The following is a 66,003-nucleotide window of genomic DNA, read 5'->3' as shown; positions in this document are numbered from 1 at the left end:
GAAACTTTTTCAAAATTGATTTCGCAGTCATCAAAGATCAGCACCCACACTCCCACATAATAGTAAACATCGGATCTTCATATCAAGTAACGTGCATGACAATTCATTATTCCTCTATCATTTCTTTCGATGTTCTAAAATTTTATCAAGTTTCGATATAACATAATTCTGAGTTTCTGTGTCAGTATTAACTTGTTTGATTACAAAGATCATGATCTACAACTAGAAATCCATAGTATTTATCTAACAATTGGTAAGCACATGATATATTTTAACTGACGTCGTAACCTAATATCACTTTCATTTCGTAATTATTTTCTAATATTTAATTACATTTTTCATAATAAACAGACTTCAGTAACTCTCTTCTGAAAGAAAGGTACTGACTATCTAGTTTAACCTACCGGTGTCAACATTTAATTAGTTTACATATGTAGGTTTGACCAATTATTAATGAATCAAAGCATTTAAAAAATAAAAGATTTTGTCATGTAATGGAGTTTCTCATGGTGCTCTATTATGGAAATAAACCTTATTTACGAGAAAAAAAAGGAACAACTCACACTCCTTTATAATTGTCATTTTTGTTTATTTGTTTGCTTAAAATAAATAAGACATCAAAAATTATCTGTATACATATATGATAAAAGTAAAAATAAGGCCATATGTTTAGTAAATTATATTTTGTAGAATAAGCTTTACCTATTTCTACGTTTATAATTCTCATCATACATAGAAAATAACAAATAAAGTGCACAATGAATAGATCTCGACTATGTAGCTGGTTGTCAGATTTGTCCATAAATATATAGATGTTTAATAAAAGAGATAAAAAGTGAACAAACAAAAACCTATAAAAATTCAAATTGAACATCCCATTTTGATTAGTTAGCTATTTATTTTATCTAAACAAAGTAATTCGGTAAATATTTAATACTGAATTAATATAAAGTAGTAGGTAGAATTATTCCCTACTTTTATTTTTCAATTAGATACAGACAAAGAGAACAAAAACAAAGATTTGAAGATAATGATAATGAATTAATTATTTTTTCATTAAATTCTAATCAACTGATCACAATCTAAAATAAAAATTATACGTAGAACCTAACATATTTCATCAAGTGAAATTGATTAGAATTATGGTGAAACAAAAATCCAAATGAAAACAACAAGAATAAAACACTGATGAATATCAATACCGTATCCAAAAAAATAAAAATAAAAAGATTTCAGAACATCGAAAATGATAACAAAATATTGTAGAAATAAACACTAATTGATTATTGTTATAACTTGTGGCCTGTTTGCCCCGTTAATGTATAACGTAACGATACCGCCAGTCAGAGAACAGTGAATTATCGACCGGACCAATGACGCGTAAAACCCGTACGAGAAGTCTAGAGTCCTGATCGGTCCTGCTTACTGCTTAGTCCAGCCTGTTAAGTTCAGAACACCAATCTCATCCTCTGCGATATGAATCATTTATTTCAAACATACTAGGTTTATATACCAACCAGACAGACCACATCGTAACATAAAATATGAATCAACATTTGTACACGAATTAGCCAAAAGTGACTGTGAATGTGGGAGGTAGTAATTGATACACTGGGCAGAACTCAAGAATGGTAAATCGTATAATAACAATTCATAGGTTAAAATAAAGATTATGAAAAGCGGAACACGAATATGAATAGTTGAGTCATTTAACGATTATACGATAAAAATATACGTATAGTATTTGTCCATAAATGGATCCCAAAAGTTACCATTCATTATTCTCTTTACGATATAACAATTGTGTAATGAAATGAAGGAAAACAGACTAATTGTAATTACGAGTAACATGAATTAAGGTAATTCAGTTATAAATAAAATTATGAATTAGAAATGATACAAATGAAATAAAGGGAACGGTTGAAAATGGTGTAATAAAATAAAGTTCATGTAACAATGGTAATGAAGACTTCACTACTCTTTCTTCTTGAACACAAATCCGGTTTTTTTTTAGAAAACTGGTGTTTATTATTCATTAATAAATTTAAATAATTTCTAGATCTTGACCTGATACCTTGTATCAAAAAGATGTTTGCATTTAGTTATACTTAAAGTCTTTATTCCATTTGATTGAAAACATCTTAGAATGTGTTCATGAATTTGGGACCTAGGGTCTAACAACTTTGGCACGTAAATTTCTGCATGCATCTAGCAGTATTGCAAAACTGATATACATCTTTAACTGCACTAATAGCATGTAGACTTGTACAATATCATCAGTTTAGCTGTAGGATACGTTCTAATCAATGTAGTAATTGTTCTGTCGGTTGCGCCTCCAACATCGTTGAATAGAAATATATATATTTTACTCTTATTGTAGTTGCCCTATGATTTTTGGCTTTTTCTTATATGTATATTTCTGAACATCCATTGTTTCTTAAACCTTTTTCATTAGTTTTTTTGTAAATAAAATACTATATTTGTAATATCCCAATCCGTAGAAAAATCAGATTTTCTGACATTTCGTGACTCAGTGGAAGCCATTTCTTCAGAGAATAAATGACCAAATAAAACAATGCAGGGATATTCTTTCGTTGTTCTGATTTACTTATTTAGTCTCTGAAGAAGTGGCTTCCACTGAGTCACGAAATGTTAGAAAATCTGATTTTTCTACGGATTGGGATATTACAAATATACTATTTATTTATAACAAGCTACGCAATGCTCAATTTATTCGAAATTATCAAGTCAAACCTTGATAATGATACCTATTAGTTTTTCTAGTTTATCAGCAACATGAATCCTTTCTGTTGTCTAAATGTTTTTGACCAGTGACTTTTATAACAAATCGGACGAAGACCACAAATTCAGATAGACTCGATTTCACTTACTTTTTTGATAAGGCTGAACGTTGAATAGTCCCATCCTTCGTCCTTTGTATCGGAATATTAAGGAAGCAAAATTTATCATTCTTTTGATATTTTATAGTAAACTGGATATTCGTTTGCTCCTTGTTATAAAGCCATAGTAGGCAAGTCACCTGTTGTTGCTTATTACATGCGATAAACATTTCGTTAATCTAACCAGAATAATCCCCCATCTCATTGGTCACAATTTTAAACTTTGTCTTTTTCGGACTAAATATATAAATAGCCTATGGGATGAAAGCCCAATAGACTTCCCTAAGGCACACTATCAGTTTGACAGTACATGATGCCATCAAACTGAAAATGAATATCTATCATCCATATAAATAGCATTCGTTGAAGTCAAATGATGGTAGAGTTAAGAAGTCTCAATTCTGTCAAAACAACTTCACATTTTCTTGAATCGGTACTTTGGTAAACAATGATGTTACTTCAAAAAACCGCCAACTTACCAGAAGTATATGTATAACTCAGTTTGTTAGCAAAATGTAATGAATATTTTAATGTATAAGTAGCCAATCGCTGACGAACAGGATCTAACATCTCTGTCAGAAAGCATACAACTTTGTCGTGAGGTGAAATAATCATTGACGAAATAGGTCAAACTGGTACAACATGTTTATATATCTTCGGCATACCATAAATATCAGGCGAATGAGACCCTCGAGGCTTTGTAAAATTCTAGGTAGAGTTAACAATCACTCTTTCTTTTAGAAATTTACTGAATATTCTCATTTTTCCTCTTTTCATTCAGTTAGTTAGATCTTTGTTATATATCAACCTTTGATCTTAATTAGTCGTTTAGAATTGATTTCAGTCTAATAACTTAATCAGTTGTGTTCGTTAGCAGAACATAAGAACCTATATCTGGTTGTTCTATTATTATTACTTGGGGTTCCTTGATGATGGACTATGCTGTTTGGACTGAGCCTTCAATCTATAGTATTATGGATAAGACTCACAAATAACTTGACAAAATATTGTTACTGTTACATTTTATTGAGTGTGAATTCAACTGTTTACTTGCTACTGTGTATTGGAACAAAGATTGATATTGTTCGACGCAAGGGAGAGAAATAAGACTGCAGATGAAGAGTTTATTATGTACCAAATACAAACCCACAACAGTTTAAAACAGCATTAAAAGTCAAATCTTTGAAATACTTAAGAAACCATCTTTTACATCCAATAATACAAATCAATATGCGACAACGCCTAATTATAGCATCCGCACATCTTTTTTATTAGTGAAACGACCTCATTTTAAATCTCTCGATATGAATTACTCTACCAGTAAAATTTCGAGACTACAGAATAGTTAGCTTCAATTTGTCCGTAAAAAAGATTTACTGTCATCCTTTGTTCGCTGTATTGATGCTTACTTCTAAGAAAATCCCTTAGATGTTTTTATACCTTTAAGTATATCTAATTCTACCAGTGAAGTTATCGAGACATTAAATACTTAATAGTTATCACTATTGATTAAACTTCCATACCTGGAAATATTTTACATGCATACCATCCCCAGTAAACTTAACTGGTTTAAGCAATATCTAACTCGAACAGTAGATCATGAAACAACCTGGTACAGGCATCTCAATAGACTTTTCATACTAAATATTGCTGTTCTTCTGTGCTCTCTGTTTCGATTTTATTTTCTATAGTTCTGGATAGTTATAATCACTTTGTTATGATACTGGAAATGAAATTGAATACACTGTCTGTACCATCGACAGCAATTGATGGTTTCCGACTGATCCCTTACATTGCTATAACCCACATGAAAAATGTACTATCTATGTAATTTTAGGAATGTGATACCTTTTAGTGAGGTCAATTAGATCGGACGATGTTATCGACGGGCTCATCACTTTAGTGGCCCTTTATCTGACTCCAATTGGATCGCATGGATGTTATCGAAATACATATGTGCTGCGTTAGGTTCGTCTCCGGCGAGCTCCACACTTCGTTGGCCTGGGACCTGACTCCAAGTAGATCGTATGGATGATTGTTATTGAATGACTGCTGTCGAAATATACATCCTAACTATTGTCGTACATTATTATCGACTTAATCCGCGTTAGTGAATGTAACGGAATTAAATAAGCTGAATACGACGATGGATTTTGAATATGTGTTTCATGCACTCAGTGATTTGAGCAAGCAATGAAAGAGACGAAACAAAAAGAAAAGAGTGAAGTGAAATAACGTGCTGTGGAGATGGCACGTGAACCAACCCCACTTAATCAAGCGTTCATCAATATTCAAAGTCACTCAAAAGCAAGCCACAGACATGTGTTGAGTAGGAAAGATGTACACACACATACGCTCATACAACGACAGTCAAAGTTGATAAGCGAATAATTAACAAGGTCAAAACATAACTCACGAAGAATGGATAAATTGGCCAGTCCAGAAGCTAGAATAAGTTATATGGGCTTAACATAATAACCGACACTACAATCTCAAATGGTCTAATATTATATATAGGTTTTTTATGTTTACTACATTAATCAGTCAATAATTTAATGCATATAGACAAGTTACAGTATCACCAGATTGAATCCTGTAACTACAAATATAAATAAATTACGGAGTTACATCATATATCACAGTAACTTGTAAAAATATTCGTACACTAAATGGCTGAATATGAGCCCATAGCTCGAAAAAGGATCTCGTTCATTTCAGAATACTGAACGGATATTTCGGGATTAATGATGAGTTAACTAGAATTTAGGATTTTTTGTTTAGTCAGAAAATCATTTCATTTGGCTCAATAAAACTGACGTTTTATACAGTAAATTTAACATATCTCCTAGCACCACAGACATAACGGTTGACTAAAGATCGACTTTAAAATAAGTAGAGTTTGATCAGTTTACAGAGCAGTTAATATATTTCGGTTGTATCTTGCATAACTTTGGCGATGGCCGACATAAATTATAGTGTTTTAGAAAAGAAAACCGTGTTACAGAACAACATTCCCCAACAGTCACAAAATCTTATGCTAGTTTTTTTCTTATTTCATTTTATTAAAATAAAATAAAGAGTATTCAAAGAACAGAAACGTGAAAACATGAGTTATTTTCTGATCACTTGTTTATTCACTTTCATAACCTTTTTAACTATTTTCATCTACAGTGTTTACATTCTCTACATTAATCATACATTCTGAATTATTAATTCTAATAACTTCTTTGTGTATTTCGTGAACGTTGTTATGTTTGACTTGGAACTTGTTTATGTTTGTAGATAAATCTTATTAAAACGGATGCTTTTCTTTTCATAAACTTACACAAAGACAATTATTGGTGTTATTATTTCCATAGTAGGCTACTCAAACCTCTATTTTGCTCCATTGTTTTGATGTACAATGGATATTTTTAAAAAATGATTAAAATTTGATATATATATATATAACTCAGTATCCTTTCTAAATGGTAAATTATCATTACCATTGACTTTGATATGTTATATCAGTTTTCTGCTCAGTAAAACAAAACAATATACTTTTATTTACATATTTTAGATATAAGTTTATGGTCATAAAAACTATTTGTCCGTTTTCCGCTACTCATTTTCAAATGGAAAGATAAATGTTTCATGTTCGTTTAAATATATACATAGAACAATAAATGAATTGATTTATTTCAGTCTACAATTTAAACTATACCCGTATCGTACTCTATTTCATTATTTCCTTCCAGAATACAGTTATTTTTTGTTCTAAGATATTCCTTAATCTAACCTATATGTTGCATTGGTCTCTAATAGGTCTTTGTGTTAAAGCTCATTGAAAATCTTTGGAAAATGACTGGTAAATGTGATAGTTAATCATTATTTCCGACAGATTACAAAACATTTTTAGTACGTCATTTCTATATTCTTTTTTCCAACTGAACCAAAATAAAAAATCTCATTATTTTGGAATACTTTATAAGAATTATTACCATGTTTAGAACGAGAGGTGTTGAATTAGTTAGGCTATGAGTGTACGAAAGACGTTGAAAATAAAATTTCGTTTGGATAGACCTTGGCGTTTTAAATTTAATAGCTTTTATGTTTTTGTTGGAATTCATTTTCGAGCTAAACTTCAAACAGGATTTGAGTTATGAAACATTAATATATCTCCTAATGAGGAGCTCAAATAAATAGCCACTTTCTAAATTATCTATAAAACAAAGTTCTGAGAGCATTGGTATTTATAATTTATAATTTAAGGTTAAATTTCTTAGAACTTGATTTTACTCATTTATTTATAATACAGCTACCGCGAAATGAACCGACCAGTCATTCTTGGATTGGTCACAGGTTGAAATTTATATAATGAGATGTGGTTACTAGAATAAATACCATGTAAAACACTAACTTTACAAGATAATAGAAAACATTTAATGGTTTTATGATAAAATAGGAATTGTGTGTTTAAGAAAATTTAAAAACGATCACAATTAAATTCAGTAGTATCCAACCAAAAATCGGACGTTATGTCTTCATGAAGTCATGGCCTTATATATATTAATAAAAACTCGTACCACTTTGATAAAACGGAAAATGTAGTCAAATATTAGCTCAGGCATCTACTTGTCAATTATTTAGTCAGCCACATTGATTGTTCAATATATTCAGAATCAACATTTCAGTTGTTCCTCACTTGACGTTAACGACCATTAAAAAACAATCTGTATTCAAATAATAATTTCTTGCTTGTGTTTTGATTTGGAACTATTTCGTTCTCATGAAATAAAGTAACTAGGATTCCAAGATATATTGGTCCACTGTTAATATGGCTTTAAACTTACGTACATGTGTCCATAACAGAGATTGCATCACACTACTATAAAGAAAATTAATTATGGACAGTTTCATTCAGGATTCGTGTAACCGATATAGCTGCTCAATTGATTTATTTTCATACATTACTCTGAATTTGTTAGGTTAGATTTTTAAATTTTTAATTATCTATTAAACAGTCATAATTTTGTTTCAAGTAAATAATTAGAGACGTCAACTACACATTTGATAAGTTATATTGAGTAGCATACTCAAAGAAAAAGAAAGTAAACATTTATAAGCAAAGATGGATAGTGGCTAGCATTGGAATCCAGGACGCGCGTTTCGTTCTATTTGGGACTCGTCAGCTGGATGTGCCTGCACCCCACTGCACAAGCAGGTGGCTATCAGGACTCAATAACTGAGTGGATAGTGCGATGGCATTTGAAGTGAACGATATTGGGTTTGAGTTCAGGAGTGAACATCAACTCTGAGATGCAGGTACATTCAGATGACGAGTCCCAAGTAGGATGAAATACGCGTCCTGGATTCCACTGCTGGCCATTATCCATCTTTGCTTAGAATGCTTATGAATTAAGGCAATACCGAGGCAGTCAGCACAGTATGCACATATGCCAACAGGAGACTGATCAATTGCATTCCTAAATAACAATGGGAGGATACAAGTGAACAATACCAAGTGAATTAAATTAAATGTTTATTCTCATATGTTACAAAAAATATATAAAATCCGTTCTGTGCATATTAATTCATATAAAATAATTGAAGTCCGTCAAGTTGTATCAGTTTTTTTAATTATGAAAAGAAATAAATTGTGAGTTATGATCTACTTTAAAAGGACATAAAAAATACAAAGGTTGTAATATTTTCCTCCATTACCTCCTCAAATATTAAAAGCTAAAAATAGTTAGAACAAGAGAATATCACATTTAAATTTAAAATTCAATCATATCTTGTTGTAGAAGACCTGTTTTCTCTGACGAAAGTAAGTTTGATTGAGGTCCGCATTTACGATTCAAAAGATACTGACGTGAATGCTTTTCAAGCGTGTCTGACCATTTATCGTAAATTTCTGAGTTTATGTCTATAAGTTACAGAAAGAAACAGAGACAATACAAACTTTTCTAAAACGGTTAAATAATTCAGTTTCACATTTATAAGGAACGTTCAACTTAACGTTAATATATGTGACAAAAAAGTTGGTATTAATAAACTGTAAAACTTCAAGGACAAAGATGATTGATATTAAATTCCATAAATAAATAAGCTCATATCAAATACTAGCTCAATTCAGTGGGATTAAAAGTAAAAGAATTTGACAAAATAAAATTGAAGACTGAAAATGAAAACAATATTCACAAAAAGAAATTTAAGCCGGCAATTTTCAGATTGATTTTATTTCAAATACTGTGGTTCAATGTTAATTTGCCAAACACTGATGCTTTGTATTCTTTGCGCACTTAAATGTCAAACTTAGCGAATCATCTCCACATAGAGAGGTAAATCTCTCAACCCTCCCAACTTCAACTGATTTAAGTGGAACGTACTTTGTTTACCAACATTTTAATATGGTACACTCACGCTGAACATAATGTCCTTGAAAATATTATTGTTTATTGTTGGATCTTTTTACTTTGTCTCAAACGAAGCTTATAGGCAGTTTGATAATGAATATAGTTTGAAAAATGCCGTAAGGTTTTCTTATTAAATCATAAGTTGACTCGTACATCAAAATCATAGTACATTTATGAAAGGCTAATTAATAACAGAGTTTTCTTTCATTCACACATGATACAAATAAACATAAGTTGATGGACAAGGTAAAAATTTGGAAGTTATCGGAAACTCATTTACTCAGAGTGGTTGTTTAGTATGGAGTAAAAGTATAAATGAATTCTTTCAATGTACTTATTGCTTATTCAGCTAATTAATCTTGAATGCAGACAGCAATAGATTAACTCACACGAGTATGACTACTGAATAGTTTTAAGTAGTCACACTTGTTTACATACATTTATAAATGCATATTGCTATAAAATAAACTATGATTATTACTTACTGAGGTTTGAACCTCAGAATTCACTGAGTTATATTTAGTGACGTAACTGTCCAGTCTTTGATATTGTGAGCATACTTGATTTTTAATCAACCATTCAGCTTTTCAAGTGAACTGTTTATCTCATTTACGGCTCTGTATCTGCTCATTATAAAAAAATACTCTTATTATTTGATAGATTATTACTCTAGGTTATTTTTTCATGAAAAAAGTGATCTTTATAAAGTTTCCGTCCTACCCTGCCGAATCGACATGAATTGACATTTCGTTTACTAACTCCTTAAATCCTGTGTTGAAGTTAGACATTAACACCGTTGGATGCCGGCTCAGTGGTCTAATGGTTAAGTGCTCGCGCGCGAAGCCAGTAGGTCCTGGGTTCGAGCCCCGGGTGGTGCGGGGTCGTGGATGCGCACTGCTGAGGAGTCCCATACTAGGACGAAACGGCCGTCCAGTGCTTCCAGGTTCTCAATGGTGGTCTAGCTTCAACTGACTCAAGAGTTCAATCTGTGAAAATTTCTAAACAACTAAAGTCATCAAAAAGCATTCGCATTGTCGTCTTTCAATTAACATTATAATTTAAAGGATATATCACTACCGCCTTTATAAAATTCATTTGAAATCAAGAATATTACAATAGTAAATTTCAAATTCTTAAAACTGAACTACAATGTAAGATAATTTATCATACCAAGACATCTCTATTTTCTATATCTTCACTTGTAGCAAATCTGTTGAACGTGAATTTGTGAATTACAGTTAAACTATTTGGGATGTAATATTTATAATTTATCATGTGTGTATACGATTGTACATCTTGAAAATTATTCCTTCGCTGAGTAAGTTGTTTTATGACTTAATCGGTACATTTAAGTTAATAATAGTAATATTATGTTTGTTATATCCCTATAAGCAGAAAATTGAATTTATGACGTTTCTGAACTGAATATGAATCGCTTCTTTAACAGATAATTAAATAATCAGATTAAATCAACGCTTATTGAAATGGGATAAATCAAAATATTTAGTACAGTCAAAAGAGATATGATCATAGCAATATTAAATCATTCAAGCAAAAGGTGAGATGGAATGTGTGCGTATTTTAATGGCACTAAATGTTTTGATCCGTTACCCTGTACAGTTTAGCATAGTGTTACTTTAATCTGATGATTTGTTTAATAGTTGAATTCATGAGTTGGTGCAAGCTAGACTACCATTGAAAACCTGAAAGCACTGAACGGCCGTTTCCTCCTAATATGGGACTCCTCTAAAATCCTTCATCCTAATTTATTTATTCCCTAACGAAGCGACCTACACCAAGTGGCAAAACGTCAATAATTTGGTTTTAGATTCACTAAGATATTACAAATGTATTATTACTGCATCACTTTTATTCTTATCCAAGGATTTCAGTATATGAGGATTGAATTCGATTTAAGATTGAAAATTTTAGAATGATTCTAGGCTGAACAATTGGTGAATGAAAAATAAATGAGTGCGACTGTGACACAAGCCTATACAGACCTATTTCTTCCAAAATATACGATACATAAATTGTGACTGTTCAACAGGTCTCATTGAAGATGTATTCATTTCCTCATACTGCCTAGTTGAGGAGTTAATGACTTTGGGGGTTAATGATGTTGTCTTGAATTAGGTTTCGTAAGCGTTCTTCCAAAATACTCCCGCTTCAGCAACGATAGTATCCTAAGGTGAGTCTAACGCATATCTCAAAACGTATCAGTCATCGAAGATCTATTCAACCAACAATAGACTCTCAGTTTACAACTAAAACTGTACATCCAACTTCATTGTTGCTCACTCTGACTAAATCAGAAGAAACATGAGTTGAGGATAACTGTGACCAAATAATTTCAACCTACACATGTGTTCTATTAGGGAAACGTTACACAAACAATTATTCACTCAAAAATCTCTAGATTCTCAACTCACCTGAATCGAATGCTTCCAGTGACTGTTCTACAGTTTTCAGAGTCTGGGGTTTACTACCCAGTACAAATCAGGACTTGTGACTGAATGACGAGGAAAGGGTAAACGTACTAAGTCTCGAGTTTTTTATTTCTAAATTGTTTATGAAGTATGAATAGCAGGGAATTCCATGCGATCAAGTTAAGGAAATTCGTTAACCATATTTGTCTCCCCTTGTCTTAGCATCAAGTCATTTTCTCGCGAAATATTTTGTGATTTTTTTTAAGTCTTATATTTACTAAAATGATCTATTAAATAAGCAATTTTTCGTCCCAAGATACATTTTTTCACGACTGGATAAATGTTCACACAAATAACTTCCCTAATGCCTATGTGCTACAAGAGATATTAACTTTCTAAATTGAAGCTTTTTCCACAATTGACTATTATTATAATTGTACATTTAATTTATGTCAGTCGATATAAAGAATTTAAATTGGGTTTCTTCATAAAAGTGATTTTTATTGATTCCATTTGTTATATCATCACTTCATCAATAAGTTTCATAACGAATGGCCTTTTCTTCTGGTACAAAACGTTTTGGATAGTCTTAAAAATCTGCAAACGGCCAAAAACATCAATAAAAATAACGATGCTTTGTGAGTATCCATATTAAAAACTTGAAATAGTTCAGTTTTCCTCTTTATATACCCATAGTTATATTCATTGTAAAAGCTGTGTTAGTCTTCCTGTTATTTAAACTATATAAGTAGTTGTTTTAATTCGTATGCCTTGGCATACGATAAATAAATTTATTGACCTATGAAGGAACAGAATTAATTTAAGTGCTAAATTCATATATAACTAAGTATTCTCTAATTTACATTTCCTACTATAATCTTAGTGTTGACATTTTCCTGTATGCCGTGGATGAATAGCGTTGATGTAATTTATCGTTTTAGCCTTACTTCAGTTCAACTATTGTTCCTATTAGATTTTCTCAATGTAAAAATATTTAGTTGGTGCATCAAGAACAGAAACACTAAATTAATATGTGATGATATTTACTAATAAGTCAAAATGTAAAATGTTGAATATTTAACTTAGTAAAACGTTGTCCTTTATGAGACAATCCAATTTAATGCCTTTTAAATTATTATTAAGAGTTATTTATCAATAACATTATTTGACGGAAGTCGAGATTTTAACGCGCGTATTCTATTTATTTCTTAATAAAAGTTCCTACCACTCCTATGTGTTGAGAGATATCTAGTATATTAGTTCGAGTCTAAAAATAGTTGTAGAGGTTTGAAATTACGCATAAAATAGATTTTGTAGTACGTTGAATAGATTTTATAGTATTTCAGAAAATATCTATTGTTATTTGGTTCATCTTTAGTAGTGTTGAAACTTTGTGCTACTTCATGCCAAAACACTAATTTCAAATTCATTACTCATATTATTGAATTATAGAATCAGCTTACAATATTTTACAACGGAAATGTCCTGTTGAGTCAAACAAATAGAAAATAAAGACAAATGTCAACCGATGATGCTTATTGATACATAAGTAGCTGAATAACGTATGACAGTGAAAAATTAATGACTTCTAAAGTGTCTGAAAATTTAGTGAAACAATGGAAGACCTATTGTGTTCTGCATATTCCTAAAGATTATTCAATTAACTTCAGTCTACGATACTGAGCTTATTAATTACTACGTTTCGATATTAAACTGAATGTGCGTTTTGCTTGTGTATAATGTAAAGATTTTAGTTCCTTTTATAAATTTTGATAGAACAATGAGATGGTAATTATTTGCAAAATGTAATGTGTTTGCCCCGTACATTTCGAACGATTTAATCACATATAAACTTATCAAAGCATGTTATATGGAAATTATTAAAGGTCAATTAAATGAAAGTTCAAGCAAACAAACCGATTTTATGTTGAATTATCGTTTCAAATTCATTAAATACTCTAATCTGTAGCTAGCAGTGGAATCCAGGACACGCGTTTCGTCCTATTTGGTACTCGTCACCTGGATGTACCTGCATCTTAGGGTTGATGTTCACTCTGACTCTCCAACACAATACTGTTCGCTTCAAACGCCATCGGGTTATCCACTTAGTTACTGCTAGCCACTATCCATCTTTGCTCATAATGCTTGTGAATTAAGGCAACACCGAGGCAATACGCACAGCATGCACGTATGCCAATAAGAGACTGATCAATTGCAGTCCTAAACACCAATGGGAAGATTCAAGTAAACAATACCTAGTAAGTTTTTACTTTAGTCTGTAGTTTACTTATATTCATGATAGTCGTTAATTTTTAACCTAAGTTTAGTGAAATAACATATTCTCGCCAATAAACGTGTTAGGCTGCAGTACATAATGAACCTGCGGCTCACTTTGTTATATACGAATTCTCATATACAAAAACGCATAAACAAACACAACTATGTGTTAAATCAATATCCGTTTACTTATCATTAAATAGTCAGTCTTTAGGCTATGCCAACTGAACATATCTATTCATTCATTCAATCTGGTTATTGAAAAAAGAAATCATAGGTGAAAATGCTAAAATGTTCCGTAAGTAAAGTTTGGAAAGTAAGATTTCGTTAAAGGTCAGTTGATATCATATGAATGAAAACACTAGTTTGCATATCCATTTTAAATCTAGTTCATATGTATATTCATATGCTAATTAGAAAAATAGTGACAGTTTGTATTTTTTCAGATACATTTACATATAAACATGTCCTAGTTGTGAACTGAATATCTCACAAAAGTATAATATTGGAAAGAACCTATGATAGCTGAAAAATTTAAGTTACATCAATAGGAAAAGGAAATGTCATAAAACGTAAACCACTGAATATCAGCACCGAAAAGTCGGATAAGATTGTGTGCATACTCAATGGGAAGAAATATATTTTAGAGTCTTATTAGGCATGATTAACATTCACTTAGCCCATGATCCTTAAACAATCAGTGTGTAAGGGAATCTTGTAGGTAAGTAGTATTCCGTAGTATTGGAAAGACAAGATTCCACCGGTAAATAAATATTTATAAATCTATCTAAATCCATTTTTGCAGACTGTAGTGGAATGATGAAACAGAACGAAATAAAAGCACCAAATATTTAAGCATGAATTAAAGTATTAAGATTCATTTGAGAATTTTTTTAATAATGAACCACGTAAGTTCTACTACTCGTAATCGTTAGTAAGTTGTCAACAATTCAAGATAAAGCGAATTAAATACAAAAAATTACCTAATTTTATGTGGTTGAAATAGTTTATTCTTATGACAGTGAAAACTGATCTTTAACGCTAACTACATATTTCAGTCGGCGGAGATGATAAGGATATAGTACCTTTTTATATATCGTTTCATAGCTCAGATACTTGCTGATCAAATAAGAAAGTACAGTTCTTTTCGACAACAAGGTGTATAAATAGAATATATTCAAAAACAGTAAAATACTATAAACTTTTTATACCACATAGTTTCATCTCCAAACTATGATTTGTACACATTCATCATGACATTCCACTAAGTAAGTTTACCACTTATACAAAAACCTTGACATATCTATGATTTGAAATGTTTAGCTGTATTATATCTGAAAGGCTTATGATGGTAGAGATGGTAGGTTCAAATTTTCTAATTTGGGTTCTCAATGGATCAGTTAAGAATATTTAACTGAGCTGTTTTCAATGCATTTAACTCTTAAATATTTTTGTAATTTTGCATAATTAACGTTTTGATGTTATAGACATTAACATTAGAGTTCAAGATAAGATCAGATTATCGGATTACTGTGTGAGCGTTGGTTCATTGAAAAGGTTAGGCTGTGTTTTATGGTCGTGATTTTTTTAAGAGATTGAACAAAACAACAACAACACTAGCAAAGGCCCTTGAGATTTCATACAATAATGAGTCAAATGTTTGGATATCTCTGGTTTAAAGGGATCGCAATAGGAAGAGTGTATTAACTATTTGTATTATTGTATATAATGTAGTTTTGACAGTTACTTTCATCAGGTATAACACTAAACAACTTTATATATTTATCTTGCCGATTATATTAGTTTGATTACTGTTGTATTTAAGATGTACGCTACAGCTTCACTTAGTCTACTCGATAATGCAATCTACACGAGAAATTAGAATGGTAATTTCTTTAAAAAATCATATCGAACTGTGCATATAGATGTTTATTACATAAGATAATGTTCTAGATTTTAAAATGCTTAGTTACAAAATATCAGCCTATGCTCCATTGGGAGTAACAGGAGTAAGTAAGTAAGTTATAAAATGTTACAACATAATCATATATCCTTTTTTTGGACTATCTGAGTTACAGAAATTAGTTCTATTACTTGATATTAGAAATAGTGTTTTATTTACCGACATAAATTAAACAAAATCTACGTTTAAATTTAAAAGTAGTCATAATATTATACATTAACGATGATTTTAAATAACTCGACTTGTTAAATATCAAGGGTATTTGTGTGATTATTGCAATTTAGTATATTTTCGTTATCGATGTAAGCATTCAAGAGGTACTTAGTAACAGACATTCCTGACGTGTAGTGAAAATAAGTGAATACAGGCATTTTAGCAAATGCTTGAAACATTTTTATGCTCTAAAGCCTTCATAAATATTCACTTATTTTTAGACATATTTGATTACTTTTCTTCAGTTATTCACGCAAGTAAGTTAGAGATTTCACTATGATTTCCCTTCACATACATATTTACGCTTTATGTACAGTAATTTGAATAAAGATTTTATTCTCTGGTACTCGAATCAGTTTCGTCAGTGAACAACTATTTTCAGTATAAATACATTTTTGTATGATATTGAATTCATAAGCAAGTTACACTTTCCATGAGAATATTTTGACAATACAAACATAATTTTACAATATTTTCAAAGGTTATGTAGTTGTCGTTCACCAAATGTCTACAAGATGTCTACGTAAATATTTCACATTCTATCAATGTGAACAATTCATCGTAGGGGTTGAATCAACTTATAGTGACCTACTTTTGTAGGTCATTGTTATTTCTGTTAGTTAACAGTTTTACACATACGGGTGTTTATTATCTCTTAACGGTCAAAGGTCAAACCTGGCATAGATAAGTTAAAAGCGTTTTACTATCACACATAAGGGCATGTTGTATGAAATTAGGATTGAAGAACAAAAGTCTATTCTGAGAATCACTGTGTTGTACTAGAGATTATATAAAACCAAATCATATTTGTTGGTTAAGAATACTTTAGTTTTACACTGTTTGGTTGTTAAGACATTTACAAGCACTGAGTCATACTTTGATTTGCAACCAGCTTTCACTATTTAGCAAATCATGTAAGATGTACCCCAAAGAACCTTTAGATAAAGGTAGATCGAATGTAAAGCAAGTCCAGATAATAATTTTCATAATAAAATGATGATGATTGATGTACCACTAGGAATCAAAGACCAGTAAAAAAGCTGTCATGTCCCACAATCGATCCGCATGTAAGGTGTAATTCATCGAACATATGAGTAGTTAACTCATTATGAAATAGTTGACTGACAGTTGATTCATAGATAAGTAACCTGAACTATAAACCCTCATCGTAAGTAGTGGAGTCAAAGATATAAGAAACAGGGGTCGGTATCCGATGGTCGATTGTCATTCTGTAATGATGACTGACTAAATTTGGCAAATGTTGATCATTCAACCTAAACATCTCGAGTAAAATCTGAAGCCTATTCGTTCAATCGTTAAGTCTGGAAATGTTTAAAAGGTACAATATATCCAATTTCAAGTCCAACGATACAAAGTGGCAAAGACTGCTATCCACAAATGATATCATTAGGAACGTAATCACAAAGTACATTATTCATTATCAATAGTGAGATGAAACAAGCTCTTTAAAAATTGTATGGAGATAGTATAGTACAGGAACGAGCTTAAGATAACCATTACGAATTTTCAGGCTATCTAAAAGTAAGCTTCGTAAGTGAACAGTTTATACAAAAGAAAACTGTAATACTACTATGTGTAAACAGATTTTACGCATTTAATAAATCTATTAAGGTCTTCAACAGGATAATGTGGGTGGGGGGTAAAATGAAGAAAAACTGACGTAAAACCTCTTCCTTATGGAAATAGATTATTCATCTCCTCTAAGCCTTATAAGGATATAAATAGATTTTTCAGAGTCCTCATATTGTTCCTGATTAGGGTTATGTTTTTTTTATGGCGATTAAAGACCTTGAGTCAAGGTTTTCTTCACAATCTGATATCATATATAATACAAAAAAACTTTATCCAAATATATGAATGAATTTCATGCAAAAGCGCTACATTCGTTCTCTGATCAATTTGTCCATTAAATATAATGATACCAGGTTGGCGATTGTTTAATGATCAACAGTTTAGGGTTAGAAATTTTGAATACGGTTGATTTTCCTATTATATATAATCTGCAGAGACACTTGATATGTTCAGCACAATATTTTTGATTCTATGGTGGGAAAAATTAATTTTTCGCAATAATTTTGGACATTTTGAGCAGTATTCCTACCGTCCGTGATACGTGATAATTGAATTGTGTGCAAAAGCTTATAAGGCACATTATCGATTCTGATTGGCTCGTCCTTATCATATACTTTTATCGACTGCACTAGTCAATTTTTAACGAAACACTTTTTGACAACTTTACATTTCTTTCCACACTTTGAATGACAATTAGTCTATTTACTATGAACTTAGCCTGAACGAATTTGTGCCAGTCACATGAAGTCAGTAAGAAAGAAAGAGTAATGATTAAATGGCGTTTGATTATAGTTATTTTTATTAGTTCATTGTTCCATAAAACCGCTCAAATTATCGGATCATATTTCACGGCAAATAAATTTTTAGGGCAATTCCTACATTATTTTAGTAACAAGTATACTGGTAATCAGCTAAACCTTTAGCGCATCTTATCTACCTTCATGAAAATGTAGGCACTAATAAATCAAACCTGTCGGTACCTAAAGTCTTAAGATAAATTAATTTAGAAAGTAACAGTTTTATTATTTTTCTTGTAGGTAACAGAGTAATTCTCGTTAGCAGAAAGAAATATTTCAGGTCACGGAAATATGGTTGTGTCATATGATTAGAAAAGCTGGTAAGTGATTTTTAAAGTACTTTAAATCAATTCAAAATTTCTACACGTAAGGGTACTTTTTTAGTTCAGAAATATGTTGCAATTCTAAAGATGATTTTAAACATTAAAAACATTACTAGTTACAAAAATCCGATCACTTTAACTCCGATCTTCTACTTCACCTGCAATCTGCAGAAGAAATGTATGTTAGGATCTTATTTTTTAACATTCTAATAAAGGTGTTTTTTAAGAAATAAGTAAACTAATCAAGGTAATATAAAAAACAATAACAGTACATTTTGTATCCATATTATACTGATCGATATCCTCTGCACTTCCTTTATAATTTGCTCATTAAGTGATTATTTTCTACCAGCACGCTCCGATTTGTATCGTAACGTGATTGTATTGGTAAATCTTCAAACATTGGACAATGATTTCATTTTATTTTGAGACTACTCATCAGTGTTTTTCCAAGACTTTGTTATACTGAACCCATCACTTTAAGATTTCGCATTAAGAGCCATATCAGTCAAGTGGCTTAGGAACTAGTAATATTATGTTGCCAGAGTTTTGAAGTAATATAGTTTATCGTTTCATGAATCTAATTACAATACGACTGAATCCAGGTAATGATCAGTTGGTCGTTGTAATATGCATATATACCTACTGACCAATGAAAGCTAATAAACATAAAGCCTGCAAATAGTAAATTTCCACTAAGTTTTAACAATCTGGCTAATTCTCAAGATAAATAAAATAGACCACACTCAGTAGTCAATAGTGAAATCCCTATCCAAAATATTTTCATACATATTTATTAGTACTTGATAACAAAACATTTTCTTACTGTTTGCTGAGAACGTTTGTGAGCAGTGAGGAGTTTTCGTTAAATTTTTTGTTAAGGCTTGACATTTGTTATTGCTTAGATCCATGTTATCAGTGTTAGTATCAGTAAGCGAGATTTTTGATACAAGGGGTTGTTTTACTAATTGACTGATAGGTAGTTGTTTTTTGGGTTGATTATTATGACTGTTGTCACTGAAAACTTTGGAGTTATTCTTCGATGATGACGGTGGTGTACACTCAAAAGAATCATAGACCAAATAGTACGTTTTACTTGGTTTGCTAGTAGCGCCAACTGTTTTCCATGAAATAGTCTGCTTCTTCAGTGAATTATTACCCTGATTATCATTACATATATCATTGAATTTTCTGTTGACTAATTCTGCTTCACAGATTTCACCATTTTTGAGAAATAGTTCTTGAGATTCCTCTTCAACAGATTTATTATATTCAGATGTGGATGTTGAGGATACAAATGTAGAAACCTTTGACTCAGCTAATCCCATGAAATATCCATAAAAATAGTTTACTTAAAATGATGATATATTGACTGGATATATATATATATATATATATATATATATATATATCAGTGTGTGCACTCACTTTTTCATCCGAACTACTATGTTGTTACCAATTAGGTGTGCATGTCCATAAGTCTAATCACATGGATATGTGCACTATTTGTGCTAATTACCAAGGTTTAGTTATCAACTATGCACGTATTTACTCACATGTAGACACAAGTGGATAAGCTACCATACAATAATAAGAAAAAAAAATGTGCGATTTTCAATGTTTTTAACAACAATGATGACAAAAATGATCAGATAAATAATCACAATTTTTAAACGAAACGTTGCTATATAGACAGTATATAATGAGATGAAAAGTGTTTTAAAATCATAAACAATTACATAGAGTAAGTCTGATTACATAATAATCCCTCAATTAAAATTTTGAATCGATTCCTAAAAACGTAGGTTACTGAATGTAAACGGACGTCAGTAGAAAATATATTTATAAGATCAGTTCATTGTTTAGAGACCGAGATTTTACTGTGAGAAAGAAGCAAATTTTTCTGGATTTTAAATACATGGTTTTCAAGTGAGCCAAAGTTAAACAGTGAGAGTCTTTCTTTATCTGGGTTTTTATTTAAAACTTACAATGGAATTATTTAAATTCGCAGACGGCTGTGGTAAATTCCGCTGCAAAAATAATATTTACTCATTCTTTTCCTCATTCAGCTGTTTATAAGGCACCGAAAAAATATTGGATATGAGCCGTAAATCTAGTTATAATGATTAGTAGACTGAAGATCAGTTTGAGGCTGAAGTTTATCGATTTTAACATTTCTCGTTTTGTTTCTTATGTTAGAGGTAGACAATAGAAGAAAAATTGAACTATTCAAAAATATGTGGGACGTCCAGACTATTGACTGAGATTGATAAATTTATCACACAAGTTATTCGGAAACTATGCAATTAAAAATTATTTGACGCGAAAAAGCCTGGATTCAGCGATTAATAACCTAGATAGAATCATACAATATGAATGATAGATTATTCCTAACCTTGTTCATTGTGAAACAATTGCTAAATTTTACCGCTTATCAGCACACAACTAGGTATGTTAACAGCTGTTTTCAAAATAGCATTAAATTAAAAGACTAATCGACAATCTATCCTTTGATTGAACGCCAAACACGAGGATGATTGGTGCAAGAAATTAAATTTACCAGGTAACAATTAGGGAAAATTTTATCAAATGATGGTGTATCAGACATTAAGTTCTGAAAACTTGACATTAAGATTCGTTTGTTTAAAAACTTGAAATGTTAACATAATCTAAATTCATCTATACTTGACTGATCCCAAGGAAAATATAAAGTGAAAATTCCCATATTGACATTTGGTAAATAAAGGTACGAATTGAGCGAAGAAATTTCTTTTCGATAAGTTTTTCATCATGGCTCTACGCTAATATATATATATATATGGATTGTCGATTAGTCTTTTAATTTAATGCTATTTTGAAAACAGCTGTTAACATACCTAGTTGTGTGCTGATAAGCGGTAAAATTTAGCAATTGTTTTTGATGGAGTTTTGTTCTCTGAGCTGGATGGTTTGGTCGTGGAGCTTTCATCGTTCTTCTGAACGACATCATCAGCACAAACTTCAGATAGAAGTCTATCTGAAGTTTGTGCTGATGATGTCGTTCAGAAGAACGATGAAAGCTCCACGACCAAACCATCCAGCTCAGAGAACAAAACTCCATCAAAATCATCCACCTGAGCTACTAATCTTCTCCACCATCTTAGCAATTGTTTCACAATGAATATATATATATATATATATATATATATATATTAGTGTAGAGCCATGATGAAAAACTAATAGGAAAGAAATATCTTCGCTCAATTCGTCCCTTCTTTGTTTACAAAATATGAAGTGATAAGAGTAATATTCACAATCAAACTTATTCTACCTTCACCGTTAAAATACCAGCCTCATTCAGGATCGAAACTAAAGCACTCCGTTACAGTGACTTGACTATTTCAAAATCGAGTGCTTAAATTTTTCAATGTCAGTAAGTTTTCTGATTGTTAGTCAATGAAAAACATTTCTTTTGAGTTAAATCGAACACTAAAAACATTTGGATTCATTTTGAATTTAGGGTTTTATTTTTTAGGGTAGTTTTTGGAGTCGCTTATTTATATGAAGAATGTTGTTTTCAGTTTTACAATACATACATTACTTATTAAATCATGTGCTCTTTAGACTATCGACAAAGCTTTGTAAGTCATGTCTATCCACTTTCTTGAAAAAACCCGAGTAGAACTAGAGCTTATGTTGAATTCGTTATATTCACGTGATCGCGATTTACGTTTCACCAATAGAACGATCGATAACTTACTGCATAAATTATTTGAATAGATGTGAGACGAAATAAAACAGATTACATAACTGATACCTTTTGATTTGACGTTTTTAACTCAGTTATCTTAGGTATGTGATCGAAGATACCTTCAATACTTGGGTAACCACCTAATAATTATCTTCCACGTTACATCCAACAACAAATTGCATAAAAACGATGCAGTAATTTGCTAGAATTATAGTGAAGTAAAAATATTTATCTACATCATCACATTTCAGTAAAACTTCTAAAAATAAACACACTACTGTTATGGATACATATAGTATGATGGATTTCAGACTATCTAGAAGAGAAATACAAATCTCAGCGATCGCAAAACTTGGGATAGTATTTTAGTGAGTAAAATTTTAAGATTTGGAAAATTTACCTTTAAAACATAGTAATCACAAATACTGTTCAGAGATAGTAAGATAATCGCTAAACATCAGCGAATAAATTTCTCCAGCCTAATAATCCAATAATAATCGGTTGGAAGTTTAATGCATATCATTTAACGATTTAAGAGAAAGTCAGGATATTTTGCTGTTTGGAAAAAAAAGACAGGCTTAACGAAAAAGTAAGTCGTAGGTTACAGACGAACAAAGGAGTAATGTTGTGTTTATCACTGACATACAGTTTATTCATATAGTTATTCTGTATACGTGATTGTTAGTTTTTCAAAAAATGTGATTAAAATGCTAGATATGAATCAGTGTTCATTCCAAGATCTGGACAAAATCTTACCATAATGAATGCCAAAATATTTTGGATGATCTTTATATAGACTTTTAACAATATCAAGGGCTTTTCGTATGATTTTATTTACTAAAACGAGGAATAGTCATTTGGTTGAACAATGTAAAGGATGTTAACAAATAACAAATAAAATCTGTTAAAAACTGAATTTAGAACAACAAATGAAACTTTGAAAATTATTGTTTTTATACTTTTCATTATGATCTTAACTACATCTTTCAAAAGATGAATTAATTCGAATGGATGTTTTTATAGGAACAAAAAAGACTTACTGAATATGTGGAATTTCATCTCATGTACAAGATTACTTTGATTTTTTCACCCTAGCGTACTCAATGAAAATACGGCACAAAATAACATGAATATTAATCAACCAAATGACAAACTTTTCAATTTATAAATGGTAACCAACTTTATTTAACTGGTAAAGAGTGTCTATAATTAAGCAATCTATATTTCCTGTATGAAGTATTCATTTCTTCAAATAACTCGAACAATTTTTAGATTTACTCATAAATAAATAAAAGTTTATATTTATGAGTTATTGTCCCATAATACCTTCTTGGTATTATTATTTTCTATGTTGTTTATCAAAAAAGTGTTTATTAAAACAATAACAATCTGAAAATTTGAGTGGTGAATTAATTCAAGTGTCATGTGAAAATCATTTCAACCAAACAAGACGGAATATGAATGCTTCAATGTTAGTGTTTAAACGGTTGACCTATTTAGATTCTTGCTTACGTTCTATGATTGAAAATATTTTTCACTTTATCGATCAAAATATTGCACCGGCAATTAAGGGCAGACATCAAAAGAATGGATAGGACTGGGGAAAAACTGGAAAGAAGAGCCAAGGAAGGAGTTGGTTGAAAAATCCTGGTCGGCGGCCTATACTACCCCACGAGTGGAAATATTCACAAATAAGTATTGGTTAACCAAAAAATAATTACATACATATATGTATACATATAATGATCTAGGTACCTAAACGGTGTTCGGAATAAAGACCTCAAAGTCCCGAAATCCAGGATATACATGGAGCAGTCCACTGGCTTTATGGTGAGGTATTCAAACACACAGTTCATCATGCACTTACGAAAACCATATTTTTCCTCAAATGAGTATATTTATACGTAGAAACGATTATAAACGATGAATAACTCTTGAACGTTAGAAATGTTTTTCATCACGAGCAGATACCAGCTGAAAAATCACTGAAAATCAATAAGCTCTGAGCAGCTATTTTTCTTTAAACTAAGTTTATTTAGTATTGTGCACTGACAATCTTATTAATAATGAACCCAGTATATTTTGCATTACCGCTAGTAGAATATATTTAGTTCAATAAATCATCCAGTGTTACCGGCAAATTACTGTTTAACATCTCACTCCACTTGGTTACAAAGAAAGTGGAGGTTTTCCGAAATTCCTATTCATCCGTTACTACATTTCTTCAGTTCACTCAACTCTTTTTGTCACTAGACAAATGGTGATATAAAAATTTATACAATATAAATAATAGATGAAATTGAAGATTAACTAGTAACTTTTGTTTATATTGTGTGCACTGACACAGAAAGATGTATGAAAATACTTTTATGAGAAACGTTTAATAAACACGTTTATTTTTTATAACAAATTAATCTTAATCGTGTGTTAGCTTTTTTGTTTTATCGATACCGCTGTAACGGCAATAAACCTGACATTTATTTATCAGGCATTATCTTATATAAATTTTACCCTCACTATGGAAACTTTGATCAAGGAGAAAAGTTCTGGCAATAAATTATTATAGTTCAATGTGAATATACATTAAATAAAGCGACTGATTATAACATAACACTTCAAGGATAGCCCCATGAACAATTAAAAGAGAGAGAAGCATTTTAAGGAAGATGTATTGGTAATGACCTTACAAGAATTGACTTACAATCAAGTCAATTCAATTATATATCGATTTTTCAATGATTATCAATTCTAACAACGAGGAGATTAAACAATCGTCACTTGAACACAAAAGCATAGTAGATCAAATAATGGTTAGAATGTAGATACACTGAAGATGCAAATGAAAACATGCTGAAAGTCAATAAAAATAGTTTACCTCAAAACATGAATATGAATATTAAAATTGATTTTTAAAAAATTTTAAGTTTCAGAATGGCCCAAAATTTTAAATATTGTTACCCAACAGCCTACACCTAACCGATGTTGATATTTTCAATTGAAATTAGATCAGTCTTGGTTGGCATATGGATTGCCTTGATGTAACCATTATAACGACATAAGTTGATGCACAGTAGATGAAATGTGGTTAGCATTGAAATCCAGGAAGCACATTTAATTCTATTTGGGACTCGTCATCTGGATGTATATGCATTCCAGAGTTTATGTTCACTGTGGGACTGGAACCCAGTAGCGCCTACTTCAAACTCCACTGAGCTGTTGAGTCCAGATAACCACTCACTTGAATTACATCTCATACCCAACGAACAAATGAAAAATTGCAATTAGAAGAATCAATTTTATTGTTTTTCTCTGGAGGTTTTAGGAGGACTCAGTGCTCAACATTTTTGAAGGTTATTTATTTCACTTTGACGAGATTGTAAATACATTTTTACCGGACATAATTTACAACACCAAATAACCTAGTAAAACTTTAGCAAACAATCGAGATAACTGTATTTAATATGGTTTGTTAATCCCCTGTACGAAGTATACATTGCCCAAACACTTGTACCGCTACAAGAAAGGTTTCGTGATATGACCCCTGGTGGGTCCACAGATCCTTGTCGATATAGAGTCTCAATATATAACAAAGCATCTTTGAGGCCTTGCCTTGTTGTCGGTAAGTTTTTAGCTAATTACGTTCAGTGACAGCTGCTCACTTGGAATAAATTTTGTTTGATAGGATGATTAGTCAATGATTATATTACATACTTGAATAAAAATGGCCTCGGTACTTCTCTGTAATTAGGACTTCAAACAATCAGTATGCCCTTTGTTTCAATATATATTAATTGTTCGCCCGAGAGATAGGAGGTTCTGAGTTCGATTCCCGCTCTCAGAGTTGTTGAGGTGTACTTCTGAGGAGTCCCACAAAGGAAGAAACGGCCGTAAGTGCTTCCAGTTTTTCAGTGGTTGTCTATATTTGATCAACTTTTTTTCCGACTTAAGTTACTTGTCAGTAACCATATACATATATGTTTATATATATTCTCATCTCTTCAGCCAACATCTTTATTGATTATAGTTTAATTTGTACTGCAATAATAATTCAATAAACAAATGTAATTCAAGATTACAGAAAATATGCGTGAAACCAAATGAACAAAAACCACTGTGTGATTTTGTCTTGCATGATTTGTAAATTGCATGTATCCACTGAAATTGAAAATGAAGTATAAGAATAAACAAATATGTAACTATTCCTGAAAATGCATACACAAGTGAAAAAAGAATTCGGTATTCAGTGTAATGATAAAACATCTTGGTAAAAACATGTGGTCGAGAGTTGGAAAAGCTTATGAGTCAGAAAATATGTTTTTTAGTAGTTGAGATCATGAGTCAATTGAATCTAGACCACCATGGAAAACCTGGAAGCACTGGGCAACCTTTTCGTCCTATTGCCCCCAAATGCCCTGGTATGGCCGAGAGTGAGGAGAGTCCGCTCTCCCTCTCGAAATACTCTCACACGGCCACGTGTATACAGCCTCTGCCAGGGAAGTCCTACTCACTGCCTTCTCGTGGCGGGGGTGTCGTTTACGAAATTGAGAGGATGAAAAGCGAATATCCGGCGCTTTAACCGGACCCAAAACCAATGGTGCACATGGGCTCCAGGATCCTTAAGGAACAAATGGCGTACGAACCAATCGTTGGTCACCGGCTACCATGGGATTGCATCTCCTTACGATGCTCCACTGCCTTGTGGGTTAGACCTTTAGGTCAAAGGCTCGGGGAGTGGCTCCCTAAGATAACCACCTGCTTCGGTCTGGGCACCCGGGCAGTATCACAGCCCACACGCAAATGATGAACTCTCTATATCTATGGAAACTACTTTTCTCGCTTCGAATAACAATCAAACGATTCAAATTATTATTATTATTATTTACCACATTATTCACCCTCTTTTATACTTATACAGCGGCTCGTCTTTGGTGGAAATTCGACTGTATCTAAACATTCTCGAGTCACTGTCCGGTTGAAAATTGTATGTTACCACTGAATATGAGTACTGAAGCAGCTTCTCTAAAACCACGTGCACCATTCAAACTGGCTGCCTTCAACGTTCGCACACTTATGCAGGTCGGACAACAGATAGGGCTGGCTATGTCTTTGGAAAGTTTTAATATCGATGTCTGCTGTCTGTCCGAGACCCGTATTCAAGACTCTGGTGAAGTACTACAAATTCGCTCTTCATCTGTCGCTTTTGTTTTACGTGCGCTTACCCGGGGACCCTGTGGCATCTTCGTCTGGTCTTGCTGGCATTGGTGTCGCACTAAGCGCCAGAGCTGAGGCAGCAATAATCAACTGAATCCCCATTAACAGTCGGTTATGTGCTGTTAGATTAGAGAGTTCCATCAAAGTGAGAAGAAATCGGCCTGAAAAACGATGTCTTTTCGTCATCTTCGCCTATGTTCCGACAGATTGCAACCCGGATGCAATCAAGGATGAATTCTACCACCAATTATCTGTTCTGCTCCAGAAAGTGCGTTCGACAGATAATGTAGTACTAGCCGGGGACTCGAATGCTCAGGTCGGGCGTCTAGGCACAGAAGAGAGTCGTTTAGGTGGCCGATGGGGACTCGTTGGTCGCAGGTCAGATAACGGGGACCGTCCAATGCAATTATGCACATACCACAACCTGTTTCTGGCTAGCACTAACTTTCGGCACAGTCATCGCCGATGTGCCACTTGGCGTTCTCCCTCTGCATCTCAAGTCTGGACTCAGATTGATCACATCGGGATCAGCTACCGCTGGCATGTTTGTGTACAAGACTGCCGCTCCTTTTGGAGTACCTATCTGGACTTCGACCATGCTTTGGTCTGCGCCAATCTTACCTTACTTTCCAGTGGACAACGAAGTGACCGCCACCAACGGATTGATGTTAGCAAGCTGGCTGCAACTTCTGTTGCTAGTAAGTATCGAACCGAGCTAGCTTCTATGCTAGCTACCATTCCACCGAAAAGTATAGATGAGCATTGGTTGCAATTGCATGACGCCATGAAAATGGTGGGTACAGTCAGTTGTGGGTTCGCGAAACGTCCCGCTTTTAAGCACTGGGTTTCTTCTAGTTCCTTACAACTCATTGAAGCCCGTCGGTCCACTCCGGGTGACCGTGAGTTTGACCACAAACGAAGGATGTTACGTAAGGAAATTGGGCAAAGCTTGCGTAAGGACCGAGAAGCCTGGCGGTCGGAGCGTGCCAATGAGTTGGAAGCAGCAGCTGCATCTGGTAATTACCGGAAGCTCTTCCAACTCATCCGAGCCACTGGCAGCAAGAAGTCTGGTGTGAGTGAAACAATCTGCGAGGATGATGGGATGCCAATCACTAACATCCATCGACGTCTTGGACGATGGGCAGAATTCTTCGAACAGCAGTTCAAATGGCCTGCTGCTCCGACAACATCGGTCAGACTGTCCTGCCCTCCATGGCCGGTGACGACTGATCCACCAAACGAGGAGGAAGTCCGCAAGGAACTCCAACTCTTGAAGCGTTACAAATCGCCTGGCCCAGATGACTTACCTCCGGCTCTTTTTAAAGATGGTGGTGACTTTTTGACTAAAAAATTGACGACGTTGTTTACAAAGGTTTGGGAACTAGAGAGTGTACCAACGTCATGGAATGAGTCGATAGTTGTCCCTATCTTTAAAAAGGGTTCACGTCGTTCCTGTAACAACTATCGGGGGATAAGTCTACTTCCGATTGCGTCCAAGCTATTGGCTTCTGTCATTCTTCGTAGGTTGTTCAAAACCCGGGTTTCGTTCTGGTAGAGGATGTATTGATCATATCTTCACCCTTCGTCAAATGTTAGAACACCACCATACTTATCAAATGCCAACAATCGTAATGTTTCTGGACATCAGGGTTGCCTTTGATTCGTTGGATAGGACTGTTCTCTAGGATTGTCTGTTGAAGAAGGGTGTGCCTGAGAAGTTTATTAACATCCTAAAAGCCGACTCTGGAACTGGTTGGAAAAAGCGGAGAGGCGGTCAGTGCATGACATGGTGACGTGGCATGAAAGAAAGCTGCAAATGGCTGGTTTCTGTTGGTCCTTCACGACTCCCTGGCTGGGGTCTGGGAGATGGTGCTACACTGTGGCTAGAGACGTTATCAGATATGGCTCAGAATAGAAGCCAATGGCGATCCTGCTGTAACCTTCTTTTACTTTCTTCATAAAAAGTGGTTCTGTCTCCCTTAACTGAAAGATTTCTTCTGATTGTACGTTTCCGTTCCCTCATTGTTACTATTATTATTACTACACTACCTTGCACCAACCTCTTCTTCATTGTTCTCTTTTTTGTTACGCTCCTTACCTTTTTTTCTTTCTCTTCGAATTCTCATTGTTTTGTTTGGCGCATATATATTGGCGCTCTCTTGTACCAATATTTATGTGTTCAAATAAATCAATAAATAAATAATTCGTCCTATTGTGGGATTCCGCAGCAGTGTGCATCCACGACTCCGCCTCGCGATATTCGAACCCAAGACCTATCGGTCTCACGCGCGAACGCTTAACCTCTAGACCACTGATAATGAACAAATTCGGATCTCGGTGATGATTGGTGTTCCAATTCGTCTTTCGAGTAATATGTTACTATCTATTCTCTTTCATGTTTGTCTGGTTTATTGTAAATTTGTCTTTGGATAGTGTAATGAAAAGAAGAAGACTATCAGAACTTCTTATAACACTATCCAAATTTATCACGGGGACCTATTGCTTCGAACAAATTTTTCTCATGATATTTCCTAGAATCATACTTTTTACTTATTTTATTTATTCAACATATGATTAATTGTTTCTTGTGTTATTCAGGAAAAAATATTACCATTCAGTAAGTAATCAACCTTAGTTTATTTTTGATGAATAAAACTGCGTACCGTTTGCATCTAAATTATTAGTGTTCTGTAGTACATAAACTTTCCATTAAACCCTAGTCATTACATATGAAATATTAGCTTGTTTGAATTCCTTTATTCCATTTTGATCTCATACTAAACTGTTCCCAGAAAGAAAAATTTGGCAGGTTATGAAATACTATATTCAATTGTAATTTTTCCACTGCTAAGTCCATGATAGAATTTATACATAATAATTTAGCCAGCTAGAACAACGAGTGAATTATGTCTGGGTAATAAATGTAAACCTCTTTCATGGTTTTGGAATAAATGAACTTTTTTAGAGTAATCAACAAACAGTTTATTCGTTCGCAACTGGTAAGCGAAAAAAAATTAGTATAAGAATATGGAGGCTAAGCTAATATAGGGAAAATTACATCACGGAACTGGTTGGTTGTTATATGCTTATGAGGTAATTAGCAGTTTATGTGCAATTTATGAGGATGTAGTCTATTTATTTTAAAGCTTAAATTAGAATTGAATTTGTTCTTTAAGAAAACAATATAATTTGCCTACAGAATACATTATATAACTTAGCGTTTGCATAAAATTACAAACTCTACTAGTTTCACTATATGATTCGATTTCAAAATGTGTTAAGCAGATTGGTTTTTTTATTCACCGTAACATGGATTTACGGTGAAAGTGATGAATCGTTTCTCCGTTTCCATCTTAAAATAAGAGTCTCATACATTTATATAAGTTCAATAAATAATCGCGGCACATCGAAGTTCAAATAATTCCAAATAATAACAATTAATGAATGTTCCATATTGTGACAGAGAACTCAAAAGCGTTTACTATAATTATTTAGTCATTATTCAAAATTACCGCATTTGATTCTTTTTGATTTGCAATGAAAATTATTGTAAAATTATCATTATCTAATTTACATATAGACTGAAAGCTGTCAATGAATATCAAATGGATATTCAATATATACATTCTTATCTTATTTTTTTTTATAAACTGTTTATGGCTTTGGTTTGATTTTGAAGTAATTTTAATTAGCTTATTACTGTAACCGAATATCGTTATTAATGAGTTTGTGGGTATCAATGCCAAGGTCGGACTTGATGGTTTCAAATAAATTGAGCATTTGGTAGAAATTCGGAGTATGGCAACAACAACAAAAAACACAACAAATTTATTGTAAAATATCGTTAGTTTAAATTGCCAGGTCTTAATAATCAAAAGATACATTTTTACTTTGTCAGTGAGGTGATCAAAATCAAATACGAGTGATGTTAATCTCAATCATGCAAGAATGTCCCATTCTAAAATAATAAAATACTAAGATACGACTTAAAGTTATATTAAATAGTTATAAATAAACGTTTCATGTTGATTGTAACTTGTAATTAGATGTACTCGGTTAACAATTTAATTTAACCCCATCATACTTGAAACAAATTTCAAGTATCTTTTAATAAGCGAATGTTAAATTATCTTGAATGATTTCTAAATCAATTAGATACAATCTTCAAACATTGGAAATAAACTAGCATGTGTTAATACAACTCAGTATGACCAATAAGGAACATTTTCAAATGCGTTGGTTTTCAGAGTATATGTGTTAATTATTTACTATTTTTGATTGATTCTGATTATACAAGGATGAAATAAAAATTAAAGTTTATACTCAAATAAAATATATCTAACTCTACCCTTCATTACTCAGTGAAAATTTGGCATCCTGCATAAACATCTGGGCTACCTAATCCTGCCATCTAGATATTTCAATAAGTTATCTGATTTTGCATGTTTTAATACATCATTATGGCTATTAATCGCATAATCTATTCAGGTGCGTTTCTGATAAGTATATAACCATTCGTTGTACAAGTTACAAAAGGCCAATCAGTGATATCGCGGTTGCTGGCAATATGCAACGAAAAGAATGTACATTATTTAGATGTCGATTTATTGGACTGCTAACTTCTCATTAGTGACCACTCAATGTTTATTGTCAGGATTGGCCAAGAAGTAAGAAACGGAGGCTTGTTAAATTACTTTGTGCTGAACATTCCATATTTTATCAAAAATATAATGTTGAATAAAGCTAATAACAATAACTATAATAATTGCGTATAAGAAGTGCTCATATCTTTGTTTGAATAAACATGAGAGTACTTAATTAATTAACAACTTTTTACGTAGTTTTATCCAAAAGACTGGATGGAACTAGGCATTCAAACATTACTCCCCATTACTTACTTACTTACGCCTGTTACTCCTCGTGAAGGAGCATAGGCCGCTCACCAGCATTCTCCAACCAACCCTGTCCTGGGCATTCCCTTCCAGCTCCTTCCAGTTGTTATTCATCCTTTTCATGTCTGCTTCTGTGTTCTTAGGTCTTCCTCTTTTCCGCTTCCCTTCAGGATTCCAAGTTAGGGCTTGTCTCGTGGTGCAGTTTAGAAATCTTCACAATTAATTTTTAAATCAGGCACAATATTACATATACCCATGGAAAAAATTACAAAAGTTTACCGAGGAATCTTAAAGGTTAGAAATAGATCCCCACAATATTTTGATTTAGAGTTATTAGTCTAACAGGTAAAATATGAGAGAATACGTTATTTACTTGTCAACTGATATAATAGTGTAACAGTCACGCAGAACATATAGGTAGGCATTTACCGGAAGTCTGTTATAATCTATATACATATACGTAAGTGTAAGTTGAAAATCATTGTTCATTTTTCTTTAGGAATTGATGCTTGATGACGAACCTGTACCATTACGTAAACTCTTACTGATAAAGTCTTCAAATATTGTCAGGAACAAATGGAGAGAGGTAAAAAGTTTTCTTGAGGTGTGTACCGATTTTTTAAAACGAATCATTTTCATAATGTACAAATGAATAACATTCCCAGTTATAAAGAAGAATGGAATGTTTGTATTTACATATTGTTATGGTATTCCAAATTATACACCTTATTTTGACTGATAAACCATCATATGCTTCTTTAGATTAGTTCACACTAGATAAATGGAATCTTGTGTTTATAAAGGTGAAGAATGAAACAATGGAGATAATAATACAGAAAAATTTCTATTCAGTATAACTTTTGAAACGATAATAATGAATTTTTCATGATAATATGTTTTTTATTTTGCACCAATTGTAGTCTAATAACAAAAAGTAGTTGAATTTAACATCTCTTTGTACAGCGAAGAAACATGAAGAAGTAAATTATTCAGGGTGGATTGTGAATAGCAGTTCGTTCTGATAAAAGCAATGAGAGTATAAAAGTGGGATTGACTAGGATTTCTAAAATCAATATAAGGAATTAACGAGTACCTGTGCACATAAAACCATTGCATGTAAAAACGGTACTTCTATATACAATACTGATGACTGTGTACCTTGAGCATTAAAGACAGGCTTAATACCTTACATTGGTGTGCTTCAAATGCAATAACCGATAATTATCTGAAATGAAGACTTAGTTCACAATGAACATTAAAATGTGTCTCGCTCAATATATTGTAATGTTAGCTTCAATAAAATAATCTCACCTTTCTATGGTAGATTGCTTAAAAAGTAATCACGCAACGAATTATAGATTATCATTAAAAATAAAACTTCACACTACTGCTAATTTACAATCTGTGTGATTTAATTACCTGGAATCAGTAATCAAACCTTATTAAAACCGGACTTCAGTTTATTTTTATTTAATATTTTCGGATGTGATAATTCATTAATTCATAGCATTTTATAATAATAAAGAATTTTTATCTTTTTATGCTGATTTAGAATTTATCAGTATAAGGTTGTGGAGGTTATTAAGTTTTTTCGATTGAGATCATGAATCGATTGATTTTAGGACACTGTAGGAAACCAGGAAGTACTGGACGGCCATTTCGTCCTATTGTGGGATTCTTCAGCGATGCGCATCCACGATCCCGCCTAAGAGATTCCAACCCAGGGCCGTTGGTCTCGCGCGTGAACGCTTAACCTCTAGACCATTGAGCCGGCATCCAACTGTGTTAATTTCAAACGTCAACCAATCCACGAAGTCGCGCGAAAATCTTCCATTGTACTGAGGTAGATACCTGTCTTTACCCGATGTGGATTAGTTCCACTTGTTGAGGCTAGACATTAGCACCGTTGGATGCCGGCTCAGTAGTCTAAAGGTTGGGAGTTCGCGCGCGAGACCGAAGGCCTTGGGTTTATATCCCACGAGCAGGATTGTGGATGGTCACTGCTGAAAAGTCCCACAATAGGACAAAACGGCCGTCCAGTGCTTCCAGGTTTCCTATAGTGGTCTAGCTTCAATTGACTCGGGAACCCAACTATGACATTACTAAAATCTTTACAAAGCCCTCTTCTGATATATTTTTGTTATAATATTACAACTTACTTATAAGGAGCTACTATGAGCTTGAAGTTTCAAAATACAGTGGCTGAATAACTCTGTATCTTTTCGTCCGTAATTTCTTATTATTCCAATTCTCTACAAAGTTTTTATGCATTTGTCAAACTATACTTAGTGTCATACCTTTCAGTTTTTTACATCGACTCTTTGAATAGCTATTGGATCATGTCATTAAAATTGCATTTTCGGCCAATAGTAGTAACTGTTATTGTTGTGTAATTGGAAACTAGCAATGTTTTGGAAAACAGATACATGGGAGTAAAATATTAGCGTTAATGAGCTCATATCAAATCGTCAAAACATTAAGATTTCAAACAGATTTCCTAGTTGATCATTATAAACAAGAATGAACTTTAGTTTTTACTAGACATTAACAAACTCTCATTTGTTCTACTGTCGTATCATTCTAATTCATTTATTGTCTTTTTCAGGTATTATTTATGTAGTCTAACTTCGATAAATATTTAACGAGAATAGCAAATTTATTAGAAATCAAGTAACAAGCATCGTATGACGTATGATGAAACTTTTCCATGATGACGTACTGAAATTTGCTCAACAATTACCGACACAAGCTAGTACACTACAGCACTCATTGTGTTTGCTTGTTCATTAATTTGTCAAATTAACATAAGATTAATTCAAGGGATATTAAGATAGTAATTTGCTGGTAATATTCTCTCCACTGATGCAATACTATTGCTAAAATAAAATAATTAAAACAAAAATGTAGCCTAGTTACTGAAACTACGTCAATCATATGTCAAATACGACACTCAAACTACAGTCTACGTACTATGAGTATAATACTCAACAACTCATTTGTTTGAGAGCTGCAATAATTTGTTCTATAAGACCAAGAAAAGTTTTTGAATATTCTGTCAAATATCCCATTTTTGAAAAGAGCAAGAACAAACATGCTAGAATGTTTGTTCTTGCTCTTTTCAAAATGATAAAGGGAACTATATGTATGAAATCCCATTTTTTAGTGGAATTTGTGTAGTTTTCAAACCCTCCAACAGCTTATACTTGGTCATAAAGAAGTTTAAGTAGTGTAGCCAAAATCCTAATGTCGTTGTCCAGCAAAGATGAATACATATATATCACCTTTACAGCATTCCCAAACAATTATCACCTTTGATCATTGCAAATTGCTGCATTCAGCCATTAGATAAATGTACGTACCTCGGGTAATTCAAGACAGAAATCTTAGAGAGAGATATCTAACACATATTGTTCTTTTTCTTTTGATTCGAAGAATCTACTTTATTGTTTATGTTTTATCGTTCCTGATTCCACTGTTTTTCTCGTAGACTGCATTCGCTAAACGTATTTTTGTACTAGTCTTCTCATGATTTTCAATCTTTCACTATTTGCAAATGATGGCAAGTAGAAAAAGCAATGAGACTGAAAGCGTATCATCTAAACTTATCAAAAGTTACAATTTGAAAATAAAAAGTATATATTTAACCGATACAGCAAGTAGGAACTATAAACAATAGATTTTAGAATAGATAATCAGGAGAATGAAAACAAACTTCAGCCTGAAGTTTAATCAGTTATATATTTTTGCTCTCATAAAAAACTGTCATTTATTATATCATATTATAAGCACACCTATCAAATTATAGATAAATGATAATCAGCACAAGAAATGAAAAGGTACTCTCGAAATAACGACTAATTTATAAATTTTAGTAACACAATGTCTAATCATAAACTATCAAATATTAGGCCATAGCGTTTTCTTCCTGTTGATTGTTTCATATCAACAAACAACATGATTTACGTACAGGATATAGTCAACATGTATGACGAAGATAGATGAAATGGAATAATAAAAGATCCTAGTAACTGTTATCATTCTATCAAGTTTACTCTAGAGTCAGAGGGAAACTCAAGATTTTCTCTTCTACATGTTTTGTTGAGCGAAAAACGACGACTGATATGTCAAAAGCCAACTGACTTAGAAAAGGGTTTTAGTTATCAGAAAAAGAAACTTGAGTTATTACCTTTTCTCAAGAGTCAGACAAATAAGCACTGAGAACGCAATCAGCGAACAAAATAATGGATTCCAGGAACTATTTGACGAAGACAGCCACCTTTACAGGATCATCGAGTGAAACATACAAGGCTAAAGGCAAATTGTAAGATCTCTAACAGTATCAATGATTTTGTTTGCGAATGTTTTATCTTAAAGAAACCCTTTTATTCTGTTGAGCCTAGGATCTTCCTCCTTAGTGGTAGTCTAACTAGTGAATATGTCACGAATAAACTGCTACTTGAAGCCATCTATCAATCCACTTGAAGTTATGAAGCGAGGAACTAAACAAACAATACCCTTTCTGAGCACATCTACCTACATGGTTAACAAAAAAAGAACAGAGATAAACCAACAGATGAAGCTTTGGACAGTTCATCAATTCTGATTACCTGCGAAGTTAAACTAAACTGCAGAATAGAACTATTTATCTGAAGTTTTTGTAAAGCTAATGCTTCAATAATAGTCAGACTTATGCAGAAACTGTGTCCAGTCGCTCATTTAACAATACGGCTAGTGTAATAAGGGTTACGGGAGGAAACTAATTATAGTTATGCAGTAAAATTAACCAGTTGACGTTTAAAAGTGGGCTATTAAGTGTTGACGCAATGGTCCAAAGATTAGATTGTTCCTGAACTACCCAAATTTTGTAGATTTGGTCCTTTAATGGGTTGTGGGTATACACTTTTGAGGAGTTAGTAACTACAATAAAATGTCCCTACAGTATTCCGTAGTCTTCAGCTGTTGGTTTACTGCAGTCAATTCATTTTTTGAATAGTCCTAATAATTTATTTTTGTATTGACGTTAAGGACTGTAATTGATTAATCTCTTACTGGCATATGTGCATCCTGTGCGGATCGCTTCAGTATAGCCTGAAGTCATGAGCATTATAAACAGAAATGGATGGTTGTTAGCATTGGCTACCCAGTAGGTAAGTGGATAACGCGATGACGTTTGAAGTAACTGCTATTTGGTTCGAGTTGCGGAGTGAACATCAACTACTCGGGATTTAGGTATATCCAGCTAACGAGGCCCATACAGAACGAAAAGCACGTCCTGGATCCCGCTATACATCTCTGCTTACAGTCCTAACAATTGTCTGAATAAAAACCGAAATGTGATGAATAATTTAAAGTAGGCAGTCAGTTGAAAATCGTTACATTTAGCCATAATGTCGTCCATATATTTGATTCCTATTATGAAGTTTTCTAATTCCATTAAATGTAGACCATAAATTTCGACAATAAATGTTGTATCATACCGATTATTAACTAATTCATAACCATGTTGAATGCGAATCATAATAAATCAGGAATGAACGGTAGGGTAGATTTTCATCTGTCATTACAATAAATGACGAGATTGAAATGACCCAAACATCTAGTTGGGTTTATTGTGTCATGTTGATACTAATTTTGTGTATATTCACAGCTATTTTTATTGCGTATTGTTTGATTTTTTTGAATCCCTTATATTAAAAATTATTTTAAATTAAAACATGTTGTAGCGTACATTTCGATGAATTCAAATTAGGATATTATTCAAAACACCAAATGAAAGCTTTCTAAGTTGAACAGGAAATTCACAAATATAATTATTTTATTTTTCTAACAAGTACCTAGAAAAATATAATACTAGTCTAATGGGAAGTTGGATTCCAATAATCTAATACATCACTTTGTATTTTGTTTGCTTGTCAGTAATTGTATATTCCCAGGATAGTCTTATTGATTATCGAAATTTTCCATAACAAAACAACAACTTCCTACGCTGCATGCTTATGTATTATAGACAAATAACTAACGACTACTTTTCACATTTATCATACAGTTTTATAAAAATATGTGATAAAAAGTATCATGGAATGCGATTTTTACTATTTATTCAAATGTGCCTTTTTATAAAATAATAAAGTAGCTGAAGTTGATATTTATCACCAAAAAAAGAGAAAACTATTCCAGCTTTTAAGAAAAAAATTGACATTTTCAGCTGTTTAGAACGATAATAATTTACATTAAGAAACCAGCTAGTTGTGGTAGGATAGACTTAAAACTAGATTGAAATGAATACAAAGATATCAACAAAATTTTTCTAAATCAGTATCATGATCACACAGGTTGTAGGTAAGAAATATGGAATGCTGTTAGTTCTTTGTGGATTTAGGATGTTCTGCTGATTGTAAATCAAGCTTACATCATATACATTAAACTAATTCACTCTGCTATCTAAGGATAACATTGAGGAATAGTACAAAAATCAGTTCTGTTTACTTTTTATCTCAGAAATGCTCGATTTGAAATAGTTGAATGCGGAGTAGTGTTAATCTCTATATCAATGTATTCAATTAATCATCACAAATTGTCTTAAATGATGTTCAATTCAAAAACAGTCAATTTCAGCATATCTGACAAACTGTATTCAAGATGAAGTAGTAGTAGTAGCAGTATTGATGTCATTAGAATAGTTCGTAAATTCTGTACTCCAACCGTGAATAGAAACAGCTGCATAAAATAATTCAGTGTATATAAAGCAATCGACTTAATATTGAAATTGTCCACATCACATGATGCATACAATAAACAAACAATACATTGTGGTAGGATGAAGCGACCTGTATCAGCATGCCGTATAAGTTAAAAAGAATGTATTCGTAAAATCTCAGCGAATGAATTTGAAGTGAATCCAACGTTTCGCCTGGCAAGTTTATATATAGATCATGTGATGCATGTATATTCAGAATAAACTTATTCACGAAGTACTAAACCTAGTCAGCTGCTACATTCTTATTTAAAATTTTTGAACATTTTATATCTGTGAGTTAATTGATGAATATCATTGAATTAAGGGAAACGAGTTGCTTGAGACTACCTCTTAATCCTCCTAAACTAACTCAGTCACTCAGTTGATAATAACAGTGCAAAGAGTTATGAAGAATTCTTAGATGGATCAAAATAACAGTGGACAGACGTGCTTTACTGGGAACTGAATAAACTTTTACTTTTGTGGAATGCTGTCCGCTGTTGACAAAAACCTCATTTCGTTTTTGATTTATTTCATCATAAAATAGTTAGCGGTATGTTTATTTGCTTATCACATTCCTGCTATAAAAATAACATCATTCTTGTAATCAGAAGTTAAACTTATTGTTTTATTTAATTATCTTGCTTCATATTAAATACTGTTTGAACCTGCTTAAGTTGTAAATAGCATTATTAAATAAACAATTGAAAAAGGTAGAGATTATTATTAACGTTATTATTGTTAGAGTAAAAAAACACAACTTAGTTTCCTTAAAACTGTGAGAAAAACATTTTCCATTAATGTTTACATGAGCCACCAGATGTTAACATTACTGTGTCGTTATTACAAAATATGGTTAGTCAACAAAGCAAGCTGAAAAGTAACTGTTACTTAGATATCATGCACATTGTAAATTTCAAGTAAGTATTATTTTCAGAATCGTTAGTAAAAATTTTGGAAATACTCGAACCTGTGGCCGATTGTTTTATGGTCAGTCTGGAAAATACAGCACTTCGACCAATAATTGAGAGATTTCATTTATATAAGAGATATATGGATGATACACTACTTGTGAAGATATGGATTCCAGTGAAATTTTGCATTGATTCAACAAGTGTCATCACTCAATTTAAACCACATTGGAAGCAAAGGAGAACAAGGAATCTCATTTTCTCGATGTCCGGTTGAAAATAAGGTCAGATGGTTCCTTGCAGAGATTTATGTATAAGAAACTGACGTGGAATGTTTAGTATACGAATTTCTATACCTGAATCCCATTGAGTAGAGAGAGAGACAATTCACTCTTTATCCTCATGGACTAGGCGAATATGTTCTAATGACACGCTGGATGAAGAACTACTTAAACTTCGACAGATACTCATCAGAAATAATTACCTAACTAGACTCGTTTTCAGGAACTTAAGAGCAAGGCAGAATCCTTAAAATGCAACAACGATCCAAATGAAAACTGTTTTTATGAATATCGGACTTAAAAGAGATACGGCTGCTGAAATCCCGAACAAACGAATTTCAGAATCTCTAAATGAAACCATCTACTCAGCTCAGCTTCGCACTGTCTTCTCAAGCCGGCCTACCATTCATGGATATGTTATTGATAAACTTTCGCTTTGGACCACATCGATGTGCATTTTTAAATTTACTTGCTTCTGTGGGGAATATTACATTGGCCACACAAAGCTATCACTTTCCAAACTCATCTCAGAACATTACCCGGCGTGGCTTTTAAAGGGCGAATGCAAAAGTTACCAATTCATTACAGGAGCATCTAATCAACTCCGGACGCGTCGTTCCAGAGTCTTCGTTCAAAATAATCTAGACAATCAAAGGAACTGGATCGAAGGGAGGTCGAATAAAAAACCTATGCATTTCTGAGGCGTTGGCGATCCACCAATTCAAACCCTAACTAAGAGTGTGAAAATGATACGTCAAACCTCTCATTCTTCCTTGGCCCAAATTCCCTTATGTAGTGTTTCGGTTTTTTTTTAATTAGTGTTTTGTAATTTTAAACCGTAATCAGTTACTATTATCCTTTAGCAATTTCCCATGATTATCATCCAGCTATTATTATGACCTTTACGTTTTTCATTTTTCTTCATATCTGTCAAGTGGACAATTATCTTTGATAATTCTAACCCGTAAATTATTTTCATCCTTCTATTCTTTTCTAACCTCCTGATCACTACGCAACCTCGTTTGATAATTAGAGTCTCGAATCACTTTATGATGCAATCTTTTCTATCATTTTATGGATATATATTTACCATACAAATATCAAAACGAATGTTGAAAAGAGATTTTTTCGTTGAATTCTCTTTATTTCTATTTAAAAGAATTATATTTAATGAAATAAATGATGTCGTTTATACTTATAAACAATCTGTTTCATCAGACTCCGAAAATTCTGATAATTCGTGCAAATAGTTGTAGGAAAAATGGTAAGAACATAAGGGAAAAAAAATTCAGTATTTATCTTTTGGTGTGAATAGTCGATAACATGAGTTGACTGAAGTGCAAATAATGATCAAGGAAAAATAAATAAAAAAACCGTTTAAGTGATAGACAAAGAGATGGAGGAAAAAAGATCAACCTGATCTTATTCGTATGATATAGTCCCATTTTCAAACATACTACCGATTTATATTTGTGGAAATATAAATGTCATGAATAATATTCACCACAAGCCATACTATCGACATCATTCACACTCAGACTAACTTGTTTATATCTAATCAAATTGTCGCTAGGATTAATGATTCCTATTTCTTTGTTTATAAAGTTCCTTTCCTTCTCACTTGTCAATTTATTACAACAACTGTTATAATTACTGTGATAATCACGCTCAATAGCATTTTCTGATTTTATTGAACCTAATGAATAACGATCTCTAATAACATTGAAACTTCTTTTATTGTATAACGCTTTCTGACTTATATTTGACTTTTTCAGAAAATTCGTATCTCCCAACTGGCAACCTTCATTATGAGCTTCTTGTCGTTTTAAAACTTTTTCACGTCTCATTTGATCATGATAAAATGCAGCGAAATTATTAACAATAATTGGGATTGGTAGACCGACAACAAGCACACCGCATATACAGCATACTGAACCGATGACTTTGCCTAATACTGTTTTTGGTGTGATATCACCATAACCAACTGTTGTCATAGTGATGATAGCCCACCAAAATGTAGCCGGTATGCTTTGAAATTCATTCTTATTATCGTCTTTTTCAGCGAAATAAGCTAAGCTTGAAAATAATAGAACAACAAGTACAACAAATAGCATTAATAAACCTAATTCCTTATAAGATTGCTTTAATGTATAACCAAGTGCTTGTAGACCTTGTGAATGACGTGCTAATTTAAAAACACGTAATATACGCAGAATACGAAACATTTGTACAATTTTACGCATAGATACAAGTGAATCTAATGGGGAATGAAGCCATACTTCAAAAATCACAGAAAAATAATAAGGTAGTATAGCAATAACATCGATAAGATTCATTGGACTTTTAATAAATGTACATTTATTTGGCGCAACTGATAAGCGTAATGCATATTCAACTGTAAACCATATTGTACAAATTGATTCTAACGTTTCTAAATGTTCGTTTACATAATCTGCATTACTTGTGGTATGATTATCATGATTAATTCCAGACGAATTTCCACGTAGTTCAGGTATTGTACTTAAATTCAATCCAATTATTGATAATATGATGAAAGCTATTGAAATTACAGCAAATATCTGTGTAAAAAAAGACAAAGATAAAAATATAACTTATCAAATGATATCAGCAAATAACATCAGTCTACAAAGCTAATAATAAACTATTTGCCTCGATCATAATATTCAGTTTCGGATTAATATAAAACGTTCGATAGCCTTGTGTATTGTATATGATATTAAATGAATGAACCGAATGGTTAAGAAACTCTACTTAAGTGCCTTGCTTTTGACACTTACTGGTGAAGATTAACTGTAAGCTGGAAGGAAATTATATGTCTTATGTAAATATTAACACCCATCATTTGGTGCTTGAGTTCAGCCCGTTACTAGTGTCGTTTTTACGGCAGTACCATCGTTAGTATCTAACCTTTATTACAGCATTTATAGCAACGGAATAGCATAACAGTACTTACTACTTTTGGTAATCAATACGTTTGTGATTTCAAACAAGTTTTGAAAAATTTATTTTCTGCACTCTATATTTACTTTTGGGCTTAAGTGACAACTTAAACAGTTAGAAATTGTCCTGACGATCTAATTCATATAACTGTATTATGTACTCTTGAAATAAAAACTGTGATATTTGTGCAATGTGTAATCGTTATTACCTACTAGTAACCAATATTTATGTAGGAAGAACCTATAGACGATCCGTATATGTTTATAAACCACGTAAATCTTCCAAAATGTCTAGTAATATCCCTGTCATTTTTGCTGATAATTCCACATTGCAGGTCAAGAAAACGATGAAAAAAAGGATAGAATTTAAAGTTTTACGAGCTACATATACATAAATACTTCAAATTAAAAAAAACGGGCAAATACAATATCGTTATAGAAAACACTACTGAATAATTTTACACTTAAAAAGAGAAATAAAGTATATCCCACTAATGACTCATTATGTTTATGGTGAAGCTGACACTTATATTATGACAATAATTTTGTAGTGATATACAAAAGAAGATAGACAATGTACGCTTTTTAGTGACTTTCGAAAGTTTTAATAAATCGATAATATTTAATTCATCTCTTTGTCCAATCTACCTTGCCTATATGGTCATTTGGTTGTTGTTAAAGGTCGTTAATAACAGGCAATAATTTTCGGTGAAATTTAACAGAATAAGTCTAAAATAATAATAAAAAATTGCTAGAAAAAGTCATATTTCCATGGTGGGCTAGCTTCAATTGACTCATGAATTCAACTATTAAATTATTTCAATGGTTAAGATCCTGAGTCAGTTGAAGCTAGACCACCATGGAAAACCTGGAAGCACTAGATGGCGGTTTCGTCCTATATATATATAAATTTTAATTAAGGGTGAATTTCATGAGCGAATAATGGGGATATGTACGATTGTGGTGAATTTCGTTATATTTAGACGACACCAACTGATATTCACAATGAAACTAGAAAATTATGTATTAGGATAGTACAATATAGTTGGTTTTCTTCATAAATTAAAAAATAGGCTAGTACAGAAGTGTAAACAGAAAAAAACCTACAATTTCTTAAAATGGATAAAATCTAGTAATCGGAGTAAAAGCAGATTTAACACCGATTGACACTAGCTGAAGACTCAATGAAATCCGTATGGTATTGAATAGCTATTTATCCTAGATCACATAGTAAGTATATTCAGACAACGCAAGGTGCGACTGACTAGTGGGAAAGATAGGTATGACCTTATGGATGACATAATGGACTAATTTAGTACTGTAAATGACTACTCAATCTGTTTTTGTGTTAAATATTTTGTTATTGATTTCTGGTTCTAAATAAAACTATTGGACAAGTGCAGCAACAGTCCTCGTGATTCAATGCGCACTCAGACCACAATAAAATTAAAAGCTATCTTTACCTGGAATCCCATAGGTGGGGCAAACTAATCATGTTCAGTACCCTCCATCCCTACACAAACTCTATGAAACTAAGTTGTAATATCGAAGACTTCCAGACATCAATAAATTCGTATTACAACGTGGTGGTTGTTTATTGCTAGCAAGGAAAGAGCTGACAATATTGTCCGGAACACCAACAAAAGCTTTGTAGTTAAACTACTCAACATAAAAATTAATACCACAACTGAAAAAAAACAATATAAATGAATAATTATATGTAACATAGTAACATGTCCAAAACAGATTGTGAATAAAATGGAAGAAAATATACTTTCTCAACTGAAATTCCTTTGAAATAATAATCAGTCAGCCAAGTTAATTTTTCTTAATTCCATATCAATATTATTTTAATAATATAAAGAGGGAAAATATATTTATAAAATTTCGTTTTACATTATTCTACGGATTGTTGTTAATCTTTGATCTTAGATAAACAATACCAAAACAACAGTATTTTCATAAGGCTTAGATTTAAAAGTCGGTTTCTTGAAATAATATTAAAATGTATATGAAAGCGTTACAAGAAAGGTGTTTTAGGTTGTCATAGTATCGAGCTGTATAATTGTCAAATATTTATGGTAGAAAAGAGGTAGAAAGTGTATAGCAATACAAAAATTCGTTTTGTCATATAAATGGTTATTATTTATTTAATAAATAGGCCGAGGTTAGGATTACAGCTGACTCAGTCAACAATTAGACTGTTGAAAATTTGCCAACATACTAGAACTCTTTTAAAGTGATAATAATAAACGTTTTGAAATGAAGTGAATTCATTTTATTTCGTGTGCTCCAAGTCAACTACATATTCACCGATCTGTACAACTGAATGAAACGTTTCATTTAGAGCTGCCATGGTGGTCGATTCAATGCTTCTCTTCATTTTCTTTATTTTCCTAGTTTTATTTGGTTGATTTTATCTTTGTTTAGTCTTAACCGTTGCATTGTTTATCTTAGTCCAGTTTTCACTTCATTTCCAACCCATAGTTACTATGAAGAGTCTTATTATTTTGACATTATCCAGTAAAATATTTGACACCTTATCCATTTAAGCATTTGACTAATCCTGTCTTCTCAAGTCCTCGTCAATTATTATTATTATTATTATTATTATTATTACTAATATTATTATCACCATTATTATAATTACCGTACTTCATTTATTTTTGGTTAATGCTATCACTGTCATCGTTTTGCCTACTCCAGTCATAAGTTGTACATGGTTCTTATATCCGAAGAAGTCATCGTCTCATTCTTTTTTGTAGAATTATTCCTTTTCACTAGTGAATTAAATGAATTTTTAAATATTACGCATGAAATTGAGATTGTAAAACATTTCATTTATTGGTACAAATGATGATTTAGAAAACACAAAATAAAATGAATTCATTTAATTTTACAATATATTGTTGTGTTCGCTTTACAAAAGTTTATCAAGAGAACCTATTGAATGAACCTAGAATTTATGATAAGCCTCATGTTGTTCAATTTCTCTATGGAGTGGTAGAATAAATTGTAGCAATGATTATGCTGTATGAAATATGGAAATGAAGCATATCGCATATCAAAATATTTATAGTAATTTGAACTTATGAATAAAGACCACATAAACATCATTTTTTTTTTTAGAAAGAAACAGTCACTACTAACCGCTTCATTATCCTTGATATGAATGACATGAGTAATAAATGCACTCCAAAAACAGATAACCCGTGATCTCTAATTTTAATATGAATTCCCTGATTCTTTTTGCTTAACTTGTAGTTAAACATCTTAAATGGTATTACAATATGGATATATATTGTATGATTTCTACCTCAGTTACTAAAACGAAATCATTTTATACCGTAAAACACGAAACAGATAAAAATAAAGGATACGGTGATATTCTTTGCAGACTTCCTCATAGAGTAACTACTTTAAAATGCTAACTTAGTTTGTGAGTTTCGTCAGTTAGGCGTAACCACTTCATGTAAACGTGTATTTCAGTAACCGATGCCAATGTTCACTCATAAACATACTACGACCGTCTTGTCCAGAGTATCAAGTTCACGAGACAAATTCATTTATTATAGACCACAGTTTGGGATGAAACATGTATCTATTCTCCCGTGGTTTTTAGTGGTTCCCTAATTAAAGTCGAGACTGTCTTCAAGGTGATTTATGGGCAAGAATTCAGCAAAATTGCTGGCGTACTGTTAACAAACACATACACAGAGCATAAACAGAGTTAAAATAAACAAAGTAGTTAATCATGAAAGTAAACAAAAAATTACTTTTTATACATCTATCGAAACGCTACTGAATAATAAGAAAACACGCATACACACACTGGCCTCATCATCTGAACTCCATTTTCAATATTATAAAAATGATGTGTCTTGCAAAAGCACTTTGCATCAGAGTTTTTGTGCAATTCTCATAGTTTTCTATCTTATCGTTTTTCATTTTTTGGCGAAACAATTGCTAGAAATAAAAGAAAACAATTCCAGTAGTCCAAAGTTTACATCATAACGAGGTGGAATTATCCGAGAAAAACCTAGTACGTACGCGTGTGAGAACTGTTAATAAGCTTCACTAACAAGAAGAAACAAATAATAAGCAGTTCCCGGTTTTCAATCATTCTCGGCCAAACATCAGTTCGTTAAAGAAACTATGTTAAAATTATAAAAAATACCAAAAATTTGTCAAATGGTATATTGGTAGTACTGTTTTTGTTAAGAAAAGCTTATAACTAAGAACATGATTGATGAATTTCAATGTGTACATAAAGTTAAAGTATATACATTTTAAAAAAATCAAATTATATTAATTTGTTTTCCATTTAGTGGATATTACTCAACATTGAACTGCATATAAATCCTAAATATGACGAAATATGAGTCCTTGATCCATAACTAACAATACTGAAAAGATTTATTAAAGTAACTTGGCGAATAATACGCTTTCGATAATGATATTAGAAGACGAAGATTATCACATAGTTCCGATAATCTTCGTCTTCTAATATCATTATCGAAATTTATCAAAGGGACTAATTGTTTTGAATAATACGCTGTCAAAATACCGTAAAATGGAAAAATTAATTTATCGTAATTTCAACTCCTAAATATAGTTAGTACTTCTATACTGAAATGGCTTAAAGCTTAGCCAGAAATGATATTTACAACAAACTTATTTTATTCCCATTATATCCTTTGATACCCATATTAACCGGTGTTCTTCTACAAGAAAAACAAAACTTTATAGTTTTTAAGCTGTACGTTATCCAGATAAATATTAAAACAGCTGTTACATTACTTGTAAAATACATTTTCCCACCGAGCCATGAGATAATTCAAGGGGTGAGTTTAAAAAAGAAACGTAAAAATGCGAACCATTCAATCCCACCTTAATAGTCTAAAAGTATATTACCTCGTCTCGAAATCTAAAATTTCTGTGGCTTTGTCCTAATTGTTATCTCAAGTGAACATCGCCAAGAAGTTCTATTTAAAAACATAACAGCTATCCGATACTTCCTAGTTTCCGATAACCATCCACAGGATACCAGTCCGTAATATAGAATGTTTCCTAAATTAGTCTCTTACTGTTACTTTTATTCAAACTTTAAATAAAACTACCCATTTATTCATTCATTTCCTTAGAATATTTAAGTTTAAACCATATTTTTTTAAATGTTAAACGTTATTATGCTTTTTCTCGAGAAAAAGTTAACTTATTAATAAACTAATTACAAAATTAAGTGATCGAATTAACTAGGAATATCTGAGGGATAAATGAAATTGTGAAAAATTACTGACAGATGGAACAAAACTCAATCAATTAACTTGATTTGTTTTAAACGGATTAATTTTGTCTTTAATCATATATCAATTTCAGTTTAAAAGTTAAAGCGTCTTCAGTGCAGATTTAACTTTACTAGTCAAGTTTATAACATGTCTAACATGATAAAGAGCTTGCTAGTAGCACACATATAATGCATATCTAAAGCTTTTAACAGTTAAGTCATGAATTACACTGTATGGCAGTCAACATCATTTTACCTATAGACAAACGCATATTTCTACTTTTGGTAAAAGTGAAGCTCCCTTACCCACTTGAACCTGCGTCACTTAGTTCCATAACTAGAGAAGGTATCATCAATCATCAGTTCCATTTCTATATCAAACCATAACTTTGTAACTGAAGTTACCAAATTCTACAGTAGACGTTCCATGGTGGTTATCAAGCGAAGTGACCAGATATGCAAAAGCTACGGATTTCCTCGACCACACTGACACATTCTGCTCACTATGACAGATAAACGTATATGAGGTCTGGTACTGACCGTGTAAGGTCTATAATCAACAAAAATATATGCTGAGGTAGGATGCACGAATAAAGTCCATGAAACCTAAGTTTTGCATTTCTAGTCATATTATTTAATAACCACCATGGAGCATTAATAATTCCAACGACGACTAAACCAGTAATTACCACTGGGACAAGTTAACTGAATATTCCCACGTCTGTGGTAAAGTTTACACAGTCTTGTAGCAATAAGACGCAATCCATTAATTCATTTTCCAGCGAATTAGATCATACACCCAGTCAAACAAATTATCTAACAATAACACAGTTCAACGATGACACTAGTTGACCATGAGTTTATTTACAGCGTGAAGTTATTTTTGAAGTAAATGGAAACTATAAGCCGTCTAAATTTAAGATAATTCTATCCTCATTTGTGACCAACTTCGAAAATGTAGATCAGTGGCTGTGTTCTAGTAATACTTAAACATTCAGATTTAATCATGTATGTTTTAGTGGATGTCGTTTGTCGAAGAGCCCAAAATGTGGATAAATTACTAATCAGGAGCTTCATTGATTCATTCCTGAATTGTTGTAAGCAGCTGATGAGAACCTAACGAAATAAAACGAATTCATATTATTCTGCACCAATCTTTGTCCTTGCTCTATTCAAGATAATAAAGGGAACTATGTGTATGAAACTTCTGATTTTAGTCTGAAAGTATCTAAAATCATAAAACCTTACACTAGCAATCTTCATGAGTAAAACCAATCTATCAGTGAGAAAAATGCTTTGCAAACCACTTAATAGTGAAGTATAGAATGTAAGGATTTTTAACTTAAATTTAAAGTCAAAAAATAAAATACCCACTTGCTAGTTGACAAATATATATTTAACCAATTCTGAATAGAGCAGACTAAAATCAATAAAAATGTAGATAGTGTGGGTCGAGGACTACAGTCATAACAATTAAACTATAATAAGGTATAACCTCTCAGGTCAACCGTTTATTCTGTAATAAAATGCACGCCATAAGTTATTTATACTTTCACTAATGTGAAGTTACTGATGACAATACAGAAAAGTTCTTTCATTTATATTTTTTGTTTTCTCTTCAACAGAAATGCATCCAGTTGAATGGTATCTCACTGTATAATATGTATAGACATATATATTAATGTATATACGTATTTTTACAGGATGATAATAATACTGATAATAAACTTCTGTTATACATGGTGACAGTGAGGTTAAATAAACAAAGGTATTAGAAAAAAATTTTTTTTATAAAACAAGGAAAGTAAATAATCGTTTGATAGTAAATGGCTTAAGTATTCATCGGGTAAAGATGGCTCAGCATGATAAAATAAAATGTTGAAACAGAGATGAAATGTAATCGGAAAGATCGTGGAAATAAAAACAAACCGGTTGGGGGTAGAAGATTTGAAGGGAAGATGGAAGGTGAAGCAGGTGGCTGTAAGGGAACAAGAGTATGAAGAAGGAGAAAAATTCTAATACATTAAGACCATGGTAGAAGAAGAGGTTGTACCAGTCTCTTTTGTACACATAATTCTGGTTTTTCAAAATGTATGGCTATTGCCTCGGCAATGCAAAGAAGATGCAGTCTAATTGTCTTAGGAAGGCTTCTACTTACCTTGTAGATGACTTTGAACGCAGAGTCTGTCTTGATTGAGTGACCTGTGTCTACAAGGTGTTCGATTATAGAACTTCTTATTAAGCTGTTGCCTCCTCTTTTTAGCCACGCCGGTCAATGTTCTTGAATTCTTTTGGATAAAGTACGCATCGAACGACCTATATACCCAGCTCCACAAGAGCAGGTAAATTGGTAAATGCACATTGAGTTGGCCAGATGCTATAATTTATCTTTCAGATTATTGGTGAACAGCCACCTGCTTCACCTTCCATCTTCCCTTCAAATCTTCTACCCCCAACCGGTTTGTTTTTATTTCCACGATCTTTCCGATTACATTTCATCTCTGTTTCAACATTTTATTTTATCATGCTGAGCCATCTTTACCCGATGAATACTTAAGCCATTTACTATCAAACGATTATTTACTTTCCTTGTTTTATAAAAAAAATTTTTTTCTAATACCTTTGTTTATTTAACCTCACTGTCACCATGTATAACAGAAGTTTATTATCAGTAATATATATTAATGCTTGACTTATCAGGCGAACCTTCACTTAAAACATGATAGCAAGTAAATGTCATAATATGAATGGGGTTTAGTATAAATATATTCATACCATATATAAACACGCTCATACACAGTATACATATATCTGCTTACGTAATGTATTACGTCCTGTGTAATAAATTACACTATTTATTACACTTACTGGACTGAGTTTTATCAATATCATCCTCATCATTGACAACAGCAACAATAATCAAATTACAAACGTATCATCTGCGATACAAAGAAAATTAAATATTTAAAACTAAATTATAATCAATGATTTATTGAACATTATAAATTTTCGGGTGTAGACAAACAAATTTATTCACTTTTCGTTCAAAAACAATCGACCAGAGATAATACACGCTTGTGAAAGAAAACAGAAAGATTATGAGGTGCTTCATGTTTTTCAATTATCAAAATGATGTCAGTTTTTGAAAATAAAACCGTCTTTGAAGTTGTACAAAGTTTTACAAACGACGTTTCTATGTGGTAACAAAGCACTCACTGGTGACAAGCTTTGAAATACGCTTATAGATGTTTCATTGAAAAGCTATCATTGATTTAACCGATATAATGATGATCAAATGAAAATAGAGGTGTGTCAAAAATTATCTGGACTTAAAAGTATTGATAATGATCAGATGCATAATTCTCTTTCTAATAAATGGATTATTTTCATCTACTGAAAGCCTCCACAAACCATAGAGCGGTAAATAAGTTTGATTCTCACAAGACAGAATTTCTCCAAATCTTATATTTGTTTAACTTAATCGACCGTATTCTACATCTACAAAGCGCCAACCACTCAATAAATGTAAGTGACTTGTGCGGAACACTATTCACTTTCGACAGACATGAAATGACAGTTCAGAGTTAGTTTTACGTTTGATAACGTTCTCATCTTTAAATGCCGTTAATTAGTAGGAATGAACCATGAAAACACTAATCAAAAGAATACATTCGAGTTAACGTTAATGTTGTTCAGTGCATATTGTATAGATTAGACTAGACTAAACTAATTTTAATGTTTTGATTGCTGAGACTGTTCGACTTTGTGGTTAACTTTTGAAATTAATTTGTTAATATCTCAGATTCTCTATCAAACAGGTGATGTTGAATTGTAAAATGTCAACTGAAAAATAACAAGAATTCCAAATTGCCAACTGTTCGATTGATAATACTCAATTTTAGCAATCATATTCTTTCAATTTATTTGATGTATATAACTGATTTGATTAATGGGGTCCTCAAAGTATATACTTTATCATTCTTTTCATTCTTATCCGCATCCAGTATAAACGGTGTACGAAAAGCCCATAACTTAGTATAGAACTGTGTTCACTTTTATATTTTCTGCTTAATGAAATGTTTGCCAACAACCAAAACAGAAAGGATATTTTCTAAAATTCCCAAACTACCTTCTACAGATTTTTTTCAAAACACATTAGTTCTCTTAATCAAGTAAAATGTATAAACTCAGATGAATAACTACTTCAAAATAATTTATTCAAATATCAAACATTTTTTCCTTCAATATTATTTTAAACAACGTCAATACATGATAAGTTTTTAAAATTTGAAAGATTAACAACAAATCTTTATCCTTCTGAAAATACAACACGAGCAATCCTGTAAAGAACAAACAAATAGACCGACGTCATGTATAAACAAACAATGTTTTGACATACAACCAACTGAGCTTTAACGCTGTTTGTGTGTGAGTTGAAATCCGAATAAAACTTTGTGACTTCTATATAAACTGATGAAGTTGTTTCACTTAATAGTTTCACTTAAAATATTCATTTCGATAGTCAAATGGTGGACTATAATTTTCTACAAGTGTAAAACATTCAGGTAAATGTGGATTGGTATTATCAGATATACAATTGAACGAAAGTGGATAGTGTAGTGAAATCTCGTAAGTAAAGATACAGAATTGATATATGATTGATTGTTGTCGCCAAAACGAATTAAATCAGACGGGACTTCCATTGTAGACTTTAAAATCTTTGTGTTAATGTTTACAGTCTTGTAACAATAAGACGCAATTCATTATTTCATTTTCCAGCGAATTAGATCATACACCCAGTCAAACAAATTATCTAGCAATAACACGGTCCAACAACAACACTAGTTGACGCATTTTCCTTTCTGGAAAACAATTGTGCTGTGTCACAAATACAGTACTTCTTACCAAAAACTACTAATAACCTAACATTCGACATATTTAAATTTCTATTCTAAATACCATCTGTGTCACAACCTAAGCTCAAATATATTTATACATAGTTTCACGAAAAAAATACTTAAACCATCGTTATATAGCAAATAAAATAATCACAATAGTTCAATAAGCTTATCAACTCAAAAGTCAGTCTACAAGATAGTCTAATCTATCCACTGTTTTAGTGCATTAGTTCCCTTGATAAACTTTGTAACGTAAGAACAACAAACAGTTGAAATGAAATGAATTCATTACATTCGATGTGCTCTAAACCTTTCATATGTGCATAGATTATGCTCAACATTTAAAATATCCTACACATCCACTTCTGTGTGTTGAATTAACAGTCAATCAGTTCTCTTTGGAAGAATAATTACAACTACTTTCTATATTCGTACAAGTCTCATTTGTGGACGAACGAAATAAGCGGGAACTCATGACGTAATCGAACAGAAGAAAAATGCGCTAATTGTTACGGTTACTGAAATCAAAAAGCAAACTAAGTTGGACAACCATTGAAAACTGGGAAGTACTAGGCGGCTGTCAACAATCTCCACAACATTTTTACCATTATTGATTATGATAAACAAAATAGTAAAACTGATATTACTTACCCGAAAATATTGATAAAGTGATCATAATAACAGGGATAATAATATCAATGGTTGAAGAAGATATGAGAAAATTCATTTACGTGAATGGATAAGCCGATGGGTTTCAAGCATTCTATTGAATAATGTTCACCTAGCATTGTCGTAATGATCGATTCACTGTTACCTTTTCTTCCCTACTTTGTTCGTATTTAAAAATCTTTGTTTGTCTAACCTATAACGTTTATAAATATAGTTAGTCTTTCTTAACAACATTTTCAACCACAATAAGACCTTCTCTGTTGATTTTAGTTCAGTTTGCCCCTCTAAGTTATAATTATTATAGATAGTCTCGTTAACATTATTGAATAAAATTTTTGAGCCCCATCAGTTTACCCCTTAAAGTAATTGAATTTTCTAATTTCATCTTCAGCCTTTGATACTATTATCACCGTCATTATGACAAATTTAATAATATTGTTTCGCTAATTGTTATCAATTCAATCCATTATTGTTTTGATTTAGAAGACGAAAACAATGAACATTATGCTAATTATGAATCTTTAATTATAAACTAACAATGTATTTTCGTGAAAATAAAAAAAACTCTCTGAAACAATCGACTGATTGTAGGCTGCTGTATTGTGTTTTTAATAAAGCAATGACAATGAAGCGATATATATAATTAATACCTATTTTCACAAAAATTTAGTTCCCTCACTTCATTGTCACCGCTTTCTGTCTTTCTCATCAGTTTAGTTTTCTTCCCAGATAAAAAAGGTCACATAATTTTTTGGAAAAACAAGGGGCAAAAATAATTATCAATATTTGTAAAAAAACGATTTATGGCGCTCGTTTATGTATTCTGTGTATGTGTGTTCTATACACATAAACACAGCTTTTCAGTCTTCGCTCAGAATAAACAAATTAACAAAGAGTCAACCATGAGTTTATTTACAGCGTGAAGTTATTTTTGAAGTAAATGGAAACTATAAGCCGTCTAAATTTAAGATAATTCTATCCTCATTTGTGACCAACTTCGAAAATGTAGATCAGTGGCTGTGTTCTAGTAATACTTAAACATTCAGATTTAATCATGTATGTTTTAGTGGATGTCGTTTGTCGAAGAGCCCAAAATGTGGATAAATTACTAATCAGGAGCTTCATTGATTCATTCCTGAATTGTTGTAAGCAGCTGATGAGAACCTAACGAAATAAAACGAATTCATATTATTCTGCACCAATCTTTGTTCTTGCTCTATTCAAGATAATAAAGGGAACTATGTGTATGAAACTTCTGATTTTAGTCTGAAAGTATCTAAAATCATAAAACCTTACACTAGCAATCTTCATGAGTAAAACCAATCTATCAGTGAGAAAAATGCTTTGCAAACCTCCAAGTTATAATTATTATAGATAGTCTCGTTAACATTATTGAATAAAATTTTCGAGCCCCATCAGTTTACCCCTATGTTATTCATCATTATGGTGAAATCTATGTTCATTTAAAAAATAACTAATTTCATCGAAATCAAAACTAAACACCAATTCTTTCAAGATTGAATTGCGTTAATAAAGCAGATATTTGAGAAACAGTTGGACTGCTTTATAAATCCACTTAAGGTCAAACATATGGATTCATTTTCAGTGAAGGATTTTATACAATTTACAATGGTAGATTCATGACAGAATTATTTGTTTTGCACCAACTGAGTAACATTTTCAATCAAAGTTTACTTAAGGAGTCAAACAAATTATTAACTCATCGGTGATAATAAATATTACTAACTTACTAAAACTAGAAACGTAAAGTAATAACTGAGGCCCTAGTGATCCTGAATTATTTGCCAACCAATAGACTTAAAGTTCAGGATATCAGGAGGTTGAAAGTAGTTGGCAGGAAACCCTCAGTCTTGACTCCTTGCTATTTGGCACTCATTAGGAACGTGTACCTCTAACTTTGAGGAGACTAGTGATCCCTGGCAGATTTCATTCCATGTCACCTAGATTCTTAGTCAGAGGCATTACCAATGAGCTATCCTGTAGGACAGATATTTACAATTTATTGACCCCTGATTAGTAACTAATGTTATATTTATCTAGTCCTTTAGCGCTGATCACATTCCAGCGACCAGGTGCACTTTGCTGATGAGTGTCCAATAGCATAAAACCCAGATCCAGGATTTCTTGTTGACTGCCTTCAACCATCTAACATCTTGACATGCCGCACGTCATTTCGAGTCATTTAAACTATAGCCGCTTGATAACTTGACAGAAAGAATGCAATCAGCACTAAAAGAACTAGACAAGCATGACATTGATCACTACTCAATGACCGATCAATTATAGACCCAAAGGTTTTTGGTGAGATAACTCGCTGAGTTAGCTTGAATTAGGCGTCTGAAGAAAGGTTATACGAGAAATGTAGTATGGTATGGTTTTTGATGATTCTATAGATTAACAAGCGATAAAATATTCTTCAATAAAGAATAATGTATGACAATGCACATGAAATTGCTCAGGACATTAATCTCTAAAGGGAAGAACTAACAGTTCCAAAGGCTAAGATTTACCCATAGTTTCATTAGATTAATTTAATATCTGGAATGAAAAGTTATTTATAGTTAACATTTATTTTGAACTAATGGATTATTCAAAAGATTATCTAATAGTTATTATTTTTCTAACAATTTTGTTAACAACGTCAAAAGATAGCATTATGTTTTAACAGTTCATGATATTAAAGATTTATGGTCATCGCTTCTATTAATTTTTCTTCCTATTAACGTGTCATATAACGAAATCATGAGCTAAAAATAAAAAAAATTAAAATATGTATCAAAATGCTTAGATTTACACCTAAGAATGGAAAAGATGAGAAATTGAGGACTGATTCCAAGAATATATCCCAAAACGTCTCAGGTCAATGGGACCTAAGCCTTTAAGCAGTGCTATTACCAAACACCGCTGTGGTACGAGGCATCAGGTTGATAGACTAAAATTTTTCAATATCATCAACTGACAGTCAAATACCATCCTTCGCAAATTTGCCAAAGTCACGGCCATTAAACGACTAAAGCCGGACTAATGTATGCAAAAGTACACTATTGCAAATATATTCTTACCATTGTGATTTTATCGTCACTTTATTACAGAATTTTCGTGATTTTCTTCTCTCTCTCTCTCTCTCTCCTATTTTAATAACACCACTTATTGCGAAGATATAACCTTATTAGTTATTTTTAACTGACTGATCTCAACACAATATTCCAAGCACAACGTTCCCTCACAAACGCATTTACAAAGCTACATGGGTCACACCGGATCACACCACAGAGAATCAGATCGATCACATTTGCATCACTAAAGCATCCAGGAGGTCAATGGAAGACATGAGAACCAGGAGATGAGAAGACATAGCCTTAGATCACCACCTGCTTGTGGTTGACAAGATGCAACTGAAGTTAAAGAAGCACTAGACAAATGGAGAAACAGCATTACAAAGGTTTAATACAGCCATCCTTCGACATATTGACAAACTTAATCAATTCAGGATATCTCTCAGTCAGTCAGTCAGTTAGCTACAACGTAGGACCAGGCACATATGTGCATCGGTCCAGGTTGCCATACCGCATCAGCACAACAAGATGAACACCGGATTCACAGAAGTGGTTAGGTCAAAGGTGGTAATATATAAGAGAAAGATTGCATATAGAGATATAGTACAAAAAGAAGAAAGAATTGGTTCGTAGAAAGAAAGATATGAAGTGATTTTAATCTCTTAGTTTAAGGGAAGACAGGGAGTGTATACACCGACGCCATTGTGATCGATTCTGAGCCATGTCACCAAGAGTCTCCAACCATTGGTTACGAAAGTCACTCTCTCAGCGACAGGTTCCAAGCCTTAAAAGATCTGCTTGAAGAAACCACTATGAAGAATAACTGGAAAAGGATCAGAGGATCGATAACTTCGGGATGTCAAGAGGTTCTGGGATACAGCAAGCTACATCGTATAGAATAGACCTCTGTTGATAACCTGCGCAAGATATAAGACAGGAAGAACAAGAAGACACCAACCAACAGCAGCCGAACAAGAACAAAGAAGCTCAAGGCACAAGCTGAATACACAAGAGAAAACAAGCAAGTGAAGAGGAGCATGAGAGTCGATAATCGGAAATACGTGGAATGCCTAACAACGACAGAGGAAAAAGCTGTAACAAAAGGAAAAATGAAACAACCATAAAATACAGCGAAGCTGTCAGGGGAAGATAGTAAACCAAAAAGACTCGTCAATGACAAAGAACAAACCAATCACTTGTCTATGTACATCATGTGACTTACGGTGTAGCCGAAAAACATAACTGATAGCCACTACCAGCTAGTAGATTCCTTCTCTCGGAATAACGAAATATTGTCAGTCCGGTGAAGCGAAAATGTCCCATCACTAGAAACGTTTTCAGAAAATCAGCTCGGCCGTATTGGAGTAAACATATTCCATATAGTACTTAATGCTTAACGACCTTTAAAGTTTCTTCTTTGATATATAATGAAATTGTAATGGCAAGAACACCATGAAAAATTATATCTTATTATGGCTTCGCATTTTCCTCTTCAGGAATACAACTAGGCGAAGCGTCACTCGTTCTTAGAATCGGTAAGTGTTATTAGAAGATCTTTTGCTATTGACAGCAATAGAAAGATAAAGATAGGGATATTTCAACATTAGAGTTACATACAAGGAGTTTCGGCCTTACCACGTAAATTGGATGATCGGACTTCTTTTATTATTAAAATGCTTCGAAAAATGCTGAAATCACTTTTTAATGATGTATCTAGGGTTGAAGTGATTCAATTATCAGACGCTCGTAATACAGGACCTATTATCTCTTGCATAAATTAACAACTGGCTGTTATTTCTTGAGCAGAAAAAAGTTACCAAAACAAGTCAGAATATGAAAAGGTCATGTGATCATTAATCAAATATCATCTGGGAATGAAAATAATTTCAACTTTAGCCTTTCTATGTTCACTCGCGGAACCAATCCTGGAGAAATGAGAAAGGTTTTGGCAATGGGTTAGTAACCCTGTCGCGTAGAAAACAACTCCACCAAACTAGGAAGAAACAATTGATCAGTGATTCTTGATTCTCATTGTTTTCTTCATCTAAATTATGTTCTTGGGACAAATTAACTAAAAAATATTTATAAAAATTTCATTTAAACTTTTATTTTGAGTAATGTTTCGTACAGAATTGTCTTTCTGCCTCCTTAAAATGACACGAACTAAAGGTATTCCCTTCCAACTGACATTTTACTAATCATACAGGTATAATCAGAGAAAGTAAACCAGAAAGACTGGTCAATGACAAAAACAAACCAATCACTGAGATTCAAGAACAAAGGAACTGATAAGTGGAGCACTTCGAAGAAATCTTGAAAAGACCAGTTCACTGAACCCACCGGACATCGAAGCAACACCCATAAACCTTCCTATAGATGTCACTCCAACAACTATCGTAGAAATCAGCATAGCCCTCAGACAGGTCAAGAATGGGGAAGATGCAGGACCAGACAACATCATCGATAAACAAGGAGGATCTGATGCAAATTCAAAGACAAGGATTGACAAAGAAAGAGCAGCATTCCCACAGTTGAAGAACATATGGAACTCAGAACAACTGTCAGCAAATATCAAAATCAGAATCTTTAATACGAACGTCAAGACAGTTCTACTGTACGGAGCTGAAACTTGGAGAATTACTACAACCATAATAAAAAAGTACAAGTATTTATGAACAATTATCTACGTAAGATACTCAATGTCCGTTGACCGGATAGCAACAGCAACAAGCAACTATGGGAGAGAACAAACCAACTTTCAGCTGAAGAAGAAATTAGAAAAAGACGTTGGAGGTGAGTAGGACATACACTACGGAAATCATCAAACTGTATTACGAAGCAAGCCTTAACTTGGGATCCTGAAGGAAAACAGAAAAGGCGAAGACTAAGGAACACATTGAGTCGGGAATTGGAAGCAGACATCAAAAGGGTGAATAGCAGCTTGAAACAACTGGAAAGGATTGCTCAGGACAGAGTTCGATGGAGACTGTTAAGGGAGGGTCTATGCTCCTCCACGAGGGGCAACAGGCTCAAGTAAATATATATTGAATATAGTTTTGTCTAGTACTATGTCAATTCCACATAGGTTAATCTGGCTTACGGACAGAGCAGTTCATTTATTCTTCATGAGTCCCATTTTCACCTTGTCAATTATTCACTTATCATACTTTTATATGAGTGAATGTTTGCATCGCTCACCCTATTCATCACATGTCTGGAGCTAATTTTTCTGGCTATAAATATTGAGTCACGCTTTATCAAATGGAGTTGTCACACTTTTCTTCTACCTTTGTTTTACTTTCCCACTTCTTGTTCTTAATGTCTGTCTGTCTAAATAAACCAGTGCGTGCAATAAATTAATCCGATTCATTCTGTATCTGTCATCTTAACATCGCTGTCTCACAAACGGTTTAAGCTTAGGTATAATATACGGAAATATTTTTATTCATGGCATGTTTATTCGTTCTTTAAGATCGAAGTTAGATTAACGGGCCACTAAAATAAACTCAAATTGCTGCAGTTGATCACAAAGTACAGTAATACCAAGTGATCACTGACTTAAGGACTAAAGAATTCAGTTGAATTAATCGATATTAATTAATAAAATGCCTTGTTTCAGGATAAATCAATCTGCTATCAGTGTTCAACTGAAAAGATCAATGTCTAACTTACTCTAGCAGCCATTGAAGTCTGAGGTTTTTCAACCAAGTCCCATACATACTTTTGCAATGTAGCCCACCTTCCTGTGCCAAATCGTTCTTCTTGAGCCTGAGATAGATTTATTTCTCTAGTTTTCTTTAATTCTTCTTGAACCTGTTCCTTTTTTAAATAATATTTATAATAACAACACGTTTCTAATTGGTATTCATTTATACCCCAGTAGAATAAATCATTTTTAAAAGCCACCACACAAATGTCTTCCAAAAAATGTAAATGTCCTGTACGATAAACACCAAGGATTGAACCAAATGAACGTGCATATCTATCAAAATATAATTCATTTTTCTCATTCGAATAACTATCAAACAACTGAGCTAGTTCTGCAGGATTATTTGATATACTCAACCGGCCAAGACGAGATAACGGTAGGCGCCTTAGAGTCTTCCACATTACTTCATGTCGTTCACCACCAACATTCAGTACTACACGACAATGATGTTTGCGAGCTCTAAGAAATGCTGGTATGTAAACAGACTTTTCTAGGATGTCTGTTATTGAATCACGGCTACGTACTGAGATGTGGTCAACACTAGGAAGTTGATTATTTGACGCTAAATGACTTTTGTAAGCATTTGTTACTTGTTTCAAGGGTAGATTTCGACCTAGAAATCTGTCTACGGTTTTGTAGAATGTTTTCGACTTTAATAAATGAGCATGTGATGTTTTACGACGTGGTTTACGCAAACCATTAACACCTTCACCATTTTCTGTAACCTTAACATCATTTCCTGAGACTCGATCATTCATTAAAATGTTACTATCACTGTTCGGAATGACATTTGGAGTGTCATTAGGACCAACAGTGTTGTTATTAGTGAAAACAGTCTCAGTAATGTTTGGTACTGATGAATTAGTTGTAACGGTGTTACTGTTAGTATTATTATTCCAAGTGATTTCCATTGATTGCACATTCCAAAATAGAAGTTCTCAGTATGAAAGCAGATAGTTATATGGTTAGTAATCTGAATTTTTTCATTGATTCCCCATATAGAGGTGATTTTCGTTTTCCATTCTTTTATACTAGCGTCTCAAAATATATAAAATTCTCCACTGTATTTGCATTCATTTGTTCACATGATTTCATGAAAAATAGTTTTTAAGTCTGCTTTGTTAGAATGATAGGCTCCTGAATAAAGCAATCTACAATTTAAATGTTTCCCATTTCGAATGCGAATATGTATTGCTCTTCCGCGAAAAACGACAGGTTATTAGAAGCACATCCCTGCCAAACTTTTATTTGTGCAAAATGTAAACAAAAAGTTAACTACTTAGAATATAAATGAACAAACACTTAAAATAATTGACTGCTATAAGTACATCATTAGTGTTTACATGCATGTATGTATATTTGTGATCATCTCAGCAATAATAAACAGAGACGAATAACATCGCACTGTATACTATGTCCACTTCCACCTATCGTTTTGTTACCAAACGATCTTGTCTGTATGTATATATCTGTACGTATTTATCTGTCTATAAAAATTAATGACCAATGGATTAAGTCTAACTTATTAAACATAGGACAAAGTAACCAGTGTTTGGGATATAGTTGAAGTAACATATCAATATTATTGCATTTTTTCACACCAATCTTGTCTTGGATAAAAGTTGGACCAAACAGATTTAAACACTATGATCAGAAACATCATTCCCAAGATAGGAACGGTTCATATAATTTCATTGGCATTTTTTATGATATGAATATCTCACTTGGTATTGTTTACTTGAATCTTCCCATTGATGTTTAGGACTGCAATTGATCAGTCTCTTATTAGCATATGTGCATACTGTGCGTAGTGCCTCGATATTGCCTTAATTCACAAGTATTATAAGCAAAAATGGATAGTGGCTAGCAGTAGAATCCAGGACGCACGTTTCATCCCATTTGGGACTCGTCAGCTGCTAGTGCACAAGCAGGTGGCTAACAGGACTCAGTAGCTAAGTGGATAACGCGATGGCATTTATAATGATCTCAATATCTATTCAATAAATAAGTAGAAATATTATTTCGTTATTAGTTTTTCCCCAGTCTGGTAGTAGTCACATAAGCATTAGGATCTTCGACAGTGCTGGATTTCCATTTCGCGTTGATTAGAAACTCTCCAACCGTGTTTATACACAAGGCCAATAACTTTAAGTGTGGCAATAGGAATGATATATTTTAGTCAATTAGTCAAAATCTATCAGCTCATATTTTTCTACTTCGGTCAATTTGAATTACATCGTGACATACGTTATCATCCGTAGTCATGTTTCCTTACTTTCTTTAAATCCGCACGTTACACTTTCTTATTAAAACTTCAGAAATTCGTTACGTTGCTGAGTGCACCAAGAAGTCCAATCTCATATCCTGAAGGAATTACAGATCCATGGTGTGAACTATCATAGAACTGTACAACCTCCACTAATCTCCTAATCCAATAAGCACGGTTGTGTCAATGAAATTTGAATGAGGTAGGGGATATGTTAGTTTCAAATAAATTGAGTATTAGGTAGAAAGTTAATAATAAATATAGTTTTTGTGATATTTCTGACGTCAGAAATATGATTTTTCTACTCATTGAGATATAACAAAAACTATATCTATTATTAGAGTAGGGAATATTTATCATTAAACAAACTGGGAAATAATATATACAAAAAGAAACGGTAATGTAATCTTGTTAAAATCCATTATTTTACAAACGAGTTACAAGACCTAGATTTAATTATTCTTGGTTAATTCAAAAGTAGTCGCAATACCATTGATATTAAATGGGTTTTTATCACATAACAGCAAAATGTCTAGAAATTGCACAAAACACGATTGTTTGATGAGTTTAGCGCACTTCTGATACAAGACAAAATTTCTAAAACTGGTACCTATAGATATTTCTCGTTTGACTTCAAAAAAATTAAGTAATCGAATGATTAGGTCATTCCTTGTTATGGTTCTTTATTGCTTGAATGCTATTACTGATGCGTCTTACTCGAACGAACGAAGGATCAATGATTCAGCGACTCGATAGCTATTCTGGTTCGTTGTCCCCAACTCTGCTAACTCGATCAAGAAGTCTGGGTAAGGTGTAGAAAGTGTATTCTACAGACAAACAGCAGATAACAAGTCAAATCAAACACACAAATCAAGCGTATTTATACAAATATTTACAATCGATATTGTCATAGAAAATTTTTAAACATTAATCAATGAGTTCATTAATTGACCTATTTGCGCATTTAATCGATAGTTCATCAATTGACCTATTTGCGCATTTAATCGATAGTTCATCAATTGACCCCAATAAAAATATCTAACATTTAATCAATAAGATGATCGATAAGATAAAATTTAAAAATATGAGTTTGGGGATCTATCGTCCCCAACACTCCTCCCCTTTTTAATAGCGGGCTTTCCTGGGGTCAACCTGCATCCTGACTGTTGCTCGCCGTTCTCGGATAGGCCACCGTCTTGGGCGTGTTTCAGCTTGTTGTTGAGGTTTTTCTTTTGGTGGGGTTGCCGGTAAGTTGAATGTGTCTAGCAGGATGTCAAGAGGAATATTTGCTTCTGTTGATGGGCGGTCTGGGGCTAACCGTTTGCGTAACTGATTCCGATGGCGTTGCCACCTGTCGCTGCCTACCTCAACTTCGTACATGACTCGGCCAACTCTTCTGACCACTCGCGCTTCTGTCCATGGACTATGGGTCGGTCTGTAATCACGGGCAAACACAGGACATCCCACTTCGTATGTGGATTGCTTTTTTTCAAACTTTGTCCGTTCTGGTGTCGGTGCATTACTTGGATGCATCAGACTGTGGATCGTCTTCAGTCTTCTTCCCATTAGGATCTCTGCTGGGGACTTTCGCTCAGGCAACGTCTCATTTGGTGTTGTTCGATACACGTATAAGAAATTTTGCAACGCGTCTGCTGGCGTCCCCTCCCCTTTTGCCTTAGCCAAGGCTCTTTTAAACGTATCCACAAACCTTTCTGCTTGCCCATTCGACTGCGGGTGGTATGGTGGCGAGCGTACGTGTTTTATGGCTAGTCGTTGACAGAATGACTGGAATTGGCTTGAGGTGAACTGTGAACCGTTGTCAGATACAATGACATCTGGTATACCATTTCGGGAGAAAATTTCTGTGAGGATCTGTATTGTTTTAGTCGTTGTTGGCGGTATGATAGGGTTGATTTCAGGCCATTTCGAAAGGGCGTCTACTACAACTAGATACATGGTTCCGTTAATCGGGCCTGCAAAGTCGACGTGTATCCTGGACCAAGGATTATCAGGTTGTGGCCATGAAACTGGTGGAACTTTGGCGTTTACTTTTGCTGCTTGCTGACACCGCATACATTTTCCAACCAATTCTGTTATATGTTGATCCATTAGCGGCCAATACGCATGACTCCTGGCTATGGATTTCATTCGTCTAACCCCCGGGTGACCAAGGTGGAACTGTTTCAGCACTTTTGCACGAAGGGATTCTGGCACAACCACTCTCTCTCCGAACATCAAGCAGTCGTTTACAATGCATAGAGAATCCCGCCGCTGATACAGCTGTTTTATATCACCATCAAACTTCTTAGACGGCCAACCGTTGGTGACATAGCTCATAGTTCTGTTGATGATGGGGTCGCTCTTAGAAGCATTTTGTATGTCCTTTGCAGATACCGGTAAAGTTCGTATTGCGGTCGTCAGATAACATTCGGCGTGGTCTTCCGCTAGCAGAGATGCGATGACCGTGTTTTCCTCAGCCGCCA

General features: G+C 32.9%; 2 protein-coding genes across 4 annotated transcripts; both read right to left on the bottom strand.

Annotated features, from left to right (window-relative positions):
* Positions 1-8,659: 8,659 nt before the first annotated feature.
* Positions 8,660-20,221, bottom strand: MS3_00010355 (uncharacterized protein; the record flags this gene model as incomplete). Its single annotated transcript, XM_035732133.2, has 2 exons — positions 8,660-8,808; positions 19,720-20,221. 2 exons carry the CDS (start codon positions 20,219-20,221, stop codon positions 8,660-8,662), a joined length of 651 nt encoding a protein of 216 aa, XP_035588600.2.
* A 21,556-nt stretch (positions 20,222-41,777) lies between these two features.
* On the bottom strand, positions 41,778-62,681 carry KCNB1_1 (Potassium voltage-gated channel sub B member 1). Of its 3 annotated transcripts, XM_051211037.1 has the most exons (3): positions 61,218-62,681; positions 51,721-51,840; positions 41,778-43,233 (listed from the first exon to the last, which is right to left on the bottom strand). In XM_051211037.1, the coding sequence occupies exons 1-2, from the start codon at positions 62,163-62,165 to the stop codon at positions 51,826-51,828; spliced, it is 963 nt and encodes a 320-aa protein (XP_051071069.1). In that variant the 5' UTR covers positions 62,166-62,681; the 3' UTR covers positions 41,778-43,233; positions 51,721-51,825. The 3 variants fall into 3 exon arrangements, with proteins under 3 accessions (XP_051071069.1, XP_051071068.1, XP_051071067.1); XM_051211036.1 differs by lacking the exon at positions 51,721-51,840; XM_051211038.1 differs by lacking the exons at positions 41,778-43,233; positions 51,721-51,840 and adding an exon at positions 57,066-57,236.
* Between the last annotated feature and the right edge of the window lie 3,322 nt (positions 62,682-66,003).

The sequence above is a fragment of the Schistosoma haematobium genome, chromosome ZW (assembly GCF_000699445.3).
Source record: "Schistosoma haematobium chromosome ZW, whole genome shotgun sequence".
NCBI lineage: Eukaryota > Metazoa > Platyhelminthes > Trematoda > Strigeidida > Schistosomatidae > Schistosoma > Schistosoma haematobium.
This window is presented reverse-complemented; position numbering and strand designations above follow the sequence as displayed.

What these genes read in the sequence shown, in the direction of transcription:
- KCNB1_1 (XM_051211036.1), bottom strand. Translation starts at nt 62,165, where the DNA reads ATGGAAATCACTTGGAATAATAATACTAACAGTAACACCGTTACAACT. An exon ending in AGACTTCAATGGCTGCTAGA is followed by an intron (nt 43,234 to 61,217) that starts GTAAGTTAGACA and finishes TTTTTTACACAG; the next exon opens with ATATTTGCTGTAATTTCAAT.